This window comes from Acomys minous (assembly GCF_964271855.1).
Source record: "Acomys minous genome assembly, chromosome: 6".
Taxonomy (NCBI): Eukaryota; Metazoa; Chordata; class Mammalia; order Rodentia; family Muridae; genus Acomys; species Acomys minous.
The window spans coordinates 33,331,695-33,403,783 of NC_140487.1; the positions used below are offsets into that span (position 1 = coordinate 33,331,695).

The following is a 72,089-nucleotide window of genomic DNA, read 5'->3' on the forward strand; positions in this document are numbered from 1 at the left end:
GCCTTAATCTTACTGATAAAGGTGGAGATGCCATAGCCTAATCTCTTAGCTCTATTGAACCACATGTAAACTGAAGACATAAGACAACTATAGCATGATGCTACAATTCATTGAGTCACTTGTAAGTAATAATAAAAGTATGATTATCTTTCGTATTTTATTGTTCCAAAGTCTATAGTCTATCAATTAACATTGGTGACAACTTAGAATTCAAACGACTTAAATACGTTACAGTAAGTTCCCACAGACATGTATCATGAGGTATTGATGTACACCATGACAGAGACTGAGAAGTATTGTGATGATGTCAACAAGCTATACATCCAGGGAAACCAGTAGTTCTTCACATTCTGAAACCCGAGAGATTATACAGAATCCAGTATGAGTCTGAAAGTTCACGGAGATCAGAAAATGAATAATTCTCCAGCTCCAGCAAAAGGCACAAAGCTTTCTTCTCCTTCCCCTTTAAACTCTGAGCTCAGCCCTGACTGAACAAGCACATGTACTGCCTCACTGTACTACCAACAGATGCTTTGGAAAATGCCACTGGGTGGTAGGAACTGGTGTCTTGAAGAGTTATAGAAAGCCCATGATGAGTCATGACCCAGAAAGCAGAGAGCAAAGACAAGCCAACCATCGCAAAAGTATGCTGCCTTAGAATAGCTCCTCCATAGTACTAAATCTTAGATTATATAAAGTGGAATATTTGGTCATGATATTACTATGTCTGTAGCACCACCTACACACATGAAATTGGTTGTATAAGAACACACTCAGTCACAAATTGACTTAATGGGAGTCTGTTGTTTGGTGGGAATATCTATCTGGAATTTGACCTACGAATGACCAAAAAGGCACCAGAGAGCTGTATCATTGATGTATTAGTCACCAATGCTTTTCCCTTAGCTGTTGTTTACAACCAGGAAATGAATAAGGAATAGGGCCAAGGCAAGTTCACAGCTAGGTCAGCTTCATATGTAGAATTTTAAAAAGTAAGTTCCTGCTGTCTTATTTTTGTTTTGAGTGGTGGGACTAAAAGACAGCTGTGAACAAAACTCTTGGCAAAGGATACAACTATGGTAACTGCACATGGCTATCCATTTTGTGGGAAAAGCAGATTGACCTTAGGGATGCTAGAGTCTTGTAGGCAAGGTTATTTGCAAATGAATTGTCTGGATACTGTACATCCTGGAAATTAAATGATTATAAGGTCATAGACAAAGTGTTTCAGAGGCAGGGATAAATGGAACTGTTGAAAAGTTTAATTTCATGGCAAGGCCACATAATGAGCATCCACCATGGAGATGGCTCTAAGTAACCATTAGGTAGACTCACTTTGCCAGTTGATTTCAATTCAGCCTGTCTCAATAGATTCCTCAATGATGTACCAGTGAATTAAGGAAAGAATAGCTTTGGTGGTAGCGGCAGAGTCTGTGCATGCACCTGTGGGCATGACCTCTTCTGTACACTCTGAGTAATGTGATGTCAACTGATTTTTATTGTTGTTGTTATTTTTTACTTCTTCATAAGAAAAATAAACTGAGCCCTTCTATAGGGCAAATCCCTTTAGGAGATCGATCAAGTATCTCTCAGCAGAGTGATTACATTTCATTATTTCTATCTTGGAGAAGACAGCCATGACTATGAAACACACAGACTAAATTTATGGTTTTATATATGCAGGTTCTCTTTGTCAAAAGATCAGCAGACAAGAAACAAAATCACCAGAAGGGAATAAAGTCATCATCAAGTATGACCACAGTTATGCAGTAAAATGAGGCAGTAAGACCTTGGCGCCCAGACCATCTGGTTTGTTTGTTGATGCTTCCTGCTCAATTTTACTAGTAAATAGCAACGGCAGAAGCCAAAGTATGAAACGGGTGTGGTGAGCAGGGACTAGTAACTCATGATGATAAAAGTCTCCATTATTTCTGGAGATAAGATAAGTTAGGGCAAGCATTCTCGCAGTACAGCAATCTTATTGTCCATGGAGTAACCATGTATTTTACACTAAACCTCCCAATTCTCATCACACTTTATTATCCTATGTGAATTCGGTTAGGATCCTCAGCACTGTTCCCATTTCAAAAGTCTCTCAAACCTCTTCCTTTACTGATGAAAAAAATGTGGGAGGAGTAGTCACCTACTTTTGTCCCAGAGAAGGGAGACTCAGAACAAACAACAGAGTTTGGATATGATGAATAATGGATGTAGGTTTGAGACCAGCATGGTAGCATAGACAAGTAAGTTTCCCCAGAAATGAGAGTAATCGGTCATAGGAGAAGCACAAATGTGTGCTAAGTACTAAACCAGTTACCACTCACGGGGACAGGAGATGGGAGAGCCGCAGTGCAAATGCAGGTGCATTGCCTATAATCTCCCCTGACAGACAGATCCTTGCCCTTGTCTACTCTTTGTGCAGAAATTATCCTCATAAGGCCCTCCTCATTCATAATCACACCTTCTCTCTGCAATGCGTATTTCAGTGTCTGGTTCTTGACAGTGATAAATGGTCCAGTTTCTTGCCTCATTTCAACATAAGCCCAAAGGATCCTCTCAGCTTCAGATCGCCTAGGGATTGCCTGATTCTCTATTGCAACTGCATTGCAACACAGTTTCTTCTTCTACCAATATTTCCTAGCTCGTTTACATGGATTCTTCCAAATGAAACATTTTGATTCAGTTTCTGAAACCATTTTTTTTAAATACTGATGTGAATTGAAAACTGCAAGCGCAGCTCAATAATGTAACATTTGTCTGGCATGAATGAGTCTTTGCACTCAATTCACAGGCCAGAAAAAAAAAAGCATGTTGTAACACCTTGGTGTTAATAGCCAGCTACCTAGGATGCTGAAGAGGGCAGTAGATGAAATCACAAGGGAGAGTATATACACTAATCTACGTTCTTCATTAAAATATGAACACTATGGGAGAATGCCATGTCCAGAACACAAAGCCATCCTTATTTAGAGAAAAAAAAAAGCATGAATGAAAACTAGAAATGGATGTTGAGCAAGGCAAGCAATTCAAAAAGCCAACTATGATAGAAAATATGTTTAGAGAACTATTGATAAATATTATTTGATAGTTGGATGGTGGTGACAAAATTGTTGATGAAGAAGTCTGTAATATAAAGGGAGTCATTGTGATTGCTCTTTGCTAGTAGAAAGGATTAATAATCTTAGGTATGGGATAATTTAGCCTGGCATAAAATCAGGAAGACTGCACAAAGACATAGCAGAGTCTAAGATCAGAAAACACAGTGAACAGCTTGTAATAAGCAAAATTGGGAACACTCAGGAAAGCACTTTCAGGGAATTAGGCATGGAAATGATGTAATATGCTTAGAAAGAAACTTACAATAGAATTTGAGATTGAAAGGAGCACTCTGGGAAATAACTGTGATATATAATGTCATCATTAAATATAATCATATCCCCGTCCATAAAAAGTCTGCAGAATAAATAAAGATGGAAAGCAACTTCATCACACACATGGTGTATATCTTATTACAATATGGCTACTTAAATATCAGCAGTGTCTTCTAACTGTACCCCCTGAAGTAATGGCTCAAAGAACCAATCTTTGATATGTTGCTTCAAGATCAAAAATTGCTTTCTGGGAGCCCCAAAGGCTTGAGCTCTCCAGAGGAAATGCCCTGCTCAGTGTTCCCTGAAGTGCACATCTGAGAACCATTAGCAAAGGAAGAGTGCTTTGTCTGGAGTCCCATGGGGATATACAAGTAGAAAGGTCATTGCTAAGGCAGCAGGGACTCAAACTGTCCAGGGACTCCATGCTTGAAATCAACACCTCTTATGAGATAGGAAAATAAAATAAGGAACAACACACATGGTAGGCTAGATTGTCTAGCTAATGTCTAGCCAGAGATGAACCACTGCAATCAGGCTTAGGTAACCACTCCTGGAGGAGCCAAGCCAATGAGTGTAAAACCCCAGGCAATAAGTAATTTTAAATTCAGTAATAAAAAGCAAAGCACCATAGACTATATATTGAATAAAACATGTAAAATAATGATAGTTTTTTTAATCACCTAATATCCCCATTAAGAGGTTTTATAGAGAAGTTAACCATAAATAGCCTGAAGGTAATTAGATACACTGCTCAGATTTGTGAGTTAGAGAGGTAAATTTAAACCTATTCCACCTCATGATTTTTTCTTTATTGGAAAGAAAGATGCCAAAAGGAAGATACCAACACACATTCTAAGAATGTAGTGCTTGAAAGGTCATATTATTTGAGAATGATTTGTTCCAAATGATCATACCCTTCAAAAAACCCTTTCATATTTGTGTGTGTGTGTGTGTGTGTGTGTTACAATTTCTCACCATTGGTGGCCAGTGTATGCAGATTTAATGTGATGGTCTTTGGGATAGTTTTGTTTCTTGCTTTCAACAACAAACTAATTTTTTTTATTGTAACACCTCAAACAGCTAATTGGCTTCAGTTAGTACGCTGCTCAGGGAAGTTTAGGAAACAAAAACACAGAACCTCTCATAAGCACATATATTACTGGACAAAAGTAGGAGTGTATTTATATTTAGATGCAAATTATATACCATATGCCCTCAATCCTTTGCAGTAATGGAACATGTAGGAATCCTGAATATTCGCTTACAATGCATATTAAACCTATGAAACACAAATAGGTAAAAGGTGATTTTGTGTGCCAAGCCTTTCATTCAGAGGTGGGAGCTTGTCTCCAGGCCTATTCATAAATAATGTAGCAGGGCAGATCTCCTTCCTTTGGGACTAGCTCTTTGCATAGTAAAAGCAATGGCACATGATTTGCACAAGTCTTTGCATATGTACCTTTCTGAATCTTGCCAGTATCGCTACACATCTTTGGAGGAATAAAATCCAAGATGTTTTGACTATGTTTATGTATCTTCAGCTCAACATATTTAATGTGCAAAAGTAAACAAAGCAGGAATGAGTATTTAGCCTGGTGGCCTATTTCCTTGTTGCATGAATATTCAAAACTCCACCTGTTCAAACTTTACATATGATCCCTGAAGAGCAGCAGTGACAGCTTGATATACTAGTTTTATAACTAAAGACACCCTGCCATCCTACAATGTGTAGTGTAACACACACTTGCTGATACAGGCAACCAGGTGTGTTTATGAGAAGAATACTGTTTGACAATGTACTAAATACTTTTTGCTTCAGATAAATGAACAAAAATAGTGTATAAATCATCTTTTTCCTTGAGCCAATGTTCAAGAATTTTAGAATGTTAGTAGGATAGCTAAAAGACATGGAACATACCTAGATATACTTAGTATTTTGGGTATCAGAATTGAAACTCTTTTCTGCTTCCAAGAACATTGCTCTTTATTCCCTGGGTTGCAAATCCATTGGAGTACCCCCATCACAGCAGCTGTTGCTTAATAATACTAAAGAGTTGAGTGCTGGCCACATCGACCATGGGTCAGTGTCTCTACAAAGTGGGCCTTCAATTAGCACTGATGGATTGACTTTCTCACCAGCTGTAAAAGCTCAATTCATAGAGATGAGTCCTATGAGACTAAAAATACATAAATTAAGATACCAGACCTATAATTTCACATTTGTAGCTATAAAACATGTATGAACATGTGAAACATATCCTTTGTTTCTATTTTTGAATGTTTTCTAATTTATTGATATATTAAGAGATTCCCAATGTATCTGTCACATAGTCAAAATGAAATTTGAATAGCATCATGCAGTATGATGAGGCATAAGAGTAATTATGAAGGATCTAAAACCAAAGTATCTGAAGATAAAATACTAGTGTTTTGGTTAATAATAAATAGAATACCAATAACAAATAGTTCCTGTTGGTGAACGATATTTTGCTTGCATAGCCTGTTACACAGTCTTGAGTGTCAAGATTGTGAATATTTTCCCTGTATTTGATGTTCGACTTTAAGGCAGGTGTGATTTTGAAGGTGGGCCAGATATGCTCCCTGAATTTGAAAGCATAATGAGTTTCCTCTTCAGCGTCCATTGGAGCTGCATGGTTATGGTTTTCCCTCTTGATCAGGTGACAGATGGAAAAGATCCCCTCAGTCAAAGCAGAATTGAGAGGGCAGGGCACAGGCTGCTGCCTGCTCTAGCAAGCATAGCTCTTATGTCCCATATCCAAACCACAGCTTTCTCTGTACCTGAAAAGTTGGAGCAAATCAGCTGAACAGCATCTACCATTAAAAAATGGGAAGTGGAATTAGTTCAGAGAGCAAGGAGTCAGCCAAAAGGTCAAAAGAACTGGAGAAGAAGCTTCAGGAAGATGCTGAGAGAGATGCAAGGACTGTTAAGTTGCTGCTGCTAGGTAACATGTTTCTCTTTTGCTTTCAGCATCTGATTGTTTTCCTCACTTATGTCATATTTACTTTGCTCACATTCAAATTTTAAGCATATAGCTTCTTTGAGGATTTAGTAATGGAAATATGTTTGGAATACTAAGTGGACTGACTTTATATATACTCTACATGTATTTTGTAATTTGTTTTATGCTTTGTACTTATTACATTGTTTAAGAGATAAATATTAGATGCCTCAGTTTACCTATAGAATATCATTACTAAAAGAAGACTCATACACATTTGTTACTTTGTTGCATTCTGTTTCCCAAAGAACAGCTAAAATCCTTAATGACAAGTCATAAATGTATACTATTTGTTTACACAGAAATAAGCTGAGTATTGGTCTCAAAAGTAATGTGTACAAATCAATTAGTCTTGAGTTTTATGTATAATAATGACTAAGCACTTAAAGATATATCAAGAATATTACTAAGACTTCAGGATTAATAGTGCCATTAAGATTGCTGTACACTTAAAAACATGGCATTCAGTTCCTTATAGAACACTTATATATTCACTCATGCCATAAATTATGTGTCTGTTTTTCATCCCTTCAAAGCAAATGATACTGTTTTATGATTACTGTAGTTTCAATAATTGGTAAATTAATTAAAATAATCTGTGTGCAACCTATTTTTCATAAACCACTTAACATATAGTGGCCACTGGGATAAAACAATAGAGCTTGTAACTTCTTGTGTGAGGAATAAGTTGGGTGAATTAGGCATAGTAATTATTTCCATTCAGCAACATGTGAGATTTAAGGGGAATTTGTGGAGTTCTGGAGAAGAAAACATAAAAGGTATAATTTAGGATACTAAAACCGATGATATTTTTAACCAAATGTCTGGACAATATATATTAGGTAAATATATTGTGTAACCCAGGGGATGACCCAGGGGTGTTCATGGATTCAGTTTTCTCTTTTCCTTGTTTGTGTTTTCAATTTATCCACATTCAAGCTATAGGCCAATTAATCCACCAATCAGTTTTGATTTTGAATATTAACCTTGTGTTAAAATATTGTATAAAAGATTCCCCAAATTAATAAAAATCTAAATCAATACAGAAACGAATCAAAATAAGAGCTTTGACTTTTTGACACTTGTGTATTTACTCTGATGCTAGTTATATATGAAATAATTCATTATTTCAGGATTCTGAATCTATCACACAACAGAGCTTTTCATTTTTTAAGTGTTCTTTTGCTCTGATCACACTACTGAGTTTCAACAGCTAACTGTAGGCTGTATCTCTTGTTTCTCAAAGAAAGAGACATGTTCTCTGCTTCCTTGTTGGAGTTCTGTGGCAAGCCATGCCCACAGTTCTTACAATAATTACCTATAATTGAAGATTTAGGAAGATGAGAGGGAAGAACTTTGAAACTATCAAGCACATGTTCCCTAGTTCCACAGAATTCTCAGAGGCTCTACACTGGAGTCAAAGTAATATGAACATGACAAAGGCAACTAAAATGTAAGAGGAAATGTAGACATTACCACTAGTGCAGTTAACATTCTCTTGGACTGGCACAAGTGTACTAATGTAGCAATAGAGAGAACATTCACACATGTAACCACTGACGTCTGTTTCTTGACTGTGGATAAAACTGATCAACCTCTTCAAGCTCCTGTCTCTTTGGCTTCCCCACCATGGCAGACTGTACCTTGAGTTGAAACAGAATAAGTCCTTTCTCCCATAAAAAAAAAAATAAATCAATAAATAAAAGACTAGTCTACATGTTGAGATAAATTTCCTAAAGAATTGATAAATGTTTTCAACACACCATTTTAAAGATATTTTCTCTTCTTTTATAAAAACACAAATTGTAAGCCAGTTCTCTGAAATGGCTATATTGCTGATTACGATAGACAGTATTGTTAAATGACCACAGAATTATGAAGCTTGAGGTATGTGGGTTGGAGAAACTGGTCAGCTAGAATGTGATTGTGATGGGGAAGAACAAGGTAAAATAATATGAAGAGGTGACTGAAAATGTGCCATTCACAATCAAGCCCCAATAATTCAAAGTGTGGTGGAGAACATTGAGTTTTCCCAAATTATGAACTGAGTGCTGACTGGTTGCAGCGATGCATTAGCGTCTATAACCAGAGAAGCTGAGCAGTCCAGAGAGATAGCCATCAGGTCACAAGTTGTTATGTGTGAAGTTCTCAAGTGGAAAGGAAGGTAATTGTTCTCAAACTTAAGTGGTGGCTTTCATTAAGTTGAAAGAATAACATTTATTAACAGGGATGAGAAAGAATCAGCAGCAGTAATATCACAGCTTTTATTTATTCAAGATAACAATAGTTTCATAAACTCATTCTCGTACTACTCTATTATTGGTACCAGCAATATGTAGGCTGAGCTGCTGAGATTTAATTTAATAAATTAAATCACACTCTCTTCAGTTTTCCCTATTTTGATTTTTTGAAGTATTTGACTATTTTTTTTCCTTTTGAATTCTGAACTCTACATTTGATTTAGTTTTTAGTTTAAAACAACAAAATCTGATTCGCTCTCATTTTTACCTCAGTTCAAATTATTTACCCTGTATTTTTCATCTTAAACTTGTTTTAATTAAGGTATCGTACAATAACTTATGGAACTAAACTTAGAGCCCTCACATTCTCTCAACCTCAAAATTACTTGGGTTCTCATTGAAACAACATCTACACTCTTTAGTGGAATAAAAAAAGAAATGGTCATATGATGACATTATAAGCTTAATCATGGTACTGACCAATTCTGAATTTAACCCTGTACTTAAAAAGAGAGAATTCTACAACACAAAACAAAGCAAAACATTGTGTGACTTATTTTACTTTGATCTTCATTGTCTAGTGAATTTCTTGATGCCAAAACACTAAGTTTCCAATTAATCATGCACTGTGAAGTAGATATAAACCTGGTGTGTGTGTGTGTGTGTGTGTGTGTGTGTGTGTATATAAACATGAAATAGGTCTCAGTGAATCTAAAGGTCTGATGCCTTCTACAATTTCCTTGCCCATGTTCTTGTCTCTTTTTTTCTTTCTTTCTTTCTTAGTTGACAATCACTTTTCCCTTTTATTGAAAATATATTCTTTTCTCATAGAAAAATCCTGACTATAGTTGCCCCTCCCTCCACTCCTTCAAGTTCCTGATCACCTTCCATGCCTTCTATATCCACTCCATTCCTGGCTCTCATTAGAAAACAATCTGTTTCTAAGAGATAACAACTAAACATGGCAAAATAAAACATAGTGTGATGAAGCAAAAACTATCATATCTATCAAAGTTGGACTTGGCAACCTAACAGGAGGAAAAGAGGCCCAGGAGCATGCACAAGAATCAGAGACACACTCTCATAGTCAAGATTACTATAAAAATACTAACCTAATGGCTTTCATATATATTCAGAGGACCTGGTGCACACCCATGTAGGCCCTGTGCATACAGCTGCAGTCTCTGGGAGTTCATATGCACCTTGCTTAGTTAATTTAGAGGGCCTTGTTCTCTTGGTATGCTCCATGCTATCTGGCTCTTGCAAATTTTCCACCTCTTCTTTCACAGAATTCCCTTAGCTCTGGAATGAGTGGTTAGATGGAGACATCCCATTTAGAGCTATGTGTTTCAAGGCCTGCCTCTCTGTGTAATGTTTGTATTTCTTGTCAGCTAATTTCTAACAAATATTTAATAGACAGATATTGTCAACATTACAAAAGTTTGTATAGGAGAGTTTTGTCAGGTCATTGAAAAATATTTGATAAAGACAATGGAAGTATTTTTACTTTTGTAAAAGATAAAAAATATATTGTCAGACTGGTGACAGGATAATATGAAATCCAACATAAAAATGAAAATAGGGGAATTACATGATAGATTAATCCCAAAAATAGTGTTTAAACTATAAGGACATTCATTGGTATTTACCATACCAACATGCTAATAGAGAATGGTTCTCATAATTATACCAAGAGAGGATAAAATATGAATCAAAATAAAAAGATAAATATTCATTAGCACCTATCAAGAGCAAACTAGGAAGAGAAGAGAATTCCATTTCCCATTACATAGATAAATAGTTTGAAGAAATTTAAATATCATACTTACTGATGAACCACCATTAGTCTTGTTGTCTATAGACAGTGAACGGGAAAGTATTAATAATGATTATTGGACTTCCTCATAACAGATTTAACATTGGCTTTTTCTTGCCCTTGACCTTTCCATTGGCACATTCTAGGCAAGAACCAAGAATCTGGGTGAAGGTGCATAGGCATGAATTTCAATCAGTCAGGCTTAGTTGGGAGCACAGAGTGATGGAACAAGTCAAGAATGTGAATGATAGGAAGGAGAAATATATTCCCAAAATTTATTCCCTTTTTTCCTTTCTTATGACTTAAAATCAGAAGAAGTTTGAGAAAGTTGTACTTCAGAAATCTGTTTTAAGTAAACAAAGTGGAGTACAATATATTTCCTTATTGTAGTTAAAAAACACTTGTATCTATTATTTGTGGCTGACTTCCCATTGGAAAACTACAGAAAGCATTAACAACACTGGGCTAAACATAAGCATCTATGGAAGAAACATGACAAAGAAGGAAGGTAAAACAAATACATGAAAACAAACTAATCACTGTCTCTATTTTGGAAAGCATTCTGTTTTTAAAAACTGTGACTGAAGTGGCTTCCTCTGTGCTGCTGCATCTGAATAACTGGACTTGTAGCCACTGCAGTGGCAGCAGAAATCTCAGAACCTGGGTACTGGCAAGGAGTGAGCATTGTGTAGGAAATCTAACAACCATGATCCATAAGAAAGTATTAAAATAACAGAAGGGCTGGAGCTATAACTAAGATAGCTAGGGGTGCTTACAGCTCTTCCAGAGGACCTGAGTTCAGTTCCCAGCACCCCATTAGGTGGCTCACAGTTGTCTGTAATGCCTACCTTTTAGGGACTTCTAGACTCTCTCAGAGCTTGCCCTTGTGTGTACATACCCACAAATACACATATACAAGTTACTAAAATTTTAATAAAATGTAAAATTAAAAAAAAAGAGTGGAAGTTACTTTACTTGAAGGGTCTTTAAAAGGATGAAAGCACATTCTTCATGTCTGAGAAGACACCTAGTACTTACTACAGTGTTTTCCAAGTCACACATACCTATGATTTAATCTCTGAAAGCCATAAAATGTACATGTTAATAATAAGATTTGATTTACAAGGAAACTGATGCTCATAGAGATAGAACTTAATCATGCTGCCTAGTAAAAGTCAGAAGTGTATGGAAGCTCAAGTAAATTACATAAATAAATATAATATGTTTCTTTAATTCTAAAAGCACTTGCACAGTGTTTCTTTCTTTCTTTCTTTCTTTCTTTCTTTCTTTCTTTCTTTCTTTTTTTTTTCTGTTATTTCATCTTTGAGTCCAGGCTACATATATCATGTAGAGAAGACAGATTTTTAATTTTACTTATGAGGAGAGTTATTGAGCGAGGCAAGTTATTCCTTTAAAAGGCTAAATATGATAAGAAGCTGGCACTTTAGCACAAAGACTGCCTATGAAAGCACAGCTTTCATTTTAACTTAGAGTAAATATACCTTGAAACCATTAAAAATTCTTTGCTCTATGCCTAAAAATAATGTAATATGACAGAGCATTACCAGGAGAATTGAGCGTTTATTTGAAGGTAGATCTAGAATTTGTATGAGTACATTCATCTGCACAGTTTCCATTTCTCTCATGCCAGAACAACACTTTCTAGATGGATGGCTCATCTAAATTTCTATATGACTTTAATGGCCTAGAAAAATATTATACATATCAATATATTCCCATTATTTAATCTCATCTTGCCTGTTTTAGCCAAATGAGCAACCAAGCCTTGTGGCATTCAGTAGAGTTCAGTTACTGGTATTACTATTGTACAGATTTAAATTTCTTTTCAATATTTCTAAATACCAGTAGTTTTATTTTTTTATTTACAATCTGTGTGTATTAAGATGAAACTTAAGTACAAATTTAATTGTTATTTAAAATATTATCCTCTTCAAAGAAACAGATATGTATCTTGTGAAAATTCCTTTGGTACTCTTTAGCCCAGAAAATAATGTTAGTTATGACCACAATTGAGAAGGAAGGAACTATTTTGGGGTGTACTCGGCATATGTGAACATGCTGTCATGTGTATATTTAGCCCAGAACATGATCTAATCCTGCAAGAATGGAGTGGTGATTGTGAAATAAGACCTACAACCAATGTGAAATGCGAATGAACAGTTCATTTCTGCAGAACTTTGAGAGGGAGTCTTAAATAATGAAGGAGATTTTTAGATGGGTTGTGGTTTTTTTTTTCTCTTGGAATTATGCCGATATTGCAGTTAACTGTTTAGGATCATCACTTTGAACATTAAACTTACTACACAGAGAAAATACAATAGCTTAAAAAGCACTAAAAATCATTAAATGCTGCTCTAAAAATAATTACCAATGAAAATATGAATTATTAATATGAAGTTTCATCAACTTATCTGCTACTTTAAAGTAATGAGTTGTTCTATATCCTTAGCCTCATTCTGAATTATATGCTAAGTTAAAAGAATTGTTACATACTTATAATACCTCTCATAAATAATTTGGGAAATTCCAGTGCTTAGTATCATCAGTGTGATTGTCATCTGATCTTGACCATTACCTTCAGTATTTATGGAGTGCACATCAGTGGTTCCAGGCAACTAAAGAGCAAAAATGCTTGAAATTTGGCACCTGTACTTAATACATGGAGATATTTATTCTCATTGTCCTATCAACCATAGAGAATAATAATTTTACATCACACTCCCATTATAGTTGACATTATAAGTAATCTAACAGTTTATAAAGCAAGGTGGTGAATGTGTGTATGCTTTAAGCAAATATGATATCCTATTATATAAGAGATCTGAGTACTTGATGAGTTTTGTGCCTTCAAAGGACTCCTGGAGTCAACCAAGTTTGTTACCAGTGGATAATAAAAGACCACTCTGAATGTACTTTTGCACTTTGGGATAGCCTAAAAGTCACTTTTGTCCCCAAAATGTGTGACACAATTTTGAGTATTCTACAACATAAAAAAATAAAATAAAATATGTTTGTGACTTTTTTAACCTGACCAATAGTGGTAAAGTGATACCATATTTCTTTATTATCCATGACACACATAATATATAATTCTGGAATCTTATTTGTGCGTGTGTGTTTTGATGGAGATGAAATTCATGGCCTCACACATACTAAACATATACTCCACCTACAAGCTTTATCATATCCTAAAATTCGTTATATGCTTTTTGTTTTCTAAAAACTGATATTTCATTTCTTTGAAAATACTACCTGAATAACTTTTACTTTGTTCAAGAGTCACAGACAATATATAAGCGCTTTAAATTTTTAATTGATAGTCAAAATGAGACATTCTTTTCTCAGTTTCAAAAGTTCTCGAGTTATTTTTCTGCACAAAGTAAACCTGCATAGGGTAGGACTGCAGCTCATGCTAAGGTCATTGATTTTTCCTCTCAAATTCCCAAAGCTGGAAATTTTCAAGCCAATAAAACTAAATATATGTATTTGATTTGGTGAAGTGAGATTGTGTGCAGCTGTGCCTGCTGATACTTAGTTTCCAAAATCCACTTCTGTTGCTAGCAGTTAAAGACACAGGGCTGGATTACACTTTTGTGATGGAATGAATGTTTAGAGCCCACAAGCCCTAATTTTAACACCAGCACTGCAAAAAATAGATGGAAAAAAATAAGTCTATGGAGGCGTATTGGTAAATTACTGTGGCTGATTTTTGCATTCATCGGTTCTGCTTTTAACTTTACTGACCCATGACATAAAGCACACTAGCATAATAGTGGACAAGAATCATTGTTGTTATAAGAAATGAAAATCTCAACTGTTCAATTTTACCAATGAAGCCTCAGGAGCCAGATGCTGGGGTGAAAACCCACTAGCTCAGAGAGGCAGAGAAAGCACCCAGCTGACCTTCCTAATCAGCTCAGGTCCTGACTGAAAATGCCTTTCTTACTCAGCACAGCTGACAGCCCAGGAGGAAAAAGCCAAAAAGCTCCTTCTTCTCCTCCTCCATGCTGCCTTAAATACTCTTCTCTCAAAGTCCCTCCTTTCTTTTTAATCATTGTCATCTGGTTTCTTGCTTGACCTTTTGACCTAGAGTTGACTTTATTAAATCCTGTATATGGAAAGCTCTTGGATTAGAGGTTTGTGTTAGGGCTGAACCACACCAAACAAGAAACACGTTTACAGTTCACAACCTCGAGGTTCACAACGGGATCAAATATCCTGCAACACATCATGTCAGTTTATCCAAAAGGAAGAATCGGTCCATCCCCACTTCTCCATGAAATATTATTTACTACACTCCTACCACCCCTTATTTTTCTGTATCATACATGATAGGCAGCTGTATAGACAACTACAGAAATCAGATACATTAAGACTTGCCAGGGACAATAACATTTTTCTATCATAAGAGTTAAATTTAGATGCCTCTTTGTCTGTTCACCCAGGCTCAGGAAAACATTTAAGACCAGACAGAAATACTTCAAAAAATGTTGTCTCATACGAAGGACAAAATCGGTTTACTAAATTTACCTATAATATAATTTTATGCAGCATATTTTGATCACACAGTTTTCATCCCACAACTCCTTCCAGATCCTCCCAAACCCCTATCCATGCAGTTTCAGGACCTCCCTCCCTCCCTCTCCCTCCCCCAACCCCCCCCCCCGCCTCTCTTTCTCTGTCTGACTGTCTCTCTGTCTCTGTCTGTCTCTGTCTCTGTATCTCTGTCTCTGTCTCTGTCTCTGTCTCTGTCTGTCTGTCTGTCTGTCTGTCTGTCTGTCTCTCTCTCTCTCTCTCTCTCTCTCTCTCTCTCTCTCTCTCTCTCTCTCTGTGTGTGTGTATCTGTCTGTCTGTCTCTCCCTCCCCAACTCTAAAATCAAAACAAACAAATGAAAATAATAAAATATCAAAACAAAACTAACCCTAACCCTTAACTGTAATATATAGATAGATGATAGACAGGCAGACAGATGGCAGATGAGGCCATTTTGTGTTAGCCATTGCTCCTGGGCATGGGACCTGCACTGGTGTGAGTTGGTACCCACAGGGACAAGCCTTTGAAGACAACTGATTCTCCTCTCCCAGAAGGTATCAATTGCAAATAACTTCTTGGATGCAGGTGGGTTAGTTTTGAAATATAAATTCAAAGAATTAATTTTTTATGTGAAATATATCTTACACTGATGAATAAGGATGAAAAAATAAAATGATACATGGAAATGTATAAGCAAGGAGGTGGAGGTGGGCACTAGAAAAAGCATGAAGCTCAAGTAAGTGGAGGTGGTGCCAGGGTGCTCTAATCCATAAGTATAACATTGATTAAATGATCAGATTCAGATTTATCACTCAAATTTCCTTTCACTTACACTGAAATCATGATACTCTGCTGGGTTTTTTTATACCTACCTCATTGCACCCGGTCCTATGGCAGAAGACAGTCCATATCACCTTGTATGCATTAGGGCTCCTTGGAGGTACATAGGTTTTAAGAAACTTCATTCATTTTGATAAAGGAAATTACAGCCATACACAAAGGTATGATAGGCTTCTGAGAAAAAAAAGCATGTTTTAATCAGGATAGATTTCTGTTTGAATAGTTCAGGAAATAAAATTATTTATGGTTTTCTTATTTTGTCATTTATTCAAATAGAGATACAAAGTGTCATATTAGGAGGCCAAGACTGACTTAGAGTCTGAAATTATGGATTCTATCACTGGGTTGCAAACTCAGGAGATATAAAAATCTCAAGTGATGTTTATGTTTAAAATATAATTATCTCTATTAGTACACATTCTTTCCCTTAGAAGTCACATGAAAACAGGGGTGAAAATTTTTCATGTGATAAAATAAATTTTAATTTTTATACAAATTTGGTGGATCAGTGAATAACATTTGCTTCATTTTGTTTCAGGAGCAGGTGAATCTGGGAAAAGTACTATTGTTAAGCAAATGAAGTAGGTACACAGCTATTTCTAATGTTTATATGTGGTGTTTGTCTATGCAATGAACAATTCTGTTTTAATTATTTATTTTAGTATTTTATCACAATATGATTACATAATTTCCCCCTTTCTCTCTATAAATTTTCCACATACCCTTTCTTGGTCTTTTCCATATCCTTTGCCTCTTTTTTCATTAATTTTTGTTATATATTTATGAGTAAGTACAATCTTCTCATAAAGTCTCACCAATGTGACTACAGTAATAGACATGCTATCACGGGCAGAGAAATTACAGGAGGGTTCTACCCTACACACACATACAAACACACACACACACACACACACACACACACACACACACACAAAATGTATATATAATGTATGTGTGTATATATATACATATGTATATGCCTTCTGAGACTTATAGGAATAAGTTACCACATCCAACTAAAATTATGTTTAATAATTTGTTATAGCAAAAATCCCTAATATTGACATGAGCTTTAATTTTATAGTTAGTAAAGTTTGAATGAATGATCTAATTTATGTTCTTTGTAACAGATAGTTGACTTCCATCTTTTTAGTACAGTTCTTCATTTATCTATATTGGGCAGGTTACTGTTTTAAATAACAGGCTTTGCTTTTTATATTTACTCAGTTGTATATCTGTAATATTTATCATTGCCTTTGTTTCAAATGTTCTTTTTATTGTCTGACTTTATACATGATTTAACATTTAAAATATTTCTTTTTATATGGCAAAATGACTGTTCATTTAAATAACTATGATTTTTGGTTTTTTTTTACTCACTTTATCTGTTTATCTGTGTTTATTATGTTTTTATTTTTATTTTTTACATACACATTTATATTATTACACATACATACAATATACTACCTACAGTGAGTGAGAAGAACCACAAAACTATCAGGAATTATATAAATGTTACATTCATAGCGTTTTGGCTATTTGTAGTTAGAAACCTTGAAGAAAACATCTGGGTAAATAAGTATGCTTAAGCCTATAAAAATAGAGACTGAAAAACAACAAGTTCAAGTGTGACTATGTCATAAATAAGAGTGTAGCAGGAAAGAATAATTATCTAGTGGAATTAGAGATCACGCTGCTGTTAGCATGGACAAAGGGCTCAATGAGCTAGCACCAGCACAGAGTTTAGCTCTAACAGGAAAATCTATTTTAAGCTATGATTCCTAAACCCTCAGTCAAATGGTGACTTATGAGTGAATGGGTGGAAGGAAGAGAGGAGCCCAGCCAAACCTCTTGTCTGGGCAGTTCACTTCTGATGATCCAGGAGCACGTACACACATGGAGGAATGGCAAGGGAGCTGCGGACAGAGGGCAATTACCTGAATTTAAAAAAAAAATTTTTTAAAGGGAAGAAGAATGCCTTTGTTAATGCTGTAAATAGAAAGCAGACACTCCTACTTTAAGTGTTTCTTAAGTGATAGGAAAAGCTAGGGCTGTCCTGCTAAGTGACTTCATATCCTCTAGAAAACAGGGTAAACCAGGATTCAGGCCTGGATGGTTGTCTCTGACCTGGAAGTCATGAAAAAGGAATCTATGTTCCAACTAAAATGTTGTGACTTATATATTTCAAAAACTATTTGATCTACACATGTCTTAAATTCTTCTTATATTTAGCCTGTGTTTCTCCCATAGCCAATATATGTGTGTGTGTGTGTGTGTGTGTATATATATATATATATATATATATATATATATGAAAAGACAATGAATGATAAACATTCAGAGATATAAAATTGTTCAGACTCAACATACATACATGATCAAAATCCTTTCGTTTTTAAGCTGCATATACTAATATGCTGCAATATTTGTGCGACAACAGATCAGCTCACAAAAGTCTTTCATGCTTAATTGTAGGATCATCCATAAGAATGGTTACAGCCAACAAGAATGCATGGAGTTTAAGGCAGTGGTTTACAGTAACACCGTGCAGTCCATCCTGACCATTGTGAAAGCTATGACTACACTTGGGATTGAATATGTCAACCCTCGCAGTCTAGTAAGTACATCCATGTGACAATTACGTGCCCTAGGTGGAGTGTGGGGCAAAAAGAAAATCAAAAGATCGTTGTCCTAGTCCGTATATGAGAACATAATATAATAAGTTTTCAATGCTTACTAATTGAACATAAATTTTCTCATTTTTCTCTAGATGAAAACTTCGTCTTCTACTATGCACTATAACTGCATTAAACAGTAACTGTTTTCTAGTAAATAAATGTAATAATAAATATGACAGCAAAAAAAAAAAAAGAAGCAGAGCTGTACAATGGTTGATAATGTAGCATCTAAGTGAGGTTTTTTTATTTAATTACCAATTTTTTCACACATTATAATGCATTAAAAATCTACTTTTAAAACAGATAATATGTAAAAAAACATTTTAATATAAAAATTGTGCATATATTATTGTCTAAAAGCCAGGAGGAGGCCCATTTCTAGATGTTGGGCTCCATGCAAGAGGGACAGCAGAACAGCTCTAGGACTCATGGAATGCAGCCCACTGGTCAGCAAACCCACGATGGGTATGTCTCAGCGAAGAATGACCCCTGAGAACTGCGTGTCCTGAGGACTTCACGCTGTTCTGAAGCATGGCTTTTCTTCTTACCTCTGTGGTCTTTATAATCCCCTTAATATGTGAACTGTGTGAGTACTATAAAGGGGGCTTCCAGCCCCTCAGTGGGCAGTATCAATGGCATACGCAATAACAATACTTGATCTCTTTCAGTGGAAGCCCCCACTTGTCACCATTAGTGGAAGCCCCTGCTAGGAGCCCTCAGCCCTAGCCCCAGCTTGCCACCATCAGTGGTAACTATCAGTTCTGGCTTGGAAAGTTGCCCTCAGAGAAAGTCTACAGGGTCACCAGCCAGCCAGCCACAGGGTTCACACCCCACCTCAGTTTTCCCCAGTTGATATCGAAGTAGGACTTCGATATTCTGGTGCCTGTACAGGGACGTGAACCCTGCGACCTACGTCGATATCAACTGGGGAAAACTAAGGTGGGGCATGAATACTGTGGTTGGCTGGCCACACACATGCTTATCCCTACTCTTATCTGTTTTCTTCTTCTTCTTCTTCTTCTTCTTCTTCTTCTTCTTCTTCTTCTTCTTCTTCTTCTTCTTCTTCTTCTTCTACTGCTCTTATCCTTTTCCTTTTACAGATTATATACCCAAACAAAATCTTTCAAGCAATACAAAAATCACAAAGTATTTACATTCGATTTCCCTATAAATAAATTATTACAATGGATAAATGTAAGAAAATCATGTTCCACAATACCTTCACATGGCCAAGTGTCTTATGTATTATGGGTAAGGAACAAGCATAAATAACAAGTTATTTCTGAGAACCCACATACATTTGTTACATATTAACTTGTTACATATTAACAGAATATACGCAAGCGAGGGAATTTCTCAGCCAGTTTTTCTTTATTGGCAGGCTGCAATTTGCAGTTACAAAGAAGGAATCAATTATCTTAAGAAGTAATCTTATGAAGAACTTAAAGGAATCACAAATCTAAACTCCTACATAAAAATAATCAGCCATGTTGATTTTTAGTCCTAAAGGTGCTCATCTACTCATTAATATGTTTTATTAAATCATATCAGGAAGCTGAGGGCAGAAAAATAGAATAAAGAAGTCAATCGTCATCTCAGTCAACAGCCCAGCTTGAAAGAGTCACGTCAGCCAATGGTGCTATGGGTCATTGTTCTTGCTTTGCCAACCTCAAAAAGTCCCCTAGCTTTACTAATAAGAGTGAACTTTCTCTTAACTTCAACTGACCCTTAAGATTTCCTGTATCAGAGCCAACAGCAAAAACATCTTTACCTCATTTTGCTAAACAATCTATTTTCCCCTAAGACTTTCTATGTCAGATCCCCTAGCAAAAACATCTTTACCTAACCTTGTTGAAATCTCTCTTTTTCCAAATCCTTTCTAAGGGTAATGATCATTGTTAACAATTTACATCTGTAGATTGTTTTGAGAGACGGTGGTTGAATCATTAATCTGCTCCAGCAGTGATAAGTGAAAGAGATCAAGCATTGTTATTGCGTATGCCAATGCTACTGCCCAGTGAGGGGCTGGGAGCCCCCTTTATAGTACTCACACAATTCACATATTAAGAGTATTATAAGGACCATAAGGTAACAAGCAGAGCATGAAGTCATCAGTACATGCAGTTCTCGGGGTTATGCCTTGCTGAGACACACCCATCATGGGTTTGCTAACTGGTGGGCCACATTCCATGAGTTCTACAGCTGTTTTGCTATTCCTCTTGCACAGACCCCAACATCTACACTGTTTATTGATTTTTTTTTATTCTCTGATACATTATGTCCCAATCGATCACACTTTCCCCCACACTCCCATCTCTACTCCCTCTCTTTTCCCCCTGATCCACTCTCTCCACCTCCCCTCAGAAAAGAGCAGTCCTCTCTGGGGCATCAGCAAGACAGGGCACAGCAAGATGTAGTAAGACCAGGCACAATATGACAAGGCTGGACAAGACAACCCAGAAGGAGGAAAAGGGTCTCTCAAGCAGGCAAAAGAGTCAGGGACAGCCCACGTTCTCACTTTTGGGATTCCAAGAACACCAAGCTACTCAGCCATAACATGTATGCAGAGGACCTAGGTCAGACACCTACAGGCTCTCAGGTCTCTGCGAGTCTCCTGAGCTGTGTTCTTCTGGTGTGTCTCTGATCCTTCTGATCTCTCGGATCCTTCCTCTTTGTTCTCCCCCCTCCCCATCCCCTTCCCTCACTTCCTCCTCTTCTTCTTCTTCAAGAAAAACGAAACTCTGCTTAATGTTTGGCTGTGGCACTTTGCATCTGCTCTCATTTGTTGCTGGATTAAGTCTCTCGGCTATTGTTGATGACCATTTTTGCTAGGCTCTGGTCTCAGAATACTCAACAGGTAGGACAAACTGTAGTGTGAAGGTTTAAGGCTGGGTTAGAGTCCCAATCCCTGTAGTTGAGGCCTTGCCTGGGTATAAAAGATGGTTTGGTTGAGTGAGCCTCCATGGTCCCCGTTACTAGGAGTCTTTGCTAGGGTTACTCTTATAGATTCCCTGATGTTTCCATTACACTAGGTTTCCACCTCACCCCTGAAATGTCCCCGAATTCCAGTAGTTTCTGGTAATCCAGACCCAGAAAGACAAACATGGTACATACTCAAGTTGATATTAGCTGTAAAATAAAAGACAATCATGCTACAGTCCACAGGCCCAGAGAGGCTAAGTAACAAGGAGGTCTTAAGTGAGGACACAAGGATCTTCCTGGCAAGGGGAAGCAGGTTTCACATGTGGACTGGGGGGTGGGTGGAGCTGGGAACAGGAGAGATGAGATGAGGAGGGGAGATACAGGGAGAAAAGACTAGAATACACTGTGTGTTTTAAAGGAAAAGGTAAATCCCCTTTCTTCCCATCAGTTTTCTCAGAGAGGGCTGGAGGACAAAGGGAGAGAGGAAAAGAGAAAAGGAGAAATGGTAAGTGTACCTTAGGACAAACCCTTTGCAAAGCCTAGAGCCTTGTTTCTATGACCTCCTTTGCTAGCTTCCCCCTACCATTGGTTCCAGTTAAATTTCTCGCTTCTCTGGCTCCACCTTCTTTCTCACACAAGAAAGGGAAACTTGAGGAGGAACTCCAAGACCTCCTATCTTTCTTATTGTATGATTTATTGAACCTATTTTATTTATGGCTGTTCTTTTATCTGTGACCCTGGCTTTTCTTAAGCACACAGAATTTTTATAATGGCTCTTAAATGACTACTGCTATAATCCCTTCATTTAAAGGTAAGAAAGAGTAGCAGGTTAACTTCAATCAGCTGACTTCCCAGCAGAACACACTGCTGCCTGGCTTCCTTTACAGCGTATTGCCCTGTGTGAAGACTATTTGAAACGGCGATGTTTATTTTACTTTTCCCTCCCAGGCTGTAATAGTTAACTAAAATGTGTGTGCCTTCTGCATTCTTTAACCGTGATGTAAAGATTTTGGAATTTGCATATATATCATGTATTTTGTCAAGGAAGTGGAAAATCACTAAATTTCCTATTGGTTCTTTTTTTTTTTTTTCCATGTGTGCTACATACAGCCAAGGTTTTATAAACTAGTGATGCCAATCAGTCCTCTTGGCTCTTAAGGACCTGATGATATGCGAGTGGAGTGGACACCATAGACTCTAAGAATACTATAAGAGATTTTAATGTATTTTTCTCACTGAACATTCAGTGTTTTAAACTTAGGTAGCCCTTAAGGTTGCTATGGCATCTCAGGAGCGCCTATGCCCTATGTCCCATAATTTCAGCTTACCATGGTTTCCTAGCACTATACAGATCATATTTTTGTTTCAACTATAGTAAAATATTTGCACTTTCAACTGTTTATTTAATATTTTATTATAAGATGCACACATGTGGTACCTGGTACAAACGGTATAGTCAACTAATTAATTTCTAAGTACCATGTGCAGCTTTCAGATTTCTGATTAGGTGTTCTGTCTACAGACATAAATTTAGTTTCTCTACAGATTATGGTAATTTACATGAGGAAACTTCAGTGGATAGTGGATGAGAAGAAATAATCAAGTGCTTAGTGTGAGAAAAAATTTAGGAGGTAATGGTGTGTATATTTTTAATGTGGCAGTCTCCAGTTATTGTAAAGGAATAGGAAAAGACAAAAGCCTAATGACCTCATATAATGACAAATGAAGGGAGAAGAGACCTGACTCCAAAAAATTGTTAACTTACTTCCACATGTACACTATAACGTGCCTGTACCCACACATATATCATGTACATCACTCACACAGCCACATATAACAAAAATGATTGTTATGAGGATAATTTTTTAAAAAGAAGAAATACATTTGCTCAAAATGGTCTGCTATTGAACTCACATAAGCTAGTAAGTATGGAATACTTGTATTCTATAACATCTCAGGAATTCTCAACAGTTGTCAGTATTCTAAGAACGTTTAATAAAAACAAAATTAGACATTTTTAGTTGAGCATTTCTCAGCCATGCTAGTTAGTCATCTTTTCCTTCATGTGATATGCTCTTCTTCTTTCATCTTTGGAAATATGACTGCAAAGTTCAGAATTAATTCAACAAGTCTTAGACTGTCTGAAGGACATAAAATTGGTGAGCAGTCATTGCATATCCTGAAGAGAAATACTTATTTAATTTTCCATACAATATAGCTCTGAACAAGTGGTTCTCAACCATAGTAATGCTGTGACACTTGAAGAGAGGTTCTTATGTTTTGGTGACCCCAACAATAAAATTATTTCATTGCTACTTCATAATTGTAATTTTGCTACTGTTATGAATCATAACATAAGTATCTGTGCTTTCTGGTGGTCTTAGGTAAGCCTTGTGAAAGACTGGCTTGACCCCCAAAGAATAATAACCCTCAGAATAATATTTGGAGTAAAAATTACAGATTATTAGAGATCCCCTAGTTTCTCTAGAGTCAGCATATTATTTTGGTTTAGCCTTTCAACAATATTTTAGCAACATATACTATGAGAGTATACAAATGAATAAGACAACAAAAATATATGCCCTCAAATATGAACATATACACTAAAAAATTAATAAAATAAGGAAAGGACAAGCACTAAATAAATGCTGCGAAAATAGGGGCAAGGGATAGTTTTCGAGTGTTAGAAGAATAGAAAGGTATAGTAAGGTTTTTTAAGAAGAGACTGAACTGCTGAACAGAGAGCATGCATGGGACAGACCTAGGTCCTCTGCACATATGCAGCTTGGTCTTTATGTGGGATTCCTAAAAACAGGAGCAGAGTCTGTCTCTGACTCTGTTGCCTGCCTTTGGATCCTGTTTCCCTACCTGGGATGCCTTATCTACCCAAAATAGGAGAAGACACGCCTAGTCCCACTACAATGTGATATGCCAAGGTGGGTTGACTTCCATGGGATGCCTCCTCTCCTAGAAAAGGATAAAGGGAGGAATGAAATGAGGGGGAGGGGAAGGGAGAGGCTGGGAGGAAAAGAGGGAGGGGAAGCTGTAATTGAGATAAAGTAAATAAATTAATTAATTTTTTTAAAGCAAAGGAAAGAAAGAAAGATTCTGGCCAGAGTGGTCAGGGACATATCACAAGAACATGGCCTATCAAGAGGACTCATCAAGTTCAGGGAGCCTATAGCGGTCTGACCTAGGTCCTCTGCAAATATCTTGTGGCTGAGTAGTTTGGTGTTCTTGTGGGAATATTAACAGTGGAAGTGGGGGCTGTCTCTTACTCTTTTGCTTGCTTGTGGGATCCTTTTCCTATTACTTGGTTGCCTTGTTCAGCCTTGATGTGACTTCAAGGTGTATGCCTAGTGTTATTGCAGCTTGTTAGGCCATGTCTGGCTGATGTCCTTGCCAGGCCTGCTCTTATCTGAGGGTAGATGGAAGGAGGATGGATCTAGAGTACAGGGAAGGGTGGAGAGACTGGGTGGATGAGTGGGAGGGGAAATTGTGTTCAGATGTAATATATGTGAGAAGAACAGAAAGTAAAAATAAATGGAGATAAATAGATAATAGATAGATAGATAGATAGATGATAGATAGATAGATAGATAGATAGATAGATAGATAGATAGATAGATAGATAGAGATAGGTAAATGTGTCTTGGCAAATACTTCTGCAAAAAATCAGATGCACACAGCCACCCTTAAGTTGGGCTTAGGGACTTACAGAGTATCAGGAGTCCAGTACTTGAGACTCGAGGAGACAAATTGAGACCAGTGGAAAAGAAAGAACAGACAGAAAGTCAGATCAAGCATGGAAAGTTTTGTGAGTCATAGTAAATAACTGGGGTTTTGAGCCTGGAGAGAACTCTTAGGGAAATTAAAACACAGAAATAAAGTAACCTGTGGAATTTCAATTATCCATCAATTGATTACCATACAGATATAGCTTTGAAAAATGACTATAAATTATGGGCAAGATCTCATTGTGTAGCTCTGATAGTCCTGAAACTCACTACATAGACAAGGCTGTCCTTAAACTCCAAGTGATCTGCCTGCCTCTGCCTATGAAATACAGGAATTAAAAGCATGTGTCACCACGCGTAACTAAGTACAGACAGTTTTTTTGGGTGTTGTACACACCAAGATAGGAAAGATGTTTTCTTCAAGGCTAACAAATACATATAGCCAAAACACTATGAATGTAACATTTATAGAATTCCTGATCATTCTGTGGTTCTTTTTTCTGTAAGTGGTTTATAGTGTATATGCGTAATAATATAAGTGTATATATAAAATATGTCTTTATTTTTAAGGGTTTTCTGGATGGTATTCATAATGGCATTAAATAAATACTCTTGGAAATAAAAAAGGAAGGGAAAACGTCAAAAAATAAAAACAAGAATGTATCTGGTGACCTTCTGGTCTTAAAAGTGAACTTTCATTCTTCAAAGTGTTTATTGTGCAAGACTATCAAGAACTGAAATGTTTTACATTCAATGAAATGTTGATATGGTCTAGAACAGAGAAAATACCAATTTACTTGTTACCCAGGAACCTGGACACCAATATAAATAAATGGTAGCTTAACTTAACGAGGAGTAATATAGAGGCAGGGAAAAGGCATATTCGTTTGGTTTATAAGAACTGCTGAGAAAGCTAGTGATTTGTTCCTTCATGAATGGACTCTGGGAAAGACTGCCTCATTGCAACATTTGCCCAAAGACACATTAGTTGTAGAAGGACAAGCCTCCCAAATGGTCAACCCTGAAAACATACCGAACAGTAACAGTAACATTATACAGACTGAATAGATTGTAGTGTGTGTGTGTGTGTGTGTGTGTGTGTGTGTGTGTGTGTGTATAATAAAAATTAATGAAAGAAGAATTCATGAATATGAAAGACAGCAAGGAGTAGCTTATAGGAGGGCTTGGGGGGAGGTTAGGAAAGGGAGAAAGTATTCAGTTATATTATAATCTCAAAAATAATGAAAAATTAATTGAAAGGATAATATTTCACTGGATTTGTAGTTTTCTGTATCATAGGAAAGATGAATTTTAAAGTAAATCCCCATTAATGCTAGAAAGTAAGAAAATAAGTCTTATATTTCAGCAATTTGCCAATCAGCTGATCATCTGATCTTCCTAATCAGAAAGAAAGATGAAACTTTTTCCTTTTAGTTTTAACATTCTATAATAATAAATGACATGCTGTCATTATATTAGCCAAAGACAATACTTTTAACAAAACAGCAGAATAAACCTTTAGTTGAGATGATTAATATGAAGGAATGGCATCAGGCAGCACTAATGTCTTTCTGGACATACTCCCCTCCTAGCATGCTCACGTAGGACAGACTCTGCTGGCGTTTTCCTCCTGTTCTAGAGTTTGTTGTATTTGTTGCTTTGTCAAAAGGCACTTGAGAGAAGTACTCTGTACACATGTAAATGGGCACATTGTACTGTATGCTTATTGTAAGGATAGTGAGACACTTGTGGGCCATACTGTAAACCGTCATAGTGATAGTCACCTGCATGTTATTATAACAGGCAGCAGGTGAGTTTTGGATACTGACACTGGCCATCTAAGCCCAGATTTCTTTGTTTTCCTAACAAATTACCATAATCTATTTAGGTATTCTATGTCTCAAGTTCCTAATCTTAATTATTTGTAAAAAAAAAAAAAAAGGCCTTAATTACTAGTATAAATAGTGGTCTACAGATTGTTTAAATTTCACTTATGTGTTAAGTAAGCTTCTGTCCTCCCTCATTACTTTCCATGTCTTAGTATGCACTGACACAATAGTTACTCTGTTTTGTTGTTGTTGTTGTTGTTGTTGTTGTTTTTGTATTTGTTTTTCTTTGCCAGTTCTAATGTATGCCTCATGGCACTTTACTACAAAGGCACACAATTGACACCACCTAACAGAGAGCATGAACACCACTGTGAGGCTATGTGTGTTTAACCACTTGCAGAATAATCAAAAGGATATGGCTCATGATAAATAATAGTTTACAGCCATCTCATTTACTACAGCATTTTTACCCAAGAAATAACAGACTCAACCAAAGCACTGTTACCCTTTTTGACAACATATTCAGAAGTCAATGATACATAGAAAAGCATTCAAATTCCTCCCTATATTATTTTAATTTTTTTCTGTGTGAATTTTGGCTTTATTTTTGTTCATAGATTTTGAAAAAAATGTTCACTGGAAATATAGGCAAAAGAAATTGAAAGAAAAAAGCATTTTGAATTACTCTATTTATAACAGTATCTGAACCTAAATAACATTTTTGTTCTTCCCACCAAAACTACTCCAGGAAGACCAACAACAACTTCACTCAATGGCAAATACACTAGAAGATGGTGACATGACACCTCAGCTGGCTGAAATAATAAAACGACTGTGGGGAGATCCAGGAATTCAAGCCTGCTTTGAAAGGGCATCTGAATATCAGCTTAATGACTCTGCAGCTTAGTAAGTGACTTTCCTGAATAGGAACAGCAGACAGCATACAGGTTTATAATGTGGTACATTGTGCATGTAAGCACAAATGTCGATCTGGAACCCGGGCCCTGCTTTTTCTCCTTGTAGCTTCCCCAAAGGAGTGAACCTCAGCTGGGCAGGTTGGTTTACAGGATCCCAGTCCATCATTGATTACCCCAAGGGAAGAAAGCCTCATCTAGTGTAGCTCTTTTAGTGTTACAGCCCTTTTAGAGACACAGCTCTTCCGGCGCTCCAGCTCTCTTTATGGTGGGGCAGTGTGTGTAATAAAGGCTATATAAACCTTGGAGAAGTGTAGGGGTTTTCAGGTGCGTGAACATCATTGGCTGGGCCTGAGATGTTGGTAATGTTTCATTTGCATGCAGAGAAATTCCAGGTGCTAGGCTACATGACTACCTCAAGAATTGCAAGGGAGGAAGTGTCACAAGGGTACATTTTCCTGTGCATGTAGGCACAGAACAGGCTGGAAGCTCCCTTGCCCATCTCAGGATTGATATTTTTCTGGGTTTGGAGATGTCTCAACTTCACTCCAGCTCCAGGCCAGATTCCCTGGTCTAATAGTCCACGTGTTCTACACACAAGTAAAAGAAAAATGGATTTTGCACTTTATGATAGAAAATTGAGAGACAACAGAAAAGAGATGAAACAATATGCCCAAGAAGAAATAGCTGCTACACATATCTTCTCTTAATTAAAGAAAAAGAAAAAGAAAAGAAAAAGAAAATTAACCATGATGCACAATGCGTAGCATTAACACAAACAGATGGTGTGCACACTAACATTTGGGACTATATTAATCTGAATCATACATTTCAATGTTACTGAAATCATCTCCCAGAATAATCTTAGTGGTGATTTATGTGTTAGCTCACTAGGCTGCTGAGAAAGACACAAAATTCAGGAAGAAAATAGTCTATGGTTTCCAGACATTAACATATTATATTGTCAAGTAAGTATTTAATATTAATAAAAGGCGTAGGAGGGCACTATACTGCTTACAGTGGGATTGTTGCCATTACATAAGACTTGGTTTATCCCACTTTGTACATCAACAAGAATGTATAATAAAATAGGCCTGCAAAAAGATGAACAATCACTCATTGCCTACTTCTTCCCATGCCTACAAACACGCACTATATAAAATTCTCCTTGAATGAATCGCATAACAAATCATGCTGGCACTGGTGCATAACTAAACAAGTGACAAATATAATGTAGCAGTGAACCAAAGATCACTTAAAACTCAATAAACATGAGTGATGCTGCAGGTTCTTACTCATTGGTTACCTTTGATCCATAAGACTCTGTCTCAAAGGAAAATAATTAGCTTTAGCAGAATGACTACAAAAAAAGCAGCTTGCAAAGATAGGTGTAGCAAGCAAGCTTCCATGATGACTGTTCACTCCTTGCTACTCCAAACTCTAATTCCCACTGGGACAACTCCCTTTAAACAAGAGTGTGGAGTCTCCTTGATGAGCATCGGGTGTCATTCTGTGACGACATAAACTTGATAACCTCCTTCACAAAGTTCCCAGACTCTGCCTCACTGTCATCCTAAAGGAGATTTCTGTTCTACTGTAAAACATTGCTTACCCATCTGTGCTAATCATTGAGTGAATCAGAACCTAGCATCTACATTGCCCCCAAAATGTTGCTTCCGCCTCCGGGGAAGAATGAACAGAAAGATAGATGTGTAAGTGTGTTCCAGCTAAGATGAACACATGTAGTTTGGAATTCATATTGGCTAAATACTTGTCAGTGTGTTCACTTCACTGTTCGTCCTTTGACAGCAAATTGCACACATATGTATTAAACAAACTATTTACAACTCACTTATTTGCAACGATTTTCTGAGTTCTGCCCATAGTGTAAATAATTTTTGAATGCTCAGTTCATTTGGCTAGTAGTAAAATAATATGAAATTTCATTTTTATATATATTAGAAATAATATCTAGATAAACTAAAAGCTTGAAATATAAACTTTTACATGTTCTAAGTGTTGTTAAAAGCACAGAAAATAAAAGCCTGCTAAAATGTTGCTGGATTAGTATCATTTTCTTCCAAACCTGAAGAACAGATTATTTTTTTCAAATTCCGAATTAAGTTTGTATTGAACACTTCATTTTTAATATCAGAGTGACCGTGTATTAGCTATCTATTTTGGATCCATTACATAGAACCTTTTTCTTTCTTTTCATTCTTTATTTTTCTGGTGAAAGGAAGTTTTTGCCTTTTTTGTTTTTAATATAGAGATTCTCCAAGTGGAAGCTACCAGCAGGGTAACCTAATAAGTAAAGAGCAGAAGTCCTGTGTTTGGCTAGACAATCTGACCAGAAAAGAGGAAAGGGCTTAGCTAAGGCTTCATCATTTTCTGATTGGGGCCCTATCTCATGCTGTTTAAATTCCGCGAGAGTTGAGAGCAAACATGGACTTTGTGGGGAAAGCACTGTCTTTAGGATTAGAAGTAAATGATCAAGTCATGTTTACATACTTTGAGTCATAAGGTCTAAAGACCTCTTTGTTTTATAAGCAGGTTTAGACATCCAAATACCATATTTGCTTATTCAAACCAGCACTTTTGATGAAGATCAGTTAGTTTGCGATTGCGTTTTTGCCTAGAATAATTTACAAATGCAAAGAAAAATACTTTAAAATGTGTCTTTACCAAAACTTTCATTAAATGGATTTTATTTCTATTTTTGTAAATTTCTTTATTCTTTTACTTGGGTATAAAATGACTGCCCTATCATACATATGAGATTTCATCAATAGCAATTTCACAATGCTTCAAGTAATAGTAAAAATAATTTAAAATGTAAAATCTGCCAATATTTTCTCGGATGCCTTTATATGTCAAGTCATCACCCATTTAAAGGCAAACAGTATTTATTGGCATGAAACCATGATTATACAATTTCACATTATATAATTTCTGAGATAAAATTTTAATTTTCTTCTTGAGCAAAATTCCTTTGAGTATACTTGTGCTTCCCAAAATAAATTGGCTAAATTAGCTACTGAATCTATTTTTAATGGTAAAACAACTTTGCTTCAAAGTCACTGTGTTAGATCAGTGGTTTTCGACCTTCTTACTGCTCTCATACTTGAATATATTTCCTCATGTTGTGGTGATCCACAACCATAAAATTATTGTGTTACTACTTCATAACTGGAATTTTACTACTGTTACAAATCTTAGTGTAAACATCTGATATGCAGGATATCTGATATGTGGCCCCATGAAAGGTCCATTCAACCGCCAAAGAGGTTGTAACCCACAGGTTGAGACCTGCAGTCCTAGATACTGATGTATATAACAATCTCTAAATTTAATCTCTGAACAAATTTAACTTTATAAGCAATAACTAAAATTCAGTGGGACTCTACCCCGAGAGTTCTATGGACGAAACCAAAAGTTAGCACTCTTTAAAAATGTGGATGCAGGCATAGCTCAATTTTGTATTTAAATTTATCACAGAAATAGCCATATTGCTAAGCTATTTTATCCTTAGTGTCAAACTCAACAGTAGAAATAAAGAATACCATTTTAATTTGTAGATCTTGCTTGAAAGGATAAAAATGCTAAGACCACTGTTCATCCTTCATTCTAACAGACTCAGAGCACAGAGTTAACGAAGCTTACACCTACCCATCACCAAGCATTAGAGTCGGTGACCAATAAAACAAAAAGCAAGTAAACAAAAGCAACAGCCAGCAAATAGTTCACTCTGTAAGAGGAGGAATTCAGGAGGAATGAAGGGCTCTACCATGTACTGATGCACACTGGCGTGGCTACCATACTTAAATAGCTATAGTGTGGATCCATCCACAGGCAGTACTTGGAATCTTTCATTGAGCCATAAGGGTTTCATCATGACCTTTAATGGAAATGAATGTGTTCTAAACTAAGTAATGCATGCAAAATTACCCAAATGATTTATAACAAGGAAACAATTCAAAAATGTTATTAAAACCCATGTAAAGGGAATCATCCCCATAAGAGAGTATTTGAGGAGCTTGTAGTAACTGTTGTTGCAAACATTTCCAAGGCAGCCTAACACAGAGGAATACATCTGTACATCTCTACATGGAGAAAATCTCTTCCATCTGTCTATCACCTGAGAGTGAATCTGTCATACAGGCTTCATAAGACACAGGCTAAGGTAGCTTTGAGGAGCTCTTAGGCAAGATCAGGCCAGGAGCTAAGTGTGGCCTCTGCACTTTGCACTGTGGCATCCCAGCTGCAGAATCCTTCCATTCTGATCCACAGCTTGAAAAGCAATAGATGGAGTTTGTTTTCCAGTGCGCATTAAACTTGTAAAACACATCTGTACTGAACTTCAGTGTATTCCAATGTATAGTCAAAAATACGAATATACCCTAATTTACTTTGTTTCTGTTAGCTACCTAAATGACTTAGATAGAATCACAGCCCCTGGGTACGTGCCAAATGAGCAAGACGTTCTACACTCCCGGGTGAAGACAACCGGTATCATTGAAACCCAGTTCTCCTTTAAAGACTTGAACTTCAGGTATGCACAAACCTGTCCTCTTAATATGGGTAGAGCGTGCTTTCAGCTCCACGTTTCTTTTTTTTTTTTTTAATATATTTTATTGATTTATTCATAGTACATCTCAATTGTTATCCCATCCCTTGTATCCTCCCATTCCTCCCTCCTTCCCAATTTCCCTTTACTCTCCATAGGGTTCAGCTCCACATTTTACCATGGAGAAACACTGTAACCCACAGTCAAGAGCAATGATTTTAGGATTAGCCGACTAGACCTCCTCATCTGCCATTACCCCACCCTTCCTTCCTGCTTTGCTCCCATCTCACTCTGAGCCTGTCCTTCCTTCTTGGTTCCATTTCTCAAACAACTGGTATCCAGATTCTTTACCCTAATACTTAAAAATGACATTTTACTTTGATGTGATTTTTTTTAAAAGAAAATATATTTAAATAGTGTCTTAGCAACAGGTGTCAGAGATATTATTTTGCTTACCTTCTTCTTTCTCTGTTTGCTTGACATATTCATTAAATCTACCTTAGCTTAAGATGCAAATAATTAAGTTACTATTATTTGAATGTGATTTTGGGTAGTATGAAAATGCATGTCCTTTTTTTTTTTCAATTGCATTGAATTTCCTTTCAAATAAACCCTTGAAATTCTACTATCAATTACTTTTTGGATATATTAAGAAATGTAAATCATTTACAGCATGAGGTAGTATCTCTTGGTTCTTAACAGCTTTCATGTTTTCCCCCTGAGATAGATCAGTATATTTGTTCATTGTCATACAAAGTTTAACACCATTTTCTATGGATATTGAGGTGAGGAAGAATATTAGTAATACAAAGTTCCAGCTAAATATGTTAGTAATGAAAAATTGCTAAACTACTTAACAAACAAGATAGGTCATGCCTGCAATAATGGAAATGTACTCAAAGAACTTTTTAAAGAACGTAAAGAAATTATTTATAGCCATTTATGAGGGGAAAAAAGTAAGTAACTCTAATTAGCCAGTATTCTCTACTCTGTTTCAGGGAATAAAAGTTTTGAAAAGCTGTAAGGTGTCAAAATTGGTTATTACAAGCTAGGTAATCAGAATAGATATTATAAAAAATATTTTCAAATGATATAAAAGTAATGTCTCCCAAATTCATACTAAATTTTCAGGCCTAAAAATAGTTAATATCAAAGCAGGGCAAAGGGATGCAGATTCCAGCCAACTTCCCCTAGGCAGAGCCAGTCACATTCTGCTCAGTCCTTGCCTTGATGCAGACAGGTGACCTTTGCCTTAATTTCTGGAGTTTTCCTTTGGGAGCCAAGTCCACAGCTCCTCCCTCTGTCTCCCCTTGCCAGGCCAAGACCTTTTCTCACACTCCCTTTTCTGTCTTGTTGGCTTCCTTCTCTCCCAATTCCAGTGGCACAGACTGGAACTGATGTTGCCTTGAGGCTAGTGAGGCCAAATATCCTTGGTTCTCCAGGAAACAGCAGCAGGAGCTGTGGATCTCTTAGCTAGCACACCTCTGGGAAAGGTTGGATCAAGTTAGGAACCAGGACAGAGTTAAGTGCCTTCACAGTACCTCTTTTACATAAGCCTTACATAATTTTCCCAGCCCCAGGTTATCTGAATCATCAAGTGGCTTTGGTGATCGATGCCACCTGTTAGGCAACACAAAACTCTCTGTCCTGACACTCCCCCACCACACTGACCTTCTTAACAGGCCATCCAGAAAATAGCTTGTTCTCTGCTTGTAATATTGAAGGCACTTGCACTTGCTGTAGTCCTTTCTTAAAGTGTTTTGCTTATTCTTATGATAAAGATTCCAAATAAAATGACCATCTATAGTAGTTTACTATCTATAAAAACTTATAGATAGTAAACAGATCAGAGCCTTGACCTTCCATCTCTTTGTATCTATAAGTATCTCTATTACAGGCAACAGAGTTCTGGTCCATGTTTAAGAAAGGGTTTTCCAATACGGTAGGGTGAATGAAGAATGGAGGATAAAAGCTCCTCCATTGTTGTTATTGATTTCTGTGGTGTAAATACCTCCACTCTGCCAGATTCAAGCTCCCAGTATAATATCACAAACACAAAAGTGGGGGGAAATTCAGATAAACAGCTCTCTCCACCACACTGTAGTCATCCTCTTTTCCGTAATAGTACAGCAAACCACTTTCCTCTTTTGCTCCTTGTTACCATTAAGTGATGGTCCCACTCTTCTTTCATTTCCTCTTTTTGTTTCCATCTCTACTTCATAAACTCTCAACCTTAGAAAGTCAGAGACCACATGTGATCATTATCTACTGCCAGTGCTTGCCACAGTGGTTAGCAAGAGGGAGCAAATGGTCAGCGGGAGCTGAGTGTACAAATATATCACATGTGGACGATTTGTACAAAGCATGTGACATGATAATCTGGGTGATGCTATATTTGTATACAATGAAGAATCAAGAATGGAGGTTGGGAACGGATCTTCAAATGGCTTACAATAGAAGGCTGAAGCTGTATAGTTTCTTGTTAATAGAAAGTACACCTTTGCAAGATATCATTTGTGGCTGTTAGGTATGGAGAGCATCCTTTCCTTGGAGAACAAATATTGTAAGAAGTCGGTAGTCTTTCATAATCCCTTTCAGAGAAAAATGATAAAGAAAAAAAATCACATCTTCTTGGGGAGATAACAAGAGGGTTAAATATTTGAGGAACTGTAAAATTTATTCACATCAATTGATATATAATAATCATTTAACAAATTCTTACAGTTTAACCATCTTTCTTTAAAGTGCTGAGTAGAATAGTCAGAATGCTTATGCCTTCTCACTTCGCTTCAGCAATTGCCCAGGTGTTAAAACATATTGCATTAGCATTGATTTGTATTCGCATAGCACAAATCACCCTAGGACTATTTAAAACTGAAGAGTTGATTTGCATATTAAAACAGAGAACTCTAGAATTTTAAATAGGCATACACAAATGAAAAGCTCTCTCTGCCAGAGGAGTGGATCATCTCCTAGCCCCATCTAATTTAATGGAAATTAGCCTAGAGTTCTGATCAAGCCAGAGTGCCAACTGTCAATCTGATAGAGCACCTTATTTTAAGAGTTCTTATCAAAGCAATGTTCCAACAACAATCTGACCAATGCTGTTTACAAGCTTTCTAGTTGCTACAACATGAGAAATAGAATGCACATCTAAACCCTTCTCTTATGAAGTAGTTCCCCATACTTAAGTGATTTAGAAATAAATGTAAAACAAGTTATCAATTGCAGAAAAGCTACTTTCTTCTTAAATGTTCCACAATCAAAATATAGAATTGAAAGCACTGCTCATAGGAGTGAGAAAGACTGAAAACTATTTCAATAGAAATCTTAAAATTTCTAAATTTCTCATAACTGCTTTCCTGAATGTTTGAGCCTACCTGTGATTTGAAAGAAGAAAGACAATTTTCCTAAAATATGAGGTGGAATGCTATTCACTGTGTTCATTTCCAAGCATATTCGTCACCAGGCTTAGCAGTGAGGTGTCATGTCTTCCCAGCAGCTATATCCCAGTCTACATTTGTTGTGCTCTATTAGAACTCAGAGAAAGTCAATTTACATATGCTATATGTGGTCTTGATCTATATGTGTGATTTCTTACATATGTGGTCATGATCAATGTTGCCAAAATAATATATGATCTGATTTTATTTTTTGTTTGCTTTTCAGAGCTAGCCATAACACTTAGGGCCACCAACATACTAGCCGTTTTCTCATACTGCTGAACTATTCCCTTAACCCTTGATTTTGAGACAGTGTCTTGATGCATAGCATTAGGCTGGCCTTGAGCTCATTATGTAGCCTAGGTTAGCTTCAAACTTGCCAGCCTCCTGTCTTCCCCTCCTAAGTGCTCAGATTGTTTGCATGTAGTAAAATGCATAGCCTAGAATTTATTTTAAGGACTCTCTGGTTTTAAATTATATGCAGAATTATTTTTCTATTTTTATTGAAAATAGTTTTTCATACAGTATATTCTAATTATTTACCTGTCATTTAAAATTACACTAGACATGATAAATGGCATTAGGAACTGTGACAATTTTTGGACCTGGCTCACTTATGGTTCTAAATCTTTTTTAATTTATTTTTTATGTCAAGAGTATTTAAGGGATTTAGACAAGCCTCTGTGCATGCTCTTGGTGTCTGTTAAGATCTATTCTCCTTTGTTTTCAAAACAGGGCTAGAGGAAGATGTATGCAGATCATTTTACTGTGCTTGTGTAATGATGGCACGTGTTCAGCAGTTCACATCCTCACATGTAGCCATCCTAAAATGTTAAACCAATTTTCATTGAGTCAACATCTTGAACAAATCTCATTTGACAAAATAGTTCAAAATAAATTACTGTTAAGATTAGCATTCTGTCATAGACCTAGGAGAGGGGAATAGGGTGAAAGCAGGAAGAAGGGAGGAACAGGAGGATACAAGTGATGGGATAACAATTGAGATGTAATCTGAATAAGTTAGTAAGTAAAATTAAAAAAAAAAAAAGATTGGCATTTGTATTTATGTGGCCATAGAGTAGAAAATTTTAAAAATGATTCCTTTTCAGAGACCTCATGTCTATAGGTGGGGCAATGGCATCTACCACAAAAGGGCTGCAGAAGCATGACCAGTGCTTAGCTCTTCCTGATTATGTAATGATTTTCAGAAATTATAATAGTCAAGTTATTCATACTAATCTATTATAATGTGAAACACAAGTACTTTTGTGCGGTCAAATACTTAGCCAACTATTTGACGTTAACTCGTAAAATTCAACAGCCTTCCAACTGATTAATTCGGACCATAAAACTCAGCTATTTACTCAGCTGTTTAACTCGGTCATATAGCTCTGATGGCTTGCCCTGAGTTAATATTATGGACAAATTAACACATAATCAATATTTAGTTATTACTTAAAAGCCTGGCTTGTTAATTTTTATCTATATTCTAATCAATAATTTAAAACCTTTCTTTTAACTTCAAGTTTCTAATTTTAGCATCAGACCTTTGAAAATATTTATATGCTTCCCCTAAAAAGTTAAGCAAATAACCTCCCCCAGTATGTCAAATTAGGACTTCCAGTTTCATGCAGCATTCTGAAAGTCTTAAGTCAGGGGACTAAGGATAACCATGCATGACTCTCAACTGCATCAGTATAAACCACCAGGCAGTAAATATAGATAATTTTTTTCACAGAACGGTCACAATGTTTTTGGTTTTGTATATAAAATCAAATATATAAGTAAAACTTTCAAAAAATAAGTAAAACTTTCTTTTGCTAGTCTTCAGCTTATTTGAAGATAATATGTTATTTTACATTTCAATAAAATAGGCCTTATTTTGTCATTTTTGTTTTGTGTTTGGTTTTATTTTTATTTTTATTTTTTTTGAGACAGGATCTCTTTGTGTATCTTTGGCTGTTCTGGAACTCACTCTATAGACTAGGTCAGCCTCCCAAGCACTGGAATTAAAGGCTTGCACATTATCACCTGATGCTCAGTTTGAACTTTTATAAGAAGAAGAAGAAGAAGAAACTAAATATATATGAGAAATCAATCATTATAATAAAAGAAACAAGACCTAGCTTTTCATAAAGTTAATGTGATGTCCAGGAGAATCAAGATAAAAAAAAAAAACAGCTCTCTAGACCTTGATCTAAATTGCTAATGAACATTTATGTTCAATAACAACAGATGGTTTAGAGAAACAGGCAGTGCTCTCTGGAACCTAGCTTCTGTGTCATTCAGTACAAAAAACAGTGCTGTGACTCATGCGGGTCATAAATGGGACAGTCATAGACATTTGTGCAAAGATGGACTTTCAGAAAACACTTTGTCACTATGAACAAAGACTGAGTAATCTTTGTCCTCCCTTTCTTGAAAGGCAGACTGATAGACATGTTTATGGGAAGTTGGTTGATGCTGACAACAAAGTTGAGGGCATGTCCCATAAGTCCCACATCCTTACAGTGAATTTAGTTTAAAATAAAAATAATAATATAGCTCAAGTCATCAAAAGTTTAGTTTTTAGTGGTCATGTTATTTTGCCTTCAGACATAAAGAACTGTTATCGTGAACAACGAAAATTATAGCATTTAATTTGCTTCTGAGGGAGGCCACACAATTCAAAAATGAGATTTTTATAAGAGTAAGGTAATTCCACAACTGTTATATATCTCCACTATTCATAATTATCTGCAGGAAAGCACTCTCTGCCATATGTGTGCTTTGAGTTAAGAGTCAGCTGCGAGGATGTCAGATCCCCAGAGGAGGGAAGGACAATGGCTGGGCTTGCGTTTACTTTGACCATCACCTCAGACTCTTCACTTATTTCAAGTCACAGTAGAGGCACTTTAAATTATCATGCTAATGAATGCGAAGGAAGGCACATGTAGAAAATAATTGTGCAGGAAGTGCCTTTGTCCTAATTCTGGTAAATTATGCCCTCTGTAAAATTTCTTTTAGAACTCTCATATCTTGATTTTAATTATAATATAATAATAATAACAATAGTAATAATAATTATTATTATTGGTATTATTATTATTATTATTATTATTTCACTTAGAAGTAGAACCTGCACCAAACAAAATGAAACTAATTTGTGAAAAATCATATTATGTTAAAATACTGAGTCACTTGCAATAGATTTGAGCAATTTTTCAAAACTACAATTAAAAGAGAAGGATTTTTTTTGCAGAATTTAAAGATTAGAAAACATTTTGATTGAAAATGAGATGTAAGTAAAGAAAAAAGTGTAATTTTGAATAAATGGTGATTGAGAGTGGAGCATAAAAGCTGATTAAAAGAGACGAAAGTAAATGCTTCAGCAAACCCAAGGCCTGCTAGTGGATAGAATTTAACCATCATGTACTGGGCTCCCATCATGACGTCCCTCCTGTGACCTCAGTGGCTCCTTGCAAACCAAGTCACCCAGTCATTATGCGGTCACTGGAGAGAGGGTTAGAGCCAAAGATGAAGCTAGAACTATTGAAGTCCTTATCTGCTCAAATCTAGTGGATGTGACTTGGAGTGACAGTTGGATTGAAAAAGCCCATCATGAATACAACCTTAACAATGTACTTTCTAGAGCCAGATCACAAAACCCACAAGTTAATGCACCTTGCTTAGGCACAGAACCACATTCCTTTGTTAACATCCTAGGATTCACATGGGCCAACAAATCACCAAGTGGAAAAGTGTAAAATACCTGGAATCCAGAAGTCTAACACTGTTTCTTTTACTTTTTATTATAATTTATTTATATTACATCCAGATTGTAATCCCTTCACTCTTACTCCTGTATTTTAAGCTGTACTATAGAGCAACAAAAATAAAAAAAACAGCATGGTACTAGCATAGAAATAGGCTGCTTGATCAATGGAATCAAATAGAAGACTCAGAAGTAAGCTCACACACCTATGGACACTTGATTTTTGACAAAGAAGCCAAGTCCATAAAATGAAAAAAAAAGATGGCATCTTTAACAAATGGTACTGGTCTAACTGGAGGCCTACATATAGAAAAATTCAAATAGATCCATATTTATCACCTTGCACAAAAACTAAAGTCCAAGTGATTAAAGACCTCAACATAAAACTGTACACTATTTCTATTGAAAGATGGCAAAACATCTGAGAAGAAATTTCAGCATTAAAAAAAAACAACAAAAAACAAAAAAGTGCTATGTGATGTGGAGCAAAAAAACTAAAGACCATTCTAGATCCCCAGAGAGGCTTTAATGGCTAATTCTAGGTGCTAGAATGAGTAGGAGACCATTGGTATACTATATAGGTTTATATATAAGGAGAAAGTATCACACAAATGAGTCATTTTATTGCCTAGTGTAGAACCTAAAATACAGCAACCTCAGAAAAAGTTAAGTGTTAAACCTTGAACAAGTTGCTTAAACACTTTTGGAAGGCAATAAAAATAGCTATACAACTCTTCTAAGTTCCTCCTTCCGGGGCTCTGAGTCAAAGACTCGTCTAAGTGCTCAAGAGAGGAGAATAGTTGAGAGTTTGGTTTGGGATATTTGGGGAATTTTTTTTCTGTGACAAAAGTTGTTATCTATGTAATTGCTGTTCTTATCTTCTGTCCTGTATTTCCCAGCCTGTGTTTAAACTTTGACTTTTTGTATTTCCCCCTCTTATTAGGAGGTGCATTTTAGCTTCCTTTATCTGTTCTCTACTGGGCTTGCATGGGAAACATGAAGCACAAAGTAATACATGTTTTTCCTTTGGCCAGCCTCTCACTGTGTAGAGTATGTGGTCTTGAATTTGCTCTGATCCTCCTGATTGCCCCTTGAGAGTACTGGGATCACAGGCTTCCTTCTACTACCACTCCCAAAGCATTGTACATGTGATCATCTTCATGACATCCGTTGATTGGTATTTATTAGGCTAAGTATCATCAAGTACCCTAGAGATACTGTACAGCCTGGTTGCTTTCACTACTTATCATCTCCGTCTCAAAAATGACAAAACCTCTGTGCTTATCACTTAGTCTCTTCATTATCAAACCTATCTTCAGTCTCAGTTTATGCCTTAGTACCATAACAAACAAATAAATGATGTCAGGCCTCCATATGAATCCTTATGCCCTCCCACCCCCTGCCGTGACTTCAATATAAATCTAAGATTGCTATGATTCAGTTTTTCTCCTACTAGCCAGCCACAAGCAGCTCAGTGAGACTCCTTCAATGCCTTGTTTTTGCTGCTTCCTCTGGTGATTCCACCCACACATTTCCTCAGCCAACTGCAAGCCTCGATTCCTCATTTTCTTATATTTTTACCCTATCAGCATTTTTCCTAACTACTATTGACTGCATTGTAGTTTATAGCCCATCCCTACTAGCTAACTTTATCAGTGGATTGGGACTCAGGAGGCTAAGTCGTGGTGTTGGGTATTAATAATACTCACTTAACTGTGGTTAAATTGACAAAAAATAAATGAGGCATGGTGGTTATTAAATCATGGAGCTCTGGTTTTTCCTTCTGGTTTCTAAAAACTTGCTTACTGCACACATGCTCTGTCATCTCACCCCTACATATTTTACATGTATTTTTCATATAAATTATCCACTCATTGTGTCAACATGTCTCTGTTCAGTTATTTAGGAAATCTTCATTTCAGGTGTATTATGTGGAGGGAGAGTGCTGAGCAATGAAAATGAAGCAGCTACTAACATAAACCTCCTGCCCTATAAGGCTGCTATTCTGATAAGTATAGTAAATATTAAACAGAAGAATATGTTTTATCATTTGGCACCACTCTCATAAAGTAACAGTGGTACCATATAAAGTAAGTGGAAATGAAGAGATAGAATTTGCTTGAACTCTCAGAAAGCCCTCTCTGCCAGTGAGACACTGATAACAAAATGTGAAAGTTGAGGGTGGGGGGAAAAAAGAAGTTTGACATGATGCCACATACCTGTGATCCCATGTCCTGGAAAGTATAAACAAGAAGAAAAAAACAGCCTCAGCTATATAGTGAGTTCATGGCCATCTTGGGCTACAGGAAACCCTGTCTGAAAATAAACAATTAACTAATCAAAATGAAAGAAAACTGCATGCCCCAGGAAAGAGTCCTAAGCCATCAAAATGTTAGATTTTTATTGATTTAATCTAAGAGAACTCCATGGTTTTATTGTATTGAGAGAAGAATGCTATGAAATAAGCTTGGAAGGGCAGTGAGGATAAGAATAATTGCCACATACTATGGATTACCAAATCCATACTTCTTGTTCTATGGTAAATAAAACTCATGAAAAACTTGTCAACTGGAAAGTGAATTAGTACTGCCCATGAGCATTAAATGTATTTAAACAAAAGTGGAAGTTCTGGGAGAGTCTTAGAGGCTGGAGGAGGAGCAAGGAGACAATTAGCTAGGATCGTTTTGCACTGGTCCCAAGATAAATGTTGGTGACTTGATGAGAGAAGAGTTGGAAGGAAGGAGGTGACATGGAGATTGCATTTCAGATGTGCAGTACCCAGAAGAAAAGGAAAGTCTGGTAGAAAGAGTAAGAGTTTGCTCTGACCATGACAACTTCTACTAATTTGATAATGAAGAATTGAGTCCACACATTCAAACACTTCCTATGAGTGATTTTCACAATCCTTCAGAGCGGCTTAAGCCTCAATTGTATCCAACTGTTCAAGTGTGATGGTTATTTCATTCAGTCCTGTGTGAAGATGGAAAGTGAAATTTCTCTTTTTTCTGTAGTCATTGATCAACTTAGATTACCCCACACCAATGAACAGATGCATTTAAGGATATTGAACTATCCAGTCAGCGTCAACTACTTAGAGGATTCATTTTTCATTTTATATCTTCAAAGAATGTTTGATGTAGGTGGACAGAGATCAGAGAGAAAGAAATGGATCCACTGCTTTGAAGGAGTGACATGCATTATATTTTGTGCAGCGCTAAGTGCCTATGACATGGTGCTTGTAGAAGATGAGGAGGTGGTAAGTATGATGCAAAAAGTGGAGGCAGAGAAGAGAGACCAAGGTAAACCAGACATTGTACTTCTATCCAGATATAGTACTTCACTTCCTAAACCAATATCCACCTTACAAAAATGCATGCTATGTCTAGGCACCTGCCTGTGATGCCCATGATCCCAACCTCCACAGATAATAATGTTGTACATTCTCTTTCTTTGTACCACAGAATAGAATGCATGAAAGTCTTCACCTTTTCAACAGCATCTGTAATCACAAGTATTTTGCAACCACCTCCATTGTTCTGTTTCTTAACAAGAAAGATCTCTTCCAGGAAAAAGTGACCAAGGTGCACCTCAGCATCTGCTTTCCAGAATACACTGGTAAGTTGTTCCCCTCAGTTCTAGATAGTAAGCTTGTAGGAGACTGTATGACCTATGTTCCGCTCCCTCTATATTTCTGTCCTCCACCCCTTTGTCTCATATCTCTCTCTCTCTCTCTCTCTCTCTCTCTGTCTCTCTGTCTCTCTGTCTCTCTCTCTCCTCTCTCTCTCTTTCCCTCTCTCTCTCTCTCTCTCTCTTTCTGTGTGTGTGTGTGTGTGTGTGTGGTTGTCACTGTTGGCATATGTAAGTGTGCTTGTAGATGTACATGTAAATTTGTGTGTATGTCTGTGCAATCTCAAGACTGGCATGTGATATCTTTCTTTAACCATTCTCCACCCCTTAAAAGTGTGAGCTTACACGAGTTTGTGTGCAACTCACGTGTGTAGTGCCTTTGGAGGTCCGACGAGGGCTCTGGATACCCTGAAACAGGGATTACAGGCAATAGTGAGTCACCATGTTGGTTCTGTGAACCAAATCCTGGTCTGTTGCAAAAGGAATAAGTGCCTTTAACCTCTGAGTAATAGCGTCCTGCCCCGTCAAACCCAACCTTTATTTTTGTGAGACATGGTCCCTCATAGAACGTGAAATTCACTTAGGCGAGTAAACTGGCTGACCAATGAGCTTCATGAATCCTCTTGTCCCCCATCCTCCTCCCTTCTCCCACTTGAGGACACTGCTATCCCCTGGTTGGTATCCAAACTCGAATCCTCCTGCTTATGAGGCAGGCACTTTAACAACTTAGCCATCTCCCTTCTTTTTGGATCTTAACCTGACTGTGACTCCCACTGAAAATAATCTCTCAAATAAAAAGAAACCATTGCTATATTGTAGAAATTAAAGCAAGCCCCAAATGGAACAAACTGGAAAATGTTAGCTAGGGGAGAATGGCTACTCCACATACATGTCAAATGATGCCACACATTGTATTACCTTCAGTATAATAATGTCACAGTAGCAACCCTAAGTAGAGCTAGCAGTATCACCTTGGAGCTTAGTGGCTCTTCCATGTCCCGAGTGTAGCCAATGAACAGCAGAAATGAATGAGAGGACAGCAGCACTTCTTTTTCTCTTATTTCCTGAGGTTCCAGCATTTGGTTGCTGATCTGTCAGTCAGTAAATAGAAAGGACAGGTCACACAAAAGAATTGGTTTACCTTTAGAGACTAAGTCTTTAAGTACTTAGATGTACTGTTGCTAATGAAATTATCTAAGATGGAAACAGTTATAATTTAAACATAACTAATTTGACTCTTCTGGGTATTAGATGTCCTGAAACCATGGCAGTCTGTCACAGTAGATTTGTATGCTGATTAACATTATTTAGTGTTTGTCATTCCATAATCACAAACATCATTTATAATGCCTACACATTGATCATGTGATATATACAATCATGAGTGTAGATTAAAATCAATGGTGTAGATTAAACATAGACATAATTAAGGGATATATACATTACATATATATTTAATTTATACAATTTTCTTAGAGCATGTTTTATTCACAGAGACATACAGGCTTTGAGAGTCCAAATATTTTATGGACTTCCTTGGTTTCTTCTCCCTTAGTATCCTATTAATTACATCTTGAATTGATGCAATGTACTTATTATAATTGATGGGATGATGTTGACACATAATTAACTGAAGTCCACAGTTTAATTAGGCCTTGCTCCCAGTAACTGATAGTTCTGTATCTTGGCTAACCACATGTCACATAACTACTTGTTAATTATTTTTCTGTTAGAATAACCAATACCCGACATAAATCGGCTGATAAAGAGAAAAGTGAGTTTTTTAAAAATCTTATAACTTGTAAAGTTCCAGTCTATGGTCAGTTGTTCTTGTTACTTTTAAATCTTGGGACAGGCCGTGTGGCACGGGAAGCCTGTTAGCCACTTCTCAAGAAGGAAGTAATAAAGAAAGAGATGGGAATCCCATAGTTGTCTTCAAAGGTACACCCTTGGTAGCCAGAAGACCTCCCATGAGGCCCTTCTTTTTAAGAGTTTCTGCCCCCTTCACTGGTGCCATGTTAAGGACCAAACCTGTAACACATGGCCATTCATGGGACATTCAGATCTAAACCAAAAAATCAGTACAAAAAATATCATATCTAATAGTTCTGTTGTCCTAACTTTTATCTATATATAGCCTCACTGTCCTTCTAAATTGCAGAAACTATAGATGTTTCAAATATTATTATAGTTTCACTTTTTCCAGAATCTCAAACTGCTGGACTTACACAGCACGCAGCCTTCTCCAGTGGCTGGAACATTTTGCATTCTACCCCACAATGAGTAGTTACTGTGATCTCTTATTCTTGTCAATGTTTACTTATAGCTAAGATCAAAGTTTTTGTTCTTCGTTTTATATATCTTATTTTATTGTATTTTGATTTATTATTTGTTCATGTATTTACTAGCACTAGGTGGTGAACTCATGGTCTTTTGCACTCTACACAAGAACTCTGCCCCTGAGCCACCTTGTTGTTGTCTTATATGATTTAGAGGGTTTATTTTTCTCCTAGAGTTTTGCTTCTAGCAACAATAAGGTATGACAGCAAGATTTTTTATCTCATTAGAACATATTTAGTGTCCTTTCTGTGGTGTCTACATTTCTAAAATCTGGCTTTGGACACCTTGACTTTGAAATCGAGAGACGACTTACACTCAGCTTCCATGCATCAAGCAGCAGCATGCAGTGCACTCTCCTAAAACATGCCAGTGCCTTTTACAGCTCCATGGTATGTAAGGTGTGATTAATGTTTACTTCTCTCATTGCTTTCTTCACTAAGGACCAAATACATTTGAAGACGCAGGGAACTACATCAAGAACCAGTTTCTAGACCTGAATTTAAAAAAAGAAGATAAGGAAATCTATTCTCACATGACCTGCGCTACTGATACACAAAACGTCAAATTCGTGTTTGATGCAGTGACAGATATCATAATAAAAGAGAATCTCAAAGACTGTGGGCTCTTCTGAGCTACCTGTTTGCTTCCACTTGTGATAGTGGTAGGCTTTTTAAGACATAAAAGGTGCTGAGTCACCAGATTGGGTGGACCTTAACTTATCTAGAAATGTAACTAGCGTCATAAAATAAAACAAACAAACAAAAAAATCACACAAAAATGTAACTGTGTTGTCACCTGTTTCTGAGTAAGGGGTTCTTTCCTTGGGGATGGAGGGCAGAGTTTCTGGGGTTCTATATCTAGAATTTGATGCATCTTGGTAACTATCAAAATATACATTCATGTTAGTAAATTTTCTTGCTCAAATGAAGTACAAGTAATGAATTTTTAATCATAGAATAAATTATAGAGTGTGCTACAGCATTTCTCCCTGTCTACATTTTGAAAACCATCCAAGCCCATGCCTATACTACAAAAAAAAACTGCACAAAAAGAAGACAAGATATATTGTTGGTCACCTGCCTTTCAAATAGACTGCCATAAAGCACAGACAGTACACGTGTTTGTTGATGAGAAATTTTATATGTAAATTAAATAAATATATATAATGTTTATGAGTGGCATGGGATATTATAACAAGTAGTATCCTAGAATTTGAGATGACAATCCTAGAACTCAAGAGAAAAAGGATTTACTTAATAGCCTGTTTCCTGTTTTGTGGATTTAATTAACTAAGAGTAGCAGCAAAGTATGAAAATTTTAAACGATTTCTATTTAGCTTCTCTATTGGAACTTGTCTGTTCTAAGTCTTTAAACTGGTGCCTAACAAGCTGAAGTATCTTAAATGTATGAAGATAAATATGATAGTTTCTTTTTTTAATAAATGATGCATTAAAGTATTTCCTGATATAATTCATCCTACTGTATTTGGTAAAAGGGATACATAAAATGGACATTTAGACTAGTGCATGAAATCTGTAATGATTCATAAAAGATTAAATTTGATTTTATTACAAGGGAAGAGTGATGCAAAGAACAAAAAAATTAAACTATTTGTCATTCTGCAACCAGGTGGACCTTGATAACTCGGTCTCTCAGTAGAGCTACTTCATTGCCACAACATACACTTGCAGTCTAAACACACAAGAACCACTAGCTCAAGAACCAACCCTTACTGGATTATCAGTACCTTCTCCCCATACCATTAAAAACCACAGAAGATATTTTTTTAAAAATCACTTAAAGTATAATCATTTTTGATTTTAAATTCTTTGAAGATACAAATTGCTAAAATGTATAAGATATCAAGGGCAAAGAAACCAGAAAGAACTATTTTGTTCTGGTGTTTGATAAAGTTTTCTGGCTGAGAATCAATAACTATGTGACAAAACGCCAGCATTTTGATGGAGATAGACAATGCTATAAGATTTTGAGTTCAGAAATCAAATGCTTTAATTATGTCTGCAGATTTTTTTCCTTCAAACTCTACTCATCTATTTTTATATAGTAGTACATGGAGAATGTTCCAGAAAAAGAAAAATATATATTTGGAATATTAGTAAGATTGCTGTTGTATTTTTACTTTGACTTAACTTCAGTTTTCATTTTCTAATGAAGAAGTCAGCATCGTCCAATTTGTCTTTACCAAATACATAGTTATTTTTTAGCTCAAGTTTCCCAGGCTGATTGTGAATTCACCTTATTTATAGTGTCTTGCCTCTCTTGCCTAAAACTTCTGCTCCTTTGACCTCTGACTCCATCTCGGCTCTTGGTATTATAACAGGAATACCACATATCATTATGCCTAGATAGTTTGGGCTCTGGGATAAGAGGAGGGGCTCAAAAAGTTACTGATTCTTTCCTACAATTCTATGAATAAATATAAAAAAACTTACATGATATAAAAGTGGTACTATAATAGCAAATTTAATTAAGAAGCAGAATTTTCATAAAGAAAAAGCAAAGTTTAATGTTGTTTATTGTGATATTTAAATTCAAATCTATGCTTACAGGTGCACACTATGAAACTGTGGGAATAGTAAACTAATGCCTGAGAAATTCCCATGAGGAACAGGAATATTAAATTGGCTAAGCTTAAAACACTTGCCTCAGTTAAACATTCCCGCTTCTGATTGGAAAGTCGGTTACCCTAAAGCTCCTCAAAGACTAAGTCTGTGCTTTACTGTCTCAGATTCAAACACAGAAATGACAGTCAAACAAACTGACATGAATACCACATTGTTAACATATAATAATGTCTCCATCCTCTGTTGTCTGAGCCTTCCCTTCCGGTATGAACATGCTCCCACCTTTGTTGCATTATGCATTTGTCCCTAAGGTTTGCCTGATGCAGATATACTGCAGGACCAGAGAAATCTGTTGTGGCCTTATCTCATGAATCACTGTCAGTCACCACAGAGCTTTTCCAGACGCATGATTGGGTCAGCAGATAAGACTTTGCACACAAGACTAGAGTGAGAAGGGAGTTACTAAATGGGCCATGATGCCTCATATGACAATATTGTGAGAGTTGGTGACTATGAGACAAGTGCTTCCTGGAAAGGGAGTTTCCAATTCTGTAGAATGGAAGCTATTCTAAATGTCGCATTTCCTATTTGTAAGCAAAACGTATAAACAAAGTGCAATCCTCATACTTAGCATAAATTGGCAACAAGATTTTTAGACTCTGAACCTAGCACCTGGTCCAGTATAAATATTATTACCTGGCTCATCACCCATTTAGCCACAAAATCCACCTTAAAACGTCCAAGAACTACTTGAACTTGACTGAAAGATATAAATACAAGAAGAATAAAAACTTTTTGTATGGCTTTATCACTTCTGAATGAGAGGGGGAGGGCTAAAGTGTGTGTCTGTTGAATGGAAACCACCTTAAGATATATGGGAGAATTTATGAGCTCGCTCACTTAGAGTGGAAAAAGCCCTTCGCCCTGCTGCTTTTTCTGAAGACATTCTTACAAGCGCTCCTGTAGCCACATGGGGGCACACTTACATTATGTGTTTCCAAACCAAATGTTGCAGCTGCAGTTTGGATTAGCTATGAGGTTGATGAAACAGATTCCAGAGGCATGTAAAGAATCATATCTCATCCTGTCCTTCTAGCTCAATGGTGTGTGCTCATCTTCTGATGATCACAGTCCTTCATGCAAGGCCATAAGCGACAAACTACTGACCCATCTCTAATCTGAAGAATTGTGCAGATACATAGTCCTTGCCTGGTCTTACACAGTTAGTTTTAATTGTTTAAAACTGAGTGATGATTAATTTTTAAATCTCCTGTTATTCTGTACTATGATTCAAATGCTGTTTAGTTCACGGTGTTGCCTACAAGAAAAATAATCTGATGGTTCACAAGCCTAGTGCTTCTGTTGTAGTCAGCTGGCTGCTTCTTAATGCATGTTTTTTTTATAAACCATAAATCACAGTAAAATTTCATTCTGCTGCAAATGAGAGCCATTCTATTACTGTTTATTAGAGTGTTTTTTTTTAAGCTATCGCTCCACTGCATCCAAGGAAAATGTTCCCTGTGACTGCTGGGCTGACACATTTTGCATTAGTAATGGCATAAGTTTTCCTTCCAGCCACATTTGTCACACCAGTTTAGTAATAAAATAGTCACATAGAAGGATAAAGACCCTAATTTACATCATGGGGACAGTAATGGCGCTCTAATTACTATAGAACTTTCAGGAAAGGAATGATGTTCGAGACTCACAGCCAAAGCCATTACTTTACTTGAAAGACATATTTTATAAATGGTCAAATTGTCAAGAAATTGAGCACATATATAGGATTGAAAATTGTCAATTTTTGCTTCAATATACATTTCTTAGTTTTCTCTTCTAACAAAGAAAGATATTCTGACATTAAAAGGTTTCTGTCATGACTAAAGAAGAATATTTACATTTTAAGACATTAAGGATCTTAGATTGGAGAAAATACCTACATGGCTGTAATTAGGCTCAGCAAGATTTGCATACAGAGTACTCTGTCCAGAGAAAAAGATGATGCCTGCTGCAGTTATAGTTCAAAACTAATATTTTGTATATCAGGCTGGAGTAATGGCTTCCAAATTAAGGCCAGGTACCCTATGCCTGAGAACCTGAGTTTGATCCTGAGAACCAGCATGGAATAAACAGAAAGCTAATTCTTAGGAGCTCTTCTCATATATTGCCACAAACACACCACACACAAATGTCCCCCTGCCCCAAAACACAAGCAAACTGAAAAAAATCTAAAAATCAGAATATTTTATTCCATTTAAATATGTGGATGTCCAAATGAATATGTTTTACAAGGAATATAAAACAGTTCACCAGCATAAAAACAATTCTGTTCTTTGTGTAAAGAGTTAAGCAATGAGAACAGTCCCTTTAGTGATCTAAACCACCCGTTCCTCAAGTCGTCAGCACCTTTTAAGCTAATCACAGGCTTGTCTATAAATGGCCACTACCTATAACCTACTAGGAGATTACAAACACTGTGCTAGAACAAAGTTCTATCATGACACACAGAAAGTAGGTACACTGCAAAATTGGCCACGATAATACATATTCAGTTTAATTGCCCTTCTTTTTTTTTTCTCTCTTTCTTGCAAATGACCATGGCTTAGTGAATGCAAAACATGTGTGCTACACTGAGTGGCAGTCCAGCCTTAATGATGCTTTAATATTGACACATTTAAGGAGACAATAAGCCAATAATGATTCACAGTCTGCTTAATATATAAGTATATTATATTTTCTCTTAAAACCATTACATTTAAAAATATCTCCATAAAAGAATTTTTCACTGTAATATATAAGAATATTTCATCTTAAAAATAAAGCTTAAATGAAAATCAATGCTCTTAAATTTAGTGACTGTTTTTAGCATCAAAATTGTGAATGGTTATTTATGCCTTCCTAATAAGAACATAGAAAACTCAGGTATTGTTTTATACATTAATTTTCATTCTCTGATATCACAATATTGTAATCATTTATATTGATCATAATATTTTTATATATGTGCTTCTCTTATGTATATGTATGTTAATATGTAAAGAAACTTATTACTTTCTCCTGTCACCTTTCCTGAAACTTATAATCTCATAAGTGTAACGACACAATGCTCAAGGGTTTTGCTTTCTCCCTGTGAGTAGGAAGTAAAGTCCCTGAGTAGGATGGAGCATTATCTCGGCCTTCATGAAAAAAATCTAAGCCATTCAAAGCAATAAAGCTAAACAGCCTCGTGTGATCTTTAAAATGGCAAAACCTACAGTTTTCTTAGTCCTTCTTAAATTCTCAAGGCCCAGTTAACTTAGCTATAAGTTATACTTTGTTGTGTACTATTTTGAGAATTTCATCAATGAATTATGCATTAAGATTATTCTAAGACAGATTCAATGATCTCCACCATTTATGCATTCAGTTGGTGCTGACTTGATACCAGTAATCATTTTTTTTCTTGCAAGACAGAAATAGTAAGGTTTTTTTTCTGTTTTAAAAGATATTTGAAATGCACATTTTCCCCAAGCATAGTGGCTGGACTGAATTACAGTCAGATTGCAATCTATTACACTCACACAGAGCAAGAATGGTGAAAGTACACAACCTGACTTTCTGATAATCCTAAAACTGTCTCCAGGCTGTAAGGAGGATATTAACTTGCCAAAAGCAGCAATTTTACTTTAAATGTTTCTTTTCTGTTTAACCTAGAGTTTTACTCATGAAGAGGTCTTACTGTCAAACCACATCTAAGCAGAGGCTCAGCAAATGTCTGTTTGTATTTCCTCTGTGATCAATGGCTACAAGCCCTGCTGAGTTCCCTATATTTCACAAGGGCTCCAAGCAGAGTAGGCTGGAATATTTAATATCCACACACTATTTGTGACATTAATCTCCCATTGTCCACCACCTGGGACTGTGAAAGGTGCATTGGAAACATGCTGTAGCTTTAAATCAGTCCATTGGGTAACTAAGGTAAGGTCTTCATTTATTACTAGTCCAACAAGGGCTGCCAAGAAGCAAGGGCAGTACCACTGAGCAAAAGATGTGTTATTGCAGAGTGTTTGTTTTTCTATACAGTTGTATGAATGGACTATGAGAAGCAGCCACACCATCTAGAACTCTGTGAGCTTTATTTATTTCTGAATACCTGGCTATATGTGAGATTTTTTTTACCCGAACACCTGGCTATATGTGAGAGTATTTATTTTTCCTCTCAAATATTTGTTAAATTGACCAATACTATGCATCATCACATGTGAGTCATCAGAACTTGGTGTTCTATTTGTGTGTAGCCATCAAAACAAATACTGAGCACACTTGACACCTTCCACTGGATGATCTCAACATGTTCCCTGATTATTGGGATTTGCGTCAGTGTTTCTTTTCTTTTTTAAATAATTTATTCAGATTATATCCTGATTGCTTTCCCCTCAGTTGTATCTTCCTGTTGCCCCTCCCACTCTCTTTCACGCTATTCCCCTCTCCTACACCTGTAACAGAAGAGGACGTCCTTCCCCCATCATATGACCACAGCCTATCAGCTCTCATCTCGATAGCCTGCTTCCTCTTCCTCTGAGTGCCAGCAGGCCTCCCCATCATGAAATGTTCTATTGGGGACACCAGAGTTCATATCAGAGGCAGTCTCCATTCTCCCCACAACTGTGAAGAATGGGCTGTCCACTGGTTAGATCTGAATAGGGGGTCTAGGTTTACTGCATGCATTGTCCTTGGTTGGTACAGCAGTGTGTGCAGGCTCCCCTAGGTACAAATCTTCAAGCCTTGATGGTCTTCTTGTAGGGTTCTTATACCCTCTGGGTTCTTTATCTTCCTATTCTTCCATATCACTCTCATCTGGAGTCTAATAGTGAGTCCCAGAATCTCTCCAATTCTCCCACTGACTGAAGACTCTGACAGGACATCCATCTTGGGCTGGTATCCAAGTATAAGTGAGTATATACCATGTGTGTTTTCTGGGTCTGGGTTAACTCACTTGGCTTGATAATTCCTAGTACCATCCACTTGCTTGCATTTTTCAAGATTTCCTTGTTTTTAATAGCTGAGTAGTATTCCATAGTGTAAATGTACTACAGTTTCTTTATCCATTCTTTGACTGAGGAACATCTAAGTTGTTTCCAGATTCTGGCTATTACTAATAAGGTTACTATGAACATAGTTGACCAAATGTTCTTGATATGTGGTGGAATATCTTTCAGGCGTATGCCAAGGAGTGGAATAGCTGAATCTTGAGTTTGCCCTATTCCCAATTTTCTGAGAAAGCACCAGATTGATTTTCAAAGTGGTTGTACAAGTTTGCACTCCCACCAGCAATGAAGGAGTGTACCCCTTTCTCCACATCCTCACCAGTATGTGCTGTCACTTGAGGTTTTTTATCTTAGCCATTCTGATGGGTTAAGATGGAATCTCAGTGTCATTTTGATTTGCATTTCTCTCATGACTAAGGAACTTGAGTGTTTCTTTAAGTGTTTCTCAGCCTTTGCTATTCCTCAGCTGATAATTCAATTTTTGTGGGGTATAGGCCTTTGAAGTAAGATCTAATGATTCTTTGTATTGCTTCAGTGTCTATTGTTATATCTTCCTTTTCATTTATGATTTTGTTGATTTGGATAGTGGTTCTCTGTTTTTTAGTTAGTTTGGCTAATGGTTTGTCTATCTTGTTAATTTTCTCAAAGAATCAGCTCTTGGTTTTGTTGATTCTTTGAATTGTTCTCTTTGTCATTAATTTATTGATTTCAGCCCCAAGTTTGATGATTTCCAGCCGTCTACTTCTCTTGGGTGTTTCTGCTTCTCTTTTTCCTAGGGCTTCCACATGTGTTATTAAGTTCCCTATATGAAATGTTTCCAATCTCTTTATGAAGGCGCTTAGTGCTATGAATTTTCTTCTTAGCACTGCATTCAATGTTTTCAATAAATTTAGGTATGTTGTACCTTCGTTTTCATTGAATTGTAGGAAGTCCCTAATATTTTCTTTATTTCTTCCCTGACCCAGTTGTCATTGAGTAGGAGTTGTTCAGTTTCCATGTGTGTGTAGGCTTTTTGTTATTTCTGTTGTTGAAGTCCACCTTTAGTCCATAGTGGTATGATAAGACACAAGGTATTATTTCAATCTTCTTGTACCTGTTGAGGCTGATTTTGTGTTCTAATATATGGTCAGTTTTGGAGAAGAGTCCATGAGGTGCTGAGAAGAAGGTATAATCTTTGGTGTTTGGGTGAAAAGTTCTGTAGATATATGTTAGATCCATTTGATTCATGACATCAGTTAGTGGCATTATTTCTTGGTTTAGCTTCTGTTTTGTTGATCTATCCTTTGGTGAAAGAGGGGTGTTGAAGTCTCTCAATATTAATGTGTGGGGATCAACATGTGGTTTAAGCTTTACTAATGTTTCTTTTACAAATATGGGCACCCTTGTATTGCAGGCATAGATGTTCAAAATTTTGATGTCATCTTGGTTGAATTTTTCTTTGATGAGTATGAAGTGTCTTTCCTCATCTCTTTTGATTAATTTTGGTTGAAAGTCTATTTTATTAGATATCATAATGGCCACACCAGCTTGCTTCTTGTGTTTCTTTGCTTGGAAGACATTTTTCCAGCCTTTTACCCTGAGGTAATGCCTTTCCTTGTGGCTGAGATGTGTTTCTTGAATGCAGCAGAATGTTGGGTCTTATTTATGCATCCATTCTGTTAGTCTGTATATTTTTACTGGAGAATTGAGACCATTGATGTTGAAAGAGATTAACCAGTGACTGTTATGTCTCTTGATTCTGATGTTGTTTTTGGTACTTTGTTTGTGTGTTTGTTTGGTTTTTGTTTTTCTAAAGTAAAGTTATCTATTTCCTGTGTCATCCTAGTTGTAGTTTGCCACTTTGGCTTGGAGTTTTCCTTCTAGTAACTTCTGTAGGGCTGGATTTGTGGATAGGAACAATTTGAATTTGTTTTTGTCATGGAACATCTTTTTTTTCTCTATCGATGGCTACTGAAAGTTTTGCTGGGTAAAGTAGTCTGGACTGGCACCTGTGATCTCTTAGGGTTTGCAAGACCTCTGCCCAGGCCTTTTATAGTGTCTGCTGAAAATTCATATGTGATTCTTATAGGCTTGCCATTGTATGTTACTTTTTCCCTTGCTGCTTTTAATATTTTTTTTGTTCTGTACATTTTGTGCTTTGATTATTATGTGGTAGGAAGATTTTCTTTTCTAGTCTATTCTGTTTAGTGTTCTGTAGGCCTCTTGAACATTTATATTCATCTCTTTAAATTTGGGAAATTTTCTTCTATGATTTTGTTGAAAATATTCTCTGGGCCTTGAAGCTAGGCATTTTCTATTTCTTTGATTCCTATTATTCTTAGGATTCATCTGTTTTTTGTGGGGGGGCGGTTGTATTTTTTGTTTTTTGTTTTAGTTTTTGTTTTTGTTTTTTGATACAGGGTTTCTATGTGTAGCCTGGGCTGCCCAGGATTCACTCTGTAGTCTAGGCTGGCCTCAAACTCACAGAGATCTACCTGCTTCTGCCCCCTGAATGCTGGGACTACAAGTGTGTGCCACTGGACCCCACCGGCTGTGAGGTCTTTAATTCTGTTGTGTACACATCTTTGAAATGAAGATAATAGTAATAGTGCAGTTTAGGGTACAGTGATAAGTGGGGTGATGAGGCAGATTACTGAGAAGGATATCTACTTATATTAGATGAGCATTTATGAAGAAAAATGAGAGAAAATTTAGCAGGCAATTGTACTCTTGTGTAATAGAAGCTTAGACTGTTCTACCATCATGATAAAAAAAAAACACTGGAAAAGGAGGGAGCAAAGGAAGGGGAGGGAAATTATGTCTGGGACTGTAAACCTAGCCAACTCCTTGGCTCTAGAGAAGGCGTGGAGTCTGGAAGAGAACCTATACCTGCCACTTTACTAAAACAGCACAATTCCTGACTGCACAGTCAACATTTGTCTTTTTACTCACAGAGAAGATTAGTCCTTGCCACTCATCAAGGGCATTTTCTTTGCAACACATAAAGACCATTATTAAAAAAAAAAAAAACCACAACCAATTAAAATCAGAGTTGTGACTCCTGCTCTTAAATAAAACATCCCTAACACAGCTCCAACATTTAAGACTCTGAGATTATACAGAAGAGGTGACAAAGGATTGTCAGAACCAAGGGGACATGGAGCTTGCAGTGAGATCTTGTCTCCTAGAAATGTCAGAAGTTTGAAGCCTCACCAATATGGTTTCCTAAAGTTAACCTGAACAAGGATGACAACAATAAATATAGTAGTGTGTAGTGTGAGGGGAGTTCAAGAGGCCTCAGCTCTACACAGAGGACTACATGCTATCAAGAAATGTTGATGCTAGGAGAGAGAGAGAGAGCACACCAACTGGTTTTCCAATAGCAAATGGTCAGCCCTAAAAACATAACATTCAAGTGATATTACACGAACTGAAAAGGCTGTGTTCTCTCTCTCTCTCTCTCTCTCTCTCTCTCTCTCTCTCTCTCTCTCTCTCTCTCTCACACACACACACACACACACACACACACACACACACACACACACACACAATTTAAAATCAAAGAAAAGGAGTCCATTAATTTGAAAGCATGCAAATTCTGTGTGTGTGGCAGAGATACATGGAAGAGTTTGGAGGAAGAAAAGGAGAGTGAGAAGTGATATAACTATGATCTCAATTTTTAAATGTATTTTTAAAGCAGGAAGTGTTTAGCAAGTATAAAACTTTGTGTGAATCTAGCACTTAAAAAAGAGAGAAGTGGGAGGGAAAAGGTGTGGAGAAGGTAAACGGAGGTAGTGTAACGTAGGAGAGAGATGTGGAGAGGGAGCAATGAAGAAGGGAAGACAGGATTTAAAGGTAATGTGAGAGAAGGTAATGAGGGGAAAGGAAATAAAAGGAGAGGGAAATAAATGGGAGGAGGTGAGGGGAAGTGCAACATGGAAGGTAGTCAATGCTGGGACATCTCTTGCCTTCTGCCAAGTAAGGAATATAAAGAAGGTTGGCTATCCATCAAGGTGAGCTCCTAGCAGGTAATTTGCCTTCTATTGCCTTGGTCTTAGACTTCCAGTTTCACAAATGGTAAGATATAAACTTCTATTTTTTTTAATCATCCATACAACATATAATATTATATTATCCTGAACTAAGAGAGGGAATTAAATTCATTTAAAAAGTTATTGGTTTACAAGATTTAATACAATTAAATCTGGATAGTTTCAGGAGAACCTGTAATTATTAAGTTACTATTTTGTAAAACACACTTTAGGAAAATTAAATGATATATTGACCACAACAATGTCATTGAATGGATTCTGTAATCGCTTTTTACTTGGATACAGGTACTACAAATATTTCCCTCCTTATTAGCTTTCAGTTCTGCTCAGCACAAAGTGATGATTTCACAAGCCAAAGGTCAATTAAACAAAGACACTACTTGTACTATTTTAAAGAGACCAATGTATGGGAAACAAACTGTCTCACCGTGGGAGGCAGCTTTCATGATTGATAAGGTCCAGTTCTCAGCAGATGGAGCACTATTAAGTCCTGGCCAGGTCTCTGTGTATAGTGGTGTGTGCCTACTATAACCAATATTGAATTGAGCATAGCTACTGTAGGAAAAGATTTTGAGAAGCACTTTTCCTAAAACAAATAAAATCAGTGACTACAAAGAGCCCTTTCATATTCCCCAGGGATGGCAGTGTTCAACCTGATTGTACATTATAAATTAACCATGAAATACAGATGACACCTTGAGTTATAAAACAGAAAATAGCTGCCTTTAAGTCACAAAATTCTAATGTTTAAACGCAAATTTTCTTCTAGAAGAAACCTTACTTGTTCAAAAACTGGAGCCACTAGAATTCTATTAGTCTGATGTACTATCATTTAAAAATACCAAACAAAAGACAAATTTCTCTCTTTGCCCTGGAAAAGACTTGCCCTTTGTATAAAACCAATGTGAGGTTATTCACCAGAGCAGGATTTTTCTGTGACACTCAAATCTTTCACTAAAATGGTGTTGTAATAATCTTAACATGGCTTCTAGGCCTAGCTATTTTCCAGGCAATTAACTCATTCCATTGAACCAAAAGAAAGAAAATGTTAGCATTTAGACTGGTATTTCCCAAAAGACAATGCAATAAAATTTTTTGAGACCAAACTGTGCCCTGGTGGATTAGGATAAATCATATATTATTGGGTGCAGGCATACAGACAGCATTCAACCTTAAATAATTTATTTTTCTACTGGAAGACCTAAGCAACAATTTTCTTATCATGTATAAGGAAAAATGTGTTTCTGCCTTTAGCAAAACATGGGTCACATGGAATTCAAATTGTACTTAAAATAAAGAAAAACAGAACAGGATTTGTAAATCTACTGGAAATAAAACTGATTTTTACTTCAAGCTGTATCACCACAAATATACGCATATAGAAAGGAAGTAATGATGGAAGAAGACAGTAGTCATTGCTTCTTAAAGCTTATATAAACAATGGTCATTCATTTTATCTTTTCCCCACTACAGATATAAATGTATTAAGCCATTAAATTTGTACTACCTAACTTTGCCTTTCTAATTCTAAAGATGGTTGCTTAAAAACTGAATCTGATGAGTTCAAAGAATCTCAGTTGTCATGGCAGAAAGTCATGGAGAGAAACCCTACACAGAAGCCATTCCTGGACATGAAACACTTAGCAGTAACTGACATGTTTGGTGGTTCTGGTAAGGCACATTTGGGAGTCAGACACTCCAGGGATCTGACTCACAAGGCCATCTCCACACTTCTATGTGTCCTCGCGGTGAATATTGGGAAATTTCTGGACTTCCATAACATAGGAGGGGAAATAACTACTTTGAAAATTCACTTGAGTCTCTTCTTTTTTTTTTCTTTTTTCTTTTTTTCCCCGAGACAGTTGAAGGGAATGAGTGATGAGCACCAGAAACAGGTACAAGCACTTACAGAGATATCACAACTATCAGGCTCAGACCGGAGAAAAACGCTATGAGTCACATGCAGAGGGCTGGGAAATGTAGAAAGGATGAAAATTGATGTGCAGCGTGAAAAGAAACATGGAAATTCTAGAAACAGTTTAAAGACAATGCTGCAGATAAAAACTAGGTTTATTAGACTAGATATGAGTAAGGAAAGACTCTTTGGGCTTAAGGATATACTGATAAAAACGGACGGCATGAAATGACAATGAAAACAGACTAAAAATAAAAGCAGAATGAACACAAATTGTGGAACCACTGCAAAGGGTGTGACACACACACACGTGGGAACCAGATGGAGAAGATAGAGGAAAGGAAGCGAGCCCTCTGACATCAAATCACATAATCATGAAGCTTTGAGAAGAGCACAGAGGATATGTATCAGAAATCCACACTTGGGCAGGTCAGCCTTGAACATCAGGAAGGAAAAGATAAAGCAAAGGCCTTGAAAGAAGCCATAAACAATAAAATTAGAGCAGAGCAAAGGGTTGATGTGGGTGATAAGCTAGACACAGAGTACACACATCACAGGGGCACATGGCCACTGGAGACTGAATCCTGTCCAAAACCACTAGAGTGTGCTAGTGTGGTGCTTCTTGCCTACAATGCCAGCATGGGGAAGTCTGAGGGAGGACCAAAAGTCCCTGGCCTACATAGCAATTTAGTCCTTGTAATAAAATGTTTGAAAGGGGACAATAAGCATTAAAAAGAATTACACATGTCTTGTATCCTTGATTTCAGTCTGCTGAGACATTGAGAAGAAAATATAATAACCAATACTTTCGTCACTGAGCTTAGAGATTGTAAGGCAGTATTGCTGTTATTTTGATCTACTGTTGTTCCTCCTTATTATATCAAGAGAGAGCAAATAGCGTCAGGAGTGAGGCACAGCTGCTGGAGGAGAGATTTAAATGTCTCTAAAGCCCATGAGATATTATTTCTTTATTTTCTTGGAAGTCACTCCCGTGAATATGTCATTTGACATTTCTTTTATTATATTTAGTAAATACACACACACACACACACACACACACACACACACACACACACACACACAAACCTAAGCTACTGAGGCTGGGGGAGGGCTCAAAGGGTTAAAGGAATTGCTTCACTAGGCTTATAACCTACTTTGGTCCTCTGAACCCACATAAAAATCCAGACACAGTGACAAGAATACCATAATCCTGGAACTTCACCAGCAGAGTCAGAGTCAGAGGCAATTCAGTCAGGAGTTGATCGACCACCTGGCCTGAAGTACAACTGCAAAACAACAAGATGTCCTGCATTCCCAAGGCAGCAAGCAAAAATCAACTCCTGAGAGCTGTCCTGTGACCTCCACGTATGTACTGTGGCACACATAACCACAATCTACCACCACCACCACCACCACCACCACTACTACTACTGCTACTACTACAAATAAGAATGATGACATACGTGGTGGTGGTGGTGGTGGTGGTGATGGTGATGATGACGATGAATCAAAGCCCTTGATGTCTTATGCCTACAGTTACCCTTAGTCATTGAAGAGACTAGTACAGGAATGGTCTCTGAGGCCTTCTTGTCTATGAGCTGCCTCTGATTGTACAGGTACCCATATATTCATTCAGGTTGAGAACTATACACTGGGTGACCTTGGCTCGTGTGCTAACAGCCCCATTTGACTTGGTGGTTATTCTCCATTTGGAAGCAATTAGACATCCTTCTCATCCTTAATGTTGCTCAACTCTCTTGCTCTCTACCATTTTAAATCAAACTGCTCTGACAGGCTGAACAAGCTGTGGTGATGATCAGAGGTGGGGAGGCCTGGACCGATTACTACACTGGGAAGGTTTTTGTTTGTTTGTTTGTTTGTTTTTCAAAAAGATGAGCTTAGACTTGCTAGCTTACTTTCTCTCTAAACACCCCTAAATGTTCTCTGCTTTCTCTTCTTTTGAAAACACATTTTTCTTTTTTTTCTTTTTCTTGCCTTCTTCACAAATGTTTGGCTGTGTCTTGAAATATATAAACAACAGGAGCCCCGCTGCAGTATCATCTGAATTAGCCTGTATATCCCCTGGTGTTCACTGCTCTGTGACCAGCCCTTACAAACTATCAGAACAGGATTCTGAACCCAGTATGTTTTCATCTCAGATTCCTAAGTTCTGCCCCTTTTATACAGAAGAGCTTATTGCAACTGTCATTTGTCTGAGCAAACCTCCAGCCTTTGTACATCAAAGCATTAAGATTCCATTTATTCCCAAACTATCCTTATAAGAGTGTTTGGAAGCAAATATATATATTGCTTTCCTCTGCCTCCCCCACCCCCCCCCTGAATTGAGACATCTTTGAAGAAGTAACACCATGGTGGACCCATTTCCCTCCAGTGCTGGATGCTACCATTGCCTTCTATTCATTGTGACCTGTGTTCTTATTATGACTTTTGGCCCTTGGCTGAATTTGTGTCTATTTTCTAATTTATTTTATCATCTCTAAATTTCAGCTTCTTAGTTGTAGAGTTCTAACACTATTATAAATCATGCTAGTGGATCATGTGGGTGGCTGAGCTATGGTGGCTGTTAATAGTAACTCATTAATAGCAAGCTTGTGACACATTAAAATCATTTAATTATCAGTCTATATCATTACAAATTCAGAAAACATGTTTAAATGGCAGTATGCCTGGTTTTTTTCTTTCTTTTTCTTTATTTTCAAGACAGAGTTTCTATGTGTGGCCTTGGCCATCCTGGACTCTCTTTGTAGATCAGGCTTTTCTCAAACTCACAGAGATCTGCCTGCCTTTGTCTACCCCTCAACCCGGGAGTGCTGGGATTATAGACATAGGCCACTCCCCCCAGCTGGTAGTGTGTCTTTAAGAAATAAATACTTGTCACATTAAAATGTTTCTTATACTTACACTTTTTCAAAGTAGAATGTGTTCCCTACTTGTTGCAAAGTCTATGGAGCCTGTGGTTCGTTTTTCTCTTGTTGTTCTAGTTAGAGTTCTATTGCTATGATAAACACCATGACCAAAAGCAAATTGTGGATGGGATGAGTTTATTTCACCTTACATGCCCCAGTTACAATCCATCATTGAGGAAAAGCAAGCCAACAACCTGTAGGCAGAAACTGAAGCAGAGGCCATCGAGGAACACAACTTACTTTCTTGCTCCCCATGGCTTGATCAGTCTACTTTTTAAAAAATATTGTTATTTCTTATGTTTTTTAACACATACATTCATGTTATTACACATGAATAAGATAAATTATACACAGCAGAAAGAACCATGAAACAATCATGAGTTATGTAAATGTTACATTCATAGTGATTTGGCTATTTATATTTGTCAAAGTTGAAGTAAACACCTTTCTTACGTTGTTGGGTCTAACTTTCTGAAAGAAAATCAATATCTCTCATATATCATCTCTCTTAACTTAAATCATCTATCTTGATCTAAAAGGAGCATATCCCCTAACCATCTACACTTGATTGTACACTTTTCAAGGAATGCCACAGTCTGAAGTGTCTGGGCCCTCTCATATCAAACATTAATCAAGAAAATGTCCCCACAGGGTTGCCTACAGGCCAATCTGATGCAGACATTTTCCGTTCCCAGATATGTCTAGGTTGTATCAAACTGACAAAACCCAATCAACTAACCAACCAACCAACAAACAAGCAAAACCGAAAGACTACATACATCGAACCCTCACACCTACTTTCATGTCTACTCATGTGGGCAGTGTATGTCAATCATTATGTCCTAAAGTCAACCTCTCCACAAGTTCAGAAAGATTCTGGTCCTGTTTTTTTTTGAGATTTTTACTTGTCATATGCTAGTCCAGATGATTCAAGCAAAAGATTACTTTTAATTAATATCATGGGCTCTTGTTTTATAATAAAGAGAATGGGGCTAATTATAAACCATCTGGAACAAACAAAAATACTGAGACAAGTAGTGTGAGACGAACTCCAGTGTGGAGGTTGTCTGAGGCCAGGAGGCCAGGAGGCCAGGGTCACTTGGGATGTGCAGTTCATTAGTGTTGATTATTTTCAGCTTTATTAAAAAATGTGTGGTGTGTTTGCCAGGCTTCTCCATAGTAATGACAAGTCTCTCAATATGCAGATAGACGATTATGATGATAGATAGATAGATAGATAGATAGATAGATAGATAGATAGATAATAGATAGATAGATAGATGATGGGTAGATAGATAATAGATAGATAGATAGATAGATAGATAGATAGATAGATAGATAGATAGATGATGGATAGATAGATAGATGGTGGATAGATAGATGATAGATAGATGATAGATAGATAGATAGATAGATAGATAGATGATAGATAGATAGATAGATGATAGATAGATAGATAGATGATAGATAAATAGATGATAGATAGATAGATGATAGATAGATAGATAGATAGATAATAGATGGGTTTTTATTAGAATGACTTATAGGCTGTGTAGTTTAGTTAATCCAACATTGGATTCCTATGAATAGAAGGTCTGGGATCCAAGCAGCTGTCCAGTCCATAAGGTTGGATGCTCGGCTGCTCTTCAGTTTATGGAATCCTGAAGAACCAGTCTCTAATGTCAGTGAAGGATTGGACTTCCTTGTAAGGGTATGAGCAAGAGGGAAAGGAGATAGTGCTTGCTTCTTCCAAGTCTCTTATACAGGATACTAGCAGAAGGTGTGATCCAGAGTGAAGATGGATCTGCCCACCTCCAAAGATCTGAATTACAGATTTACCTTCCCTCCTCAAAGATCTGTATTAGAAGTAGGTCTTCCTACTTCAAATGACTTAATAAAGAAAAAAAAAAGGCCCTCAAAGTTGTGCTCACTCATTTGTGTTTTAGTTAATTCCATATGTAGTTGAGCTGGCAACCAAAAATTGCCATCAAATACAGAGTTGTTTATTGGAACAAAGCAAGATGGAATTCAAATGGAGAGAAGGGGAAAGATGGGGAGGCAAGAGAAACAGTTCGCAAACATGGGAAGAGTAGAGAGTTGTGATTCACAAGTCTTGATAAAGATTATGGGATGTATAAGATAGTTGGAAGCAACCAAATACACAATTCGACAATTCAAAATCAAGATCTTTTCATCAGAATGAGTAAGAACGAGATCTCATGGTTGAATATATAGTAAGTAGATTCTGAAATTAGAAAAGCTTATAAAACAATAAAATCATAAAAGAAATTGGACAGTAGGGAAATAAAAACTATAAAAGCATGATTTATATCATCCCTTATCTATTTACTTGTGTGTGTGTGTGTTGCGGGGGAGTGCACGTGGAGGTAAGATAATGACTCTTGAAATTCAGAACTTTCTTGACCCCTGGTAGGAGCTATTGACAAAGTTTAGGCCCTCAGGCCAACAGGCAAGCACCTATACACACTGAGCATTCTAGACAGTACCCCCAAAACATTTTTCTTTTCTCTAGAAAAAAGCCTTTCTCTCTCCCCTTCCTCATCTTTATTTTCTTTTCCCCTCTTCCTTCTCCTCATCTCCTTCCTCCTCTCTCTCCTCCTATGTAACACATATAAGGCAAATGTCCTAACACCAAATTATAGCCTCCGTACTCCTCCTTTAGTTTTTACATTTTTTTAATTTTTGAAAGTACAATGTAATTACATAATTTCTCACTTCCCTTTTCTTCTTCCATGCCCTCTCATTGAAACACTTGCTCTCTTTAAAACGCATTGTGTCTTTGTTTCTTTAATTGCTGTTACTTACACACTGCCTAGCTCCTATTCCTCAGTGTTCTAGTGGGGAAGCATGCTGAAGTTCTTTCACCGAAATAAACGCTCCCCCTGGTGGTCAGGTTTGCTGGGTCTGTGTAGCACTAGAGTCTGAAGTGGATCTGTACTTTCAGAGGGCTCATCAGGGAACTACCTTTTGAGAAGAACAGACTTGTAGACAAAGGCCATTGTTATGTTGTCAATATCTATAGTTAACTCTGAGTTGGAGCTGAGGATTACATTTAGAGTAGCAATATGCTTCAAAATACAATGTGTTGCCATGTGCCCTGCCCGACTTATGTTAAAGCCACCATATAAAGTTGTTTAGATTGAGAATCAGAGCTATGGCTATTATTTATTATATGTGTCAAAAATGGATTTTTTTGTATCACTGTGAAATAGTGACATATTGAGATTTATTATCATTTATCTGAGCAAATATTGATGAATATCGAGTTAATATATTTCATTTGCCTGTCAACATTCATTCCAGTTTTATATTCTGCATTCTCTGTATTGCAAACAGAATTCTAATAACAGAGAGCAAGATGAAGGTTGCCGAGGGACAGGAGATAGGGCTGAGAAACAGAGTATAAAGGCCACAAAGAAACTTCTGAGTTGTAGAAATGTTAGGGATCCTAATTAAAATGATCGTTGCAAAGGTTGACATAATGGCTAAATAAATGAAACAATGCACTTTAAATAGGGATGAATTTCATATTTCACTTTAATATCTTAATCAAATGGTTGAAATATCCAAAATTTTATTAGAAAGTACAAACATCATTAAATGTAGTTTATCCCATGAGTAGTGTTCCTCTACAGAATCTCATATTTTTGAAAAGATTCACCTTATATTAAAGATTGGGGCGGGACTACTAATCAGAGAGGTCAGCCTAGGGACTGAGCCACAAGAAGAAAAGAGGAGGACAAAGAGGAGAATGGGGAAGGATGGGGAGGTGGGCAAGAAAGAGGAACAAGGAGAAGGGAGGAGGAGAAAGGAGGAGAAAGAGAAGGACAGTGAGGACAATGAGTAGGAGGACAACACTGGGGACAAGAATAACAGGAGATGGTGTTTCTTTCAGGAGCCAATTCACAACTGAGTTTTAGGCAGATACACTGTCCATATGTGAGGCCACTGTGATTTCCACTGCTGCACTGTGAGCCCCTCTTCCTACCCAGTCTCACGTGTGAGATTGTGTTCTGAAGGAACGGCATCCATAGAAAAATTAAGCAGTAATTCATGGTCTGTGAAGACATTTTACTCTCCATAATTCTTGAGGATCTTAAGTCTGAAGACAACAATCTACATGGTAGACCCAAATGCTTAGATGAGTCATGAGAGTGAAGTGGTGTGGTATTTTGGTTCTGACAAAGGTTTTTTAAGGCATATTTTGAATAGAAGTTTCACTATCTTGTGAATCTTGTGATACAATCAATTAAAGTCTCTTTTTCTCTACAGTAATGAGAGAGCCATTTATTTAAGGGAACGGAGGTGACTTGGTAATTTGGGGCTTACCTGATATACCCAATGCCCTGCGTTCTGTCTCCATCAATAAAATTTAGTAAACTATGAAAAATAACATGAAAAAAAAAGCATTTAATGTAATATTAGCAATGTGAACCCAAATGATAACAGAGTAAATAATGAGTATTTCTTTTAACAACAACAACAACAACAACACCCCCACACACACACACACACAGAGACACAAAACAACCTATCACAATAGCCTTTTAAGATACAAAAGGTAACTTTTGTCTTGTGGTACTGTCATCACCTCTTCCTTGCTTTCCTATAAACAGTGATGAATATGGCTTTCTTATTCATCTTCAGGTTTTAGACACTACCAAATCTTTAATGCATCTGTTTCGGAAAATTAACTTTGAGACACTTCTCTGATGGGTCTCAATTTTTAGACTGTGTTTCTGTGACATTAAATTTAAAAATCTGATCTTAAATTAACACGTAATACAGTTTCTCAGTAGTTCCTTATATCTCCACTTGAACTAAGGAACATATAATAAAAAATAAAAATTATGTGCATCGCCAAATGTTCTATGATTCAGCTTCCTTGCCACTTTTATCCAATGGAGCTTCCAAGATTTTTCCACCTTTTCTTCTCTTTTCTTCCTTCCATCTTTCCTTTTTTCTTTCTTCTTCCCCCCTCCCTTCTGTCCCTTATTTTCTCCTTCTATTTCTTCCTTCCTCCCACCCTCCTTTTCCTCACTCCCTCTCTCCCTATATTCCTTCCTTCATTCATTATGTCCTTCTTTCCATTCTCTTTTTTTTTTTGCAGAATATTCAAGTAAAGTTTATGTTTGTGCATGGTAGCATGCACAGCTAATGACTACAGGAAGACAGAGACATGCACATGTGACACTGTACCATTTTAGCAAGCCTTCATTTCATGACGGGTTTTCTACTTCTATTGAAGATGAAAATTTAGGACACAGCCATGCTAAGCTTACGATTTCATATTTTATTTTCAACCTATATTTGCTCTATTCTGTGTTCCTAAATATTAAATCATATCACAAATCTAGTCTACTAATATAAACGGTACTCATTTCAATTGTTACTTATATTGTATCTTCTTCTGTATATGCAAAAAATTTAAAGACCTCTACTAGTGCAATTATTAAACAGAATCAGATAAGTTTGGCTGTAAAGCCATATTTTAGTGTAATCCTGGGTATGCTTTGCCTATCTTTTATCACATATACAATATAGGAATGTTGCATATAGCTAAATATTGTTAAAGAATTCAATGCAGGCAGCACATGCAATAGTTCTTGAAATAAAAGACAGGCTGGACAACTGTCAAAGAAATAATTATCTTTTACAGAGTTGCTTAATATTTCCTGGAGCCAAAATAAAAATTTCTCCAACAGAGATTTCTCTGTCCCCTGAACATGTTCTTTTGAGAAAAACAGTGAGTTGTTCAAACTTTCCTTTCTCCACTTGTGGTCATCATTATTGGCCAATTTCCTCATCACCATGAAGAAATGCCCTAAAGAAGTAAGGGAAGGGAAGAGCAGTTTATCCTGGCTCTTGGCTCAGGGGATATAGTCCAGTATAGCAGGAAGTCACGTTGTGAGAGCAATTCTATCCAGGCCTGCAGGAGGGAGGGTCAGGATTGAAGCTTACCTTTGATTAGAAAGCAGAGAGGCCAAGCAGGAAGCAGGACCAGGCTATAACCAAACCACACTACCTGGATGTCTGGGGATCCAAGAAATTCATTCCACTCAATTCCAAGCCCAATTCCATAAAGGCTTTCAAGCTCTCACAATAGTGCCAACAATCTTTGTATCCTAGACATCAATTTAGTTCTATCCATCACAGAAAAATGTTAAAATATATGAATAGTTATATTGTGATCTGTCTATATTTATTATCTACCTTAATACCCTTATACTTCTATACTCTTTGGTATTTTCTAGATATTAGAACAAGTGTCTCTACTACACACAAGAATGTCATTAGACTTAAGTCAAACAGTCAAAGTATATGTATGCCTAGCAGGATTTAGTAAAGAAATTTATAGTAATATTTTAGAAAATATGCATAAGAGCTAACAAATTCATATTCTGAAAATCTTTGGGAATCTGTATTGGCAAAATTGTACTTGCAAAAATAATGAGACTTGATCAGTTTAGTATTAGAGACAGAGTTTGGATGCACTCCGAAGCTATTTTTCTCTGTTTATTTCTCTTCACTTTCTAATCCTGATGGCTTGTTCTGGGCAACCTATGTGAAAACCTTATATCTTCAGTGCATGGAACTGATACATACATACATACATACATACATACATACATACATACATACATCTTATACGAAAAATATAGTAATCCTATGCTGTCTAGTTCTTCCCAAATACCCAGGAAGGTAAGCGATAGGTCCTTAGGGTTTTCCTCCACCTTAAACAATATGGTGCACTTCCTTGTATATTGACAGCACACAGCACTAATACTTATGGTGATCAAAATGAAGAAATAATACAATACAATTGTCTATTAACAGATGAATGGATAAAAATGTATTATATATATACAGTGGAATATTAAGTAATAATAAAAAATTATCAGTATATGAAAAATATGGATAAACCTTAAATATTTTAGACTAATAAAAGGCACCAATCAAAAAGAACACGTGTTATATAATTCCTCAGACATAAACTCTCTGGAATAGACAAATCTCTTCTAGAGTCTAGAATAAATGATACTATGTAATATTTTGAGGTACTACTGTATATATTGAAGGACTATTAAGTATAGCTCTAACCTAAAAAAAAATTGAATTCCGTACTTTGTGTGAATTTAAACAATAAAACTATGAAAGTAGAATTAAAATATTATACAGCTATATAAACTTTGAAAAAATAGTTTTCCTTAATGTTTACATTTTGAAAAATATAAATCATTTTAATAACTCTATTTTTGTTTCTAAATGCTCAACTCTATAACTTATGTGTCTTTTTGTTTCTTATATAAATGCTCATTTCATTTCTCAACCCTCACTCTCTGAGGTACTGAAACTAGACAGAAAATTCTACCTATATCATCTTTTCCTAGACCATGGATTAGGGGAATTTCACAGAATACCAGAATTCATTTATAATTAACATGGCAACCAGACACATTTCATTTTTCTTTCATTTGGATTGATGATTCAAATCTTCTTTTTTAAACATTTTATTTAACTTCAGTTTATGTGTGTTGGTGTGAGAGTGTCAGATCTTGGAGTTAAAGACAGTTGTGAACTGCTGTGTGGGTGCTGGGAATTGAACCCAGGTCCTTTGGAAGAGCAGGCAGTGCTCTTGACCACTGAGCCATCTCTCGAGCCCCGATGATTCAAATCTTGTAACTTTGTATTTCCTTTATTGGAAAGCTTCTACCTTCCTAATTCACAAGTAAGAAATATGATGATTTGGATGTTTATAATCATCTAAACACGACTTGGTGTCTACACATCTTCTAACAATGAAGTGACATATCTATTTTTGGAGGAAAAGATTGCACCAATAGCAACCTTATTTTCAAATGTGGATGACAGGTATTGCATAGGAAAAGGCCTCTAATAAGAAAGCAATGTCAGTTATTTTTATTTAATGTCATACATGACCTTCATTTCACCTAACTTTCTACATCTACCATAAAATGAAGGCATGTGACAAGAGTGGAACTATTTTTTTTTATTACATGATCTGTCAAATACCCAGAGAAATAGCTCAGCAAATTCCACTTGGTTGTAATAGCCTAACAGACATCGCTAATGCTAACTCACTGTCAGTTAATGTAGCAGGCACATTTGGCTACTTGTTATTTTTAAACAGCATATACTGTGTTTTAGAGAAAAACTTGGTATATCATTTTTGATCAAGGATTCATACAAAACTGGTAAAAGGGGCAAGAATGCATAAATATTGCCTACAAAAATCTGCTCAGAAAAGAAATTGTTCTCTCTTTCCATTTTCTGGAACACACATTGAAATTCTGCAATTCGGGGAAATTATAAAGCTAAGCCGAAGAGAGAAGGAATACCAGAGTCCTGCTCTTGAGAGGTAAGATAAGAAGCACATGGTTGGAAGTATTTGGCTCCAAAGAAGACTAAGAAAGCATTCCTTGTCAGTAACCATGAGTACTTCCAATTTGCACTCCGTTTTATCTAGCCAAAATTAATTCTTAAAGCATCTCCATGGAGCATATCTTAATATTTTTCTCTTTCTTATTTTAAAATATTTTCTAAGCATGCTTACTGACTTTACTTGTTTCAATGTAAAGCAGGAATGGTAAGAGAACTTTATGGTCCCTGAGATTATTCATATGTTTTAGCTCAGTCTCTCCTCCCAGGCCCTTAATTCCCAGCCTTTAGGGAAGTCAAACATTACAAATAAAAAATTGAGGTAAAGGAATATTGAGGGACTGGCCAAGACACGTGCTTATAATTAAAATGATCAACAATAATGTCAGTCTTTTAACCCCAAACTTGAAATGTTGTTTCTAAATTTATCATTTTATCGCAGTTTAAAATCAGACAATGTAGCCGATCATGGTGGTACGTGCCTATAATCCCAGAACTCGGGCAAACAGGGGCAGGTAGATCTCTATGAGTCTGAGGCCAGACTGATCTACAAACTGAGCCTAGGACATACAGGGAAAACCTGTCTCAAAAATTTTATAAAAATAAGATAATATAAAGATTTATCTTAATCAACTTAGTCAATACAATCTGACCATGATTATAATTAAAATCACCATGGAAAACCTCTTCTGGGTGTGCCTCTCCAGGTATTTCCAAAACAGGTTAGCTCATATGGAAAACACACCCAGAATGTGGGCTGCAGCATCCTATGGGTCCAACACCGTGAGAGAAGAAGAATGCAAGCTGAGCACCAGCTCATGGTCACCTCCTCTTACTTATTGACTAAGGATGCAATGTGTCCTGTCACCAGATATTTGCCACCATGTATCCCCAGCTATGTTGGACTAGTTTCTTCAAACTATGTGACAAAATATCCCTTCCTCCCTTCCAATGCTGTTTGTCAGACTTTTGGTCACAGCAGGAGGACAAGTAACTTAAATTTAAGAAACATATGTATAATAAAAATATTAGTATGATATAAAACTTATAGAAGAAAAAATGAAGCACTAATTCTTTTTTTTTAATTTTTTTTCTCCTTTATTAATTTATTCTTGTTACATCTCAATGGTTATCCCATCCCTTGTATCCTCCCATTCTTCCCTCCCTCCCATTTTCCCCTTATTCCCCTCCCCTGTGACTGTTCCTGAGGGGGATTACCTCCCCCTGTATATGTTCATAGGGTATCAAGTCTCTTTTTGGTAACCTGCTGGTCTAACTGGATGTCTATGTGTAAAAAAATGCAACTGGACCCATATTTGTCACCTTGTACAAAACTCAAATCCAAGGGGATTAAAGACCTCAACATAAAACCAGAGACACTAAGTCACTTAGAAGAAAAAGTGGGGAAGAGCCTGGAACATATTGGCACAGGAGACAACTTCCTGAACAGAACACCAACAGCCCAGACATTAATGTCAACAATTAATAAGTGGGACCTCATGAGGCTGAGAAGCTTCTGTAAGGCAGGAG

The 72,089-nt window shown here is 36.7% G+C and overlaps 1 protein-coding gene across 1 annotated transcript; it reads left to right on the forward strand.

The window, feature by feature from the left end:
• Positions 1-6,201: 6,201 nt before the first annotated feature.
• On the forward strand, positions 6,202-46,413 carry GNAT3 (G protein subunit alpha transducin 3). Its single transcript, XM_084784979.1, has 8 exons — positions 6,202-6,334; positions 16,381-16,423; positions 18,318-18,459; positions 27,757-27,914; positions 32,346-32,474; positions 42,813-42,942; positions 43,148-43,301; positions 46,094-46,413. Exons 1-8 carry the CDS (start codon positions 6,217-6,219, stop codon positions 46,282-46,284), a joined length of 1,065 nt encoding a protein of 354 aa, XP_084641105.1. The 5' UTR covers positions 6,202-6,216; the 3' UTR covers positions 46,285-46,413.
• Positions 46,414-72,089: the final 25,676 nt, after the last annotated feature.

Coding starts and splice junctions, on each gene's coding strand:
- GNAT3 (XM_084784979.1), top strand. CDS start 6,217: ATGGGAAGTGGAATTAGTTCAGAGAGCAAGGAGTCAGCCAAAAGGTCA. Junction 6,335..16,380: donor TGTTAAGTTGCTGCTGCTAG/GTAACATGTTTC, acceptor ATTTTGTTTCAG/GAGCAGGTGAATCTGGGAAA. Junction 27,915..32,345: donor CTTAATGACTCTGCAGCTTA/GTAAGTGACTTT, acceptor TGTTTCTGTTAG/CTACCTAAATGACTTAGATA.